The sequence below is a fragment of the Adiantum capillus-veneris genome, chromosome 9 (assembly GCF_014529385.1).
Source record: "Adiantum capillus-veneris isolate H3 chromosome 9, ASM1452938v2, whole genome shotgun sequence".
Lineage (NCBI taxonomy): Eukaryota > Viridiplantae > Streptophyta > Polypodiopsida > Polypodiales > Pteridaceae > Adiantum > Adiantum capillus-veneris.
The window spans coordinates 8991971-9058841 of record NC_140939.1 but is presented as its reverse complement, the minus strand read 5'-3'; the positions used below and the strand labels follow the sequence as shown (position 1 = coordinate 9058841).

At 42.1% G+C, this 66871-nt stretch overlaps 3 protein-coding genes across 3 annotated transcripts; all 3 read left to right on the top strand.

Annotated features, from left to right (window-relative positions):
- The first annotated feature begins 6978 nt into the window (after positions 1–6978).
- Positions 6979–9338, top strand: LOC147450111 (uncharacterized). The gene is made up of 2 exons (XM_086520985.1): positions 6979–8014; positions 8302–9338. The coding sequence occupies exons 1-2, from the start codon at positions 6979–6981 to the stop codon at positions 9336–9338; spliced, it is 2073 nt and encodes a 690-aa protein (XP_086377111.1).
- Positions 9339–9533: 195 nt separating this feature from the next.
- On the top strand, positions 9534–19598 carry LOC147450110 (uncharacterized). The gene is made up of 5 exons (XM_086520984.1): positions 9534–10304; positions 11970–12280; positions 13221–13322; positions 13411–13537; positions 19494–19598. Exons 1-5 carry the CDS (start codon positions 9534–9536, stop codon positions 19596–19598), a joined length of 1416 nt encoding a protein of 471 aa, XP_086377110.1.
- On the top strand, positions 16993–40351 carry LOC147450109 (uncharacterized). Its single transcript, XM_086519444.1, has 5 exons — positions 16993–17203; positions 36998–37357; positions 37699–37864; positions 39164–39389; positions 39751–40351. Exons 2-5 carry the CDS (start codon positions 37064–37066, stop codon positions 40262–40264), a joined length of 1200 nt encoding a protein of 399 aa, XP_086375570.1. The 5' UTR covers positions 16993–17203; positions 36998–37063; the 3' UTR covers positions 40265–40351.
- The last annotated feature ends 26520 nt before the right edge of the window (positions 40352–66871 follow it).

The window sequence follows — 66871 nt, the reverse complement described above, 5'->3', positions numbered from 1 at the left end:
CTTTGACACAAAATTGTCCCTTTAGAATAGTTCGTACACATGTATCATGCAGTAGTTTTTTTATGAGTCAATGACCTCTTGGTACTTAGGAAGTACTTGAGATACCCTTAAAATTCCAGTTCCTCTCATTGTGGGGAGACTCTCTCTCTCTCTCTCTCTCTCTCTCTCTCTCTCTCTCTCTCTCTCTCTCTCTCTCTCTCTCTCTCTCTCTCTATCAAAACAAGGACCAAGAAACCTGTAGGTAGTTCAAAATTGCGTAGGTTTTAGAGAGCCCTTTGTCGCAAAATTGTCCCTTTAGAATAGTTCGTATACATGTATCATGCAATACTTTTTTGATGAGTCAATGACCTCTTGGTACTTAGGAAGTACTTGAAATACCCTTAAAATTCCAATTCCCCTCATTGTGGTGAGAAGGAAATAGTGAATCTTTCACTCTTGCACCCTATCTATATCTATAACAAGGGATGTTGTATACCTTCAAAGGCCTTAAACATGAGCAAGTACTCCCTTGCACCTGGTAGCTTTCAAAGGATCATTATTCAGGCCAAGCATGTGCACATGAGAGAGAGGGAACGAGAGGCCCTGTATGCGAAATGCAATGTGAGTACGTATATTTCAAAGGTCAGAAACAAAGGCCCAATGAATTGAAGTGGGGATCTGGGAGCCTTGGGTTCATACGCGAGACTCTCTCTCTCTCTCTCTCTCTCTCTCTCTCTCTCTCTCTCAACAAGGACCAAGAAACCTGTAGGTAGTTCAAAATTGAATAGGTTTTAGAGAGCCCTTTGTTGCAAAATTGTCCCTTTACAATATTTCATACACATGTATCATACAATACTTTTTTGATGAGTCAATGACCTCTTGGTACTTAGGAAGTACTTGAAATACCCTTAAAATTCCAATTCCTCTCATTGTGGTGAGAAGGAAATAGTGAATAGTAATTATAAACATGAGCATGAATCAAGAAGTGGTTCAACTTTGATCATAGAGATGCTATAGACAATGTTTTCTCAATAAATATATGTATTTATTTTCCTCTCTCTTTCACGTGTATCTATGTACAGTAAAATGGATCTAACTTGCCCTACACCTATACCTCTTGCATGTGCAACCAATGATGCAAGCTCCTTTCACATATAAGTATATACTTCAACCACTGATGATGAAGCCATTGTGACATCTCTTCCTCTTCGTAATGTGCGTGGTGCAAAGAGGCTAGCCCAAACATTGGGTGGGCTAACCAAGAGACAAGTTCTTGAATATCTTGAAGCAATCAAGTCTTCCTGTGAGCGGGTAGAGACAACTTAGTTGAGCACTGTGGATATGCTTAGAACACTTAGCTCCAACAATCAGGTTGAGGGTGAAATTGCATGGAAGTTGCATGATGAAATGAAAGAGACCCAGTCAAAGATCTTGGAAAATCAAGTGCACTTACAAGCAGCCATTGCTCGGATTGAGGCAAGTCAACGACAGGTCTTGGAGTTTCATGGGAATTTTTGCACAGAGGTCTTGGGAATTCCTGGGGGCCAACACAATGACCAAGGTCGTGCCCTGGGTGAAATTGTGCCCACTTTAAGGAGCACTGTGAACAAACTAGGTGCCTTAACAAAGCTACAGGGTTCTGGAATTTCAGAGATTCGAGCTGCCTCAAATGAATTGGTGGGTTTAACAAAGCTACAAGGTTCTAGAGTTTCAGAAATTTGAGCCACTTCAAATAAACTAAATGCAATGGTCAAACACAATTTGCCAAAGCCAAATAATCGTGTTGGCTACAATGCACGTGAACGAAGTGCAAACCTTTTATGATATATGTACTTAAAAATTTCTTTTCTATGCAGCCCAAAATTGAGAACTTTGCTTTATGTAAGTTTTTAGACTTTAAATGAGAACTTTGCTTTATGTAAGTTTTTAGACTTTTTCAATTTAAACACATCAAATCACCAAATCTATGTTATGGTGTATCTTTCTTTGCACATGTGATTGCACATGCCATTTAAAGAAATAGCAAGAATAGAGGGAAATGCAAATGGGGTGTGTGTGTGAGAGAGAGAGAGAGAGAGTGAGTGAGAGAGAGAGAGAGAAAGAGAGAGATAGATGAAATGAAAGAGACCAACTCACGCTTGCGGATAAGCTTTTGGAATTGTAACGGGTATCCATGGAATGTGGGAATTTGCATTGATGAGCTTACCAATGACTCCGATGTGATATTTCTTGTCGAAACATGGGAGCATGATGCGCAACAAATTCTTGGATTTGACAAATACAATGTACATTCTTTGATGTGGGCCAAAAATGCAAAGCAACGAAGAGGCCAAGGAGGCGTAGCATGTATGACCAAAAAGGGTTTGAAAGATGTTTCCATTGTCAAAAAAGATAAGTATAAATGCTACTTATGGCTGAAAATAAGCCCACCAAATGGTCAAGTCATGTTTGTGGCTGGTTGCTACATTCCTCACTATGACTCCAACTTTTATGCTCGCTTAAATATGGATAGAGATCAGCCCTTTGTTGAACTAGAGGAAGACATTGCTCATTACAAGGATCAAGGTGAAGTCATTGTTTTTGGAGACATGAATGCTCGCACAAATATGTTACAACACGACACACAACAAGTCGACATCCCACATGTCTCAAGAAGAATGGATGACTCATACATGTATAATCAAAGTTCTAATGATGCAAAAGAACCGGATCACTATGGAAAGTCACTTCTACATATGTGCAATAGTACCGGAATGCTCATTGCAAATGGTGTATCTCTATGGCAAGGCATCAATGACTTTACATGTAGAAAGCACAATGGTGATAGCATGATTGACTATATGTTGTTCTCGGAAGCCACTCTAGAATGCATACAAAGCTTTACACTTGGTGAGTGGAATCCGGAATCGGATCGTAGGATGTTATGTATTGACCTCAAGTGTGGTAAACGGCCCGAGCATGTAGCCTCCAATCATGATGTGAATCATTCGTACCTATGTTTAGACTTCAAACGAGCACTTATATATGCTGATACGGTGGACCAAATGTTAACATGATAGAGCATCAAGAGAGCTCAACATTAGAATGCAAGTGGAAAGTTTTCAAAGAAGTAATTTTCTCTTGTGCAAAGGAATGTTTTTCGGTGAAACACATATCTTGCAAAAGGTCTAAGAAGGGTAGCACCAAGAAGAAATGGTTTGACATGGAATGTAGTGAAGCTCGAAAAACACTTGCTAAGATTGGATGCAATCAAAGACAAAGAAGTTTACTTGGAATGTTCATACACATACAATGCACTTGTTCAAAAGAAGAGGAGAAGGTGGGAAGTCAAAAAATAACTTTTTTTAGTGCAAGAGAAAGCACATACATGTGGCAAGTTTTGGCAAAATCTAAAAGACAAGCGCGTTGAGAGCTTTGGTGACTTGACTCTTGAGGATATGTATATGCATTGCAAGAACCTCTATGAGCAACCCAATGTTGATAAGATGGAGTTTTGTAGCTGCCTTCCGTTTATGTCTCCCTTCTTTACCATTGAAGATGTATGCTGCGCGCTTGAGAAACTTACTACTCGCAAGGCAGGGGACCTTCATGGTGTCAAGGCTGAAATGATTAAATGGACAAGCAAGAAAACACGATATTGGATATGCGATATGTTTAACCTTGCACTTCAGTATGGCATGCCTCATGATTGGAGTGCAAATTGGATCAAACCTTTGCACAAAGGAGGAGATGTAAACAATGTGAACAACTATCGCACTATAATGGTTGGTTCTTTGATGGCAAAGTTATTTGGATGTATCATGGAGATGAAGATAAGTGAATGGGCTGAAAAGAATGGCAAACATGCACTTGGCCAAGTAGGTTTTCAAAAGCATCATAGCACTATCGATCACCTTGTCACTCTTCGAGTTCTTATGGAAGCGTCTCGATTGAAAGGAAAAAATTTGTATTGTTGCTTTGTGGATTTCAAGAAAGCTTTTGACATGGTACCACGAGGAAATCTTTGGAGACGTATGCAAAGTCTTCAAGTGCCGAGAGACTTTATGCATGCAGTCTTTCGCATCTACCAAAAAGTGATATGTCGGTTATATATGGGAGATGGAATTTCAGAATTTTTTGCAAGCACCATTGGTGTCAAACAAGGATGCCCACTTTCCCCAACCCTCTTTGGGCTACTCATTGATGAATTGGAATGCATGGTTCTTGATTTTATGCAGCAAGAAGGCATAGAAGAGGTTAAGATCGAAAATGCGGTGATCATGCTTTTGCTTTATGCCGATGGTGTAGTGCTCTTGGCACATACCTTAGAAGATGCACAAAAGCTTGTGAGTGTCTTGGAATGCTTTTGCCTACATAGCGGGCTGATCGTGAATGGATCCAAAACCAAGGCTATGCTTGTAAAGACCCTCAATGACGAAAATCCATGCATTGTATACAACAATGAGCAACTTGAAGTGGTAGATCACTTCAAGTACCTTGGCCTTGAGGTTCCATCCAATCATAAATGGAAGTATTGTGCAATGCGTTGCTTGGAAGCCGAAAAGAGGGCTTATTATGCATTTGAGAACATGTGCAATGCTGGAGAGATCAAGTGTTGGGCACTCAAAAAGTACCTCTTTGACACATCGGTGACACCGGTGCTTCTTTATGGAGTGCAGGTGTGGGGTGGAAACATCGAGAAGTCTACTTGGAAAGAGTTTGAGAATGTCCAAAAGCGTTTTCTCACCAACTTTCTCCAAGTCAAGACACAAATACCCTACATGCTCTTACTTCTTGAGTTCGGATTGCTTCCCATTGAGGTCTTGGGCATGCAAAGGGTTGTGGAGTACATGTGTAAGACACAACGTAGCCCTTTGCAGCGACTTCCTAGAATCGCATATGAAGCAAGTCAAAAGGTTCAAAAGACATGCAAGAGCAAAATACTAAGTTCGGGGTGGATGCTTGACATCAAGAAATGGTTTGGAAGATGGGATGCATGTCACTTGGTCAAGGATGTGTTGATCGACTCCCAAGTTAATGAGGCCTTCTTACAACTCCAATGTATCACGGCTTGGGAGAAATCCGGAGGTTCTCGCTTCAACCATTACACCACACACATTGCCCCAAACTACAAATCTCTCTTCTTCTCCGAACGAAGTAACCGAACCCATCCCTACATCCTTGAGCCCATCCCGTTGAGTGCGATCCACACCATTGCCTCCATTTGTCTTAGCTCCCATTCTCTACGCTGCGAGACAGGACATTGGGGCACTGGCGAGGAGTGTCATCGACTTTGCACCTTATGCCCTCGTCAAGTGCGAGAGAGTGAGTACCACACACTACTTGAGTGCTCAGCTTTTGACCACATTAGGTCCTCTTTCCCCCATATATTCAGCCATGATCTCTCCCTACATACCTTCCTCTCCCAACCACGATGTGGACTCTCTATTGCGACGCTCATTTCGGCCATTTTTGAGCATCGAGAGTCACTTATGACCTCCACTCACACCACGTGACATGTTCATTTGGTCCCATAGGTCATGTTTGACCTCCGAGGATGATAATAGAACTATCTATCTATCTATCTATCTCTCTCTCTCTCTCTCTCTCTCTCTCTCTCTCTCTCTCTCTCTCTCTCTCTCTTTGTCGTGGTCAAATGAAACATGGATTTATGAAGATTAAGTGATAGCAAGTGATTAGTAATGAAACTAACATATATTCTCATTCTCATTCTCATTGTCTCTCATGCATCAAATTGATAAAGTTGAATCAAAACAATTGAAATGGTCTCTACCTCCCTGTTTTGCATTGTCATCTCTCTCTCTCTCTCTCTCTCTCTCTCTCTCTCTATGTGTTTTTAGCTTAGTTTCATTAATAGTTTCCTTAATTAGTTTCTCCCCCTCTATGGAGAACTATTTTGCATTATTGTCCATCCCCCCCTCTCTCTCTCTCTCTTCCTCACCCCCACCCCTCTCTCTCTCTCTATCGACAATTTCCTTACAAGACAAGTAAAACTGCTAGGATTATAGTGTACATTCATGTGTTTTTAGTTTAGTTTCATTGATAATTAATAATTGAAGTTTCATAGCAAATGGTGTCTAAACCGCGAATGTTGTCCCCAAGGCATGCAAGGCGTATTATACAGCTTGATCAATCTCGAAGAGCTAGGCGTGAAATAGCAAGAAATAGAGCCAGGAACACTTTGTCTAATAAGGCATTGAGGGTCTTAGGGTTACATCCACACATTTCTTATGAAAGAGTCTGTTATGAGAGACTAGAACCACCCATTGTTGGCCAAGAGCCAGATTATGAGTGCATGGATATTCATGTTGAAGACCATGCAAGCAATTTACAGAAAATGTGCATAGAGCCTCCGATTGTATTTGAGGAGGGAGATTATACGAAGGTGGAAAGACATTGTTTGTCAATTTTCTCTCACTATGCATCTACTCCCATCTTTAAAAATCCTTCCATGGCATCAATTCTATTTGGAAAATGTTTGATACACAACTTAAGCTGCTTAGAGTTTGAATGCTCCATATGTGGAGCTGCAGCATGGAAGGTTGAAGGAAGAAGTATTCGTAATTTTGTAGGAAAGTATTGTTGTTTGGATGGGAAAATCCATTTGCTGCCTTTGAGTGAGCCGCCCCTAGAATTGAAAGATTTGATGCAATCCTCTACACGAAGAGGCAAAAACTTCTTAAAGAATATTCGTGGATACAATAATGCACTTGCATTTGCCTGTTTGGGTGCTCACATAGATGAAAACATGTCCCGGGGAAGAGGAGTTTACACGTTTAAGGCACATTGTTGTATATATCACAACATTGGTCCTTTAATGCCATTTGAAGGACGTGATGAAGTTCCTCAATTTGCACAATTGTATTTTTTTGACACGGAGCATGAGCTACAAAATAGACTAATTCATGTTCCACACTTGGATGGTGAAGTATTACAAACTTTACAAGAATGATGCATAGGGTGAATCCTTATGCTCATGCATTTTGCACTGCATGTGCTATGGTTAATGGATCTGTTGTTTCAAAAATAAAGATGGTTATAACTGAAGCTCGCTCTAATGGGTGGCAATATCTTACTCCCCATGGTGGTGAAATTGCTGCTATATTGCCTGGGCAAGGTGATGAGAGAAATATAGGGCATCGTGACATAGTATTAAATCTTCGAGGAGGGGGGTTAAAAAGAATTTCTAATTTACATCGATCATACATGCCTCTTATGTATGTTCTTTTGTTTCCAATGGGAGAAGATGGATGGTATCCTTCGCTACAAAGCGGATCTAGACAGAAAATTACACAAAAACAATACTATAGTTTTCGAATAGAAATCAGAAATGACATCACTGAGTGTCTCTTACGGGGTGGTAGATTGCTCCAACAGTATATTGTGGATACATATAGTTCCATGAAGGACTCACGTTTGTTGTGGCTAAGAAATAATCAGAGGACACTCTGTGCTGAGGTCTATCAGGGCTTGGCTGATATGGTTCAAGCTAGGGATGGTATCGATGCTATTTTGGGACAAACTGCTGGGCGTAGAATTGTCTTGCCCTCTTCTTTCACTGGAGGGCCAAGATACATGTGCCAATTTTACCAAGATACCATGGGAATTGTTTGTAAGAGGAGAAAGCCTGATCTCTTCATAACATTTACATGTAATCCACGATGGAGAGAAATAGAAGAAGCATTGCTACTCGGACAAAGTGCTGTAGATCGTCTAGATTTAACTGCACGTGTATTTTATCAAAAGTTTAAAGACATGATGCATTCGCTTATAAAAAAGGTTGTCTTTGGAGATGTTGTTGGCCATGTATGTGTGATCGAGTTTCAAAAGCGAGGTCTTCCACATGCACATATATTGTTGATTTTAGCATCTGAGTACAAACCAATGGAAGCATCCCACTATGATAAGTTGGTGTGCACTGAGCTCCCAGACAAAGAGCTATTTCTAGAGTTGCATAGTGTGATTAGTTGTTGCAATATTCACGGACCATGTGGTCCCTTGAATTCAAATGCTCCATGTATGGTTGATGGAAAATGTAGGTTTAAATATCCACACAAATTTACCCTATCTACAAATGTGGATGAAAGTGGATATCCTACGTATATGAGACGAGATAATGGAAGTTTTGTTCAATTAAGAGATTGGAAGCTAGACAATAGATGGGTTGTGATTGGGTTGTTCCATACAACCCATTTTTATCATTGAGATATAAAGCACACATCAATGTTGAGGTTTGCTCAACCATTTCTGTTGTAAAGTATTTGTACAAGTATGTATATAAGGGCCATGATTGAGCCATTGTGGTGCTCCGTGATCATGAAGGTGTTTTTGATGAAATTAAGAGCTATCTTGATGCACGAAATGTTTCTGCATATGAAGCTATTTGGCAAATTTATGGTTTTGACATGCATGAAGAGAAGTCTGATATCCAAAGATTGCAAGTTCATCTTCCCAATAAAAATACTGTGAATTTTCGAGATTCAGATGATTTGGCAGAGTTAGTAAATAACAACAAAGCTAAGAAGACAACACTCACTGAGTGGTTTTTTGTAAACCAAAATCATCATGAGGCCCATATACTAACATATGCTAACTTTCCTACTATGTGGGTTTGGAACAAGACTAAAAAACAATGGACACAGAGGCAGTTGGGAGATACCATTGCAAGAATGTACAACATTGTCCCCACTATTGGAGATGTTTACTATTTACGGATTTTGCTAACCATATGTAAGGGATGCAAGTGTTATGATGACTTGCGAACGTATGAAGGACATGTTTATGCTACGTTCAAAGAGGCTTGCAATGCTAGAGGGCTATTGCAAAGTGATGAGGAGTGGATCACATGCTTGAAAGAAGCCTCTTCTTTTCAAACTGGATTGCAACTGCGCCAATTGTTTGCTATTATATTGGTATATTGTGAGCCATTATGTCCAGGCACATTGTGGGATAGATTTTCTGTTGAACTTTCTGAAGACTATGCATATGCTTTAAACATACATGTACTTGATGCAAGAGTTCGTGAAGAAGTTGCTAAAAGTCGCGCACTTTGTAATCTTCATTCTTTGCTACAACAATATGGTAAGAGGCTCTCTGACTATCCTGGGATGCCTCCAATTGATCAAAGTTTTATGTCTTTAAGTAGGAGTAGTGTGTTAGCAAAAGAGACCATGTTTGATACTACCGAACAATGTAGTATGGCAAAACAAATGGAAAGGTCTCTAAACAATGGCCAACGTGATGCTTACAATTGTGTGCTACAAGAAGTTGAGCAAAATGGAGGGGGTGTCTTCTTTCTAGATGGTCCAGGGGGGTCTGGAAAAACCTATGTTTATAATGCATTGCTTGCACAGCTTTGAGGTGAATGTAAGGTAGCGTTGGCATGTGCATCATCTGGTATTTCAACTTTGCTCCTTAACAATGGAAGAACTACACATTCGAGGTTTAAGATTCCTCTAGAATTAAATTCTGAGTCAACATGCAATATAAAAGTGAATAGCCAACTTGCTGAATTGTTGAGAAGAGCAACTTTGATTATATGGGATGAAGCACCCATGACTCATCGCCATGCTTTTGAGGCAGTAGATAGGACGCTCAAAGATGTTTTACAAACAGACAACCTGTTTAGTGGAAAGGTAGTTTTGCTTGGAGGTGACTTTAGGCAAATTCTACCAGTTGTACGCAAAGGTAGTCGAGCAGATATTGTGAATGCGACATTGTGTCATTCGTACATTTGGAGACACTCAAGAATATTAAGGCTCACTCAAAATATGCATGTGCAAAATTGTATGACAGATGCAGTTGAGAAACAATTTTCACAATGGGTTCTTGATATTGGTAATGGGAATATACATGATGGGGGAATTGTTGACAATGTCACTTTGCCTACGAGCATGCTACTTCAAAGAAACCATTTGTCAGATCTTATCGAGAGCATCTATGGAGATATTCAGAGAGTCGAGGATTATGCAGGATTCTTTAAAGATAGGGGAGTTCTTGCACCTTGCAACAAGGATGTAGATGTGGTCAATGATTATGCTCTACACAAGATGTGTGGACATTATAGGGAGTATTTGAGTGCAGACTCACTATGCGAATCAGAAGAGAGCAGTGCTTTATATACAATTGAATTTTTGAATAGCTTGGATTTAGGTGGAGGATATCCACCACATATGTTGTGTCTGAAAGAAAATGCTCCAGTCATGCTATTGCGCAATTTGGATCCAAGAAGGGGTCTTTGTAATGGCACAAGGTTAATATGTAGAGAGTTTCATCGTAGAGTCATAGAGGTAGAGATAATCACAGGTTCCAACTCTGGAGACCAAGTATTCCTTCCAAGGATAGATTTTGTCATAAAATCTAATATCTAACCAACCCAAATGATTTTCTCATATTAAATTGATCACTTAATGTGGGAGAATAAATGGGAACAAGTGTTAAGATATAGATATGTGCTTATAGATCTATCTCAACACGGGGCCAATAGTAAAGGGGCCCAAATGGGAGATGGTCTATCAAGAGCAAGGCTAACCAATGGAGCATAAGACCTTAGGGTTAGCTTCATTGAAGGCCTCCAATAATGTGTGTAAAAGTCCTTTGACCTTAGGTAAGCTAGGGCTGAGCTTGAGGTGGGAACCCGGCCCAAGCTCAAGGTGCTTGTCGTGCTTGAGGTGCTTGTCCTGCTTGAGGTGCTTGTCATGCTTGAGATGCTTGATTAAGATGCTTGAGGTGCTTGACTTGGTGCATGATTAAGGTGCTTGAGGTGCCTTGAGAAGCTTGCCTGAGATGCTTGTGGCAACACCCCCTACTTCAAGTGCTTAGTCATGCTTGATGACTAAGGGGCTTGCTCATCCAAAGTCAAAAATATCCCTACAAGGAGGGGGGCGAGCCTACAAGGGGGGGGGGGGGGGATGAGAGAGAATACACACACACACACACACACACACACACACACACACACACACACACACACACACACACAAGGGAAGCCCCAGCTTGAAGAGGCAGCAAGGACACTTGTCAAGTTCCTCCCCATGTTGCCCTCATGGTGTGCTTGAAGCCTATTGGTTGGCCACCCAAGGGGTCCAATGATAATTTAGGAGATTTAATTAATTGATTTTGATTTATCAAGTACTCTCTCTCAAAAGGGAAAGGGGGACACTTATCCCAAGGCTACCGATGCTGCTTGTAATGCCTCCTGCTTGTGATATGGCTAGGCCTGTTGTGAGGGGTCCAATGAGCTTCAAGCATGAGCTACAAGGGGGGTCGACCCAAGAAAGCTAGGGGGTGGCTTAGGGGTATACTCACCCACACACACTCACAAACAGTCTCATTGTGTGCTATGCAAAGTGCAAGAGCTCCCTCTCCTTCTCCAAGCAAGTAGAGGTTGAGAGCCTACACCAACACTCTTGGCTATGGAGTGCAAATCCAACCAAGATCCATGCTTCAATGCTTAAGCTTGCCATCTCCTTCTTCTTCATTACTCTTCTATTATGTATGCTAGCAAGAAGAGTTATGATAAGTGAGGAACTAATTCTTTCTCCTATGAAATGTTTCTTCTTCCTCTTCCCTACCTCATTCCCTGCTAGCTCTCTCCACCTTCGAAGGTGTTTGAGGTCTTGGGACTGGCTTGGTATAGTTAAAGCTTTCTTCAAGTTTAGGTTATGCTATGATGGTGATGCATGAAGCTTTCCATCTTCATTGCTTCACCTAGGTCACAAGGAACACAAAGAATGTATTGTAACAAGTCTCTCTTTATGGGAGAAATCATAATACAAATGCCTATTGGAGGGGGGACCGGCTCCACATAAATCCGATCCTCAACTGTTGTCATGTTCTCTAAATTCTCTCTCTTGCAAAAGTATTGTCCATGCCAAGTTAACTAATTGCTATAATTATGTTGCTATCTTCAATTATGTCTACCCGCTATGCTCACAAAATCATTTCTTGAAAGTACTCTCATTAAATTCCGCTACTCTCAAATTGAATAGGCAAATTCCATTACAGATTTCATTGCTGGAAATTCTCAGGGACTACCTTGCCAAATGAGGCGCAGACATTTTCCTATAAGGCTGGCATTTGGGATGACCATAAATAAAGCACAAGGACAAACATTGGGCTTCTTATTGGGATTATATTTGGCAGCATTCGTTTTTTCACATGGTCAGTTATATGTGGCAATGTCACGTGTGCGAACCTCAGTTTCTGTAAAGGTTGTGGTCAAGGATGATAACGAGGCAGAGTCAACTCAGACTCCAAACATTGTATTCAAAGAAGTGTTGCAGGCTGCAAACGCAATGGGGTAAGGCATGCACAAATGGATTATTGAAATTGTATATGCAAGACATCTTCTTTTACATCATTTATCCTCAAAATGATGTAAGGTTCCAAGCTACAAATTTTCTCAAAGTGGGAGTGCAATATTTTGTTGCATTGAAGATAAGAAATTGCAATGTAAGTCATAGGGTTATCCATGCCTTTGAGGTGAAAAAATGCCTCTATTGGATTCTTATCTATAACAGATTCCAAATGAGTAGAGGTAAGAAGACATGGTTATATGTGATGTCTTAATTAATTGCTTAAGGCGATTGACCCTGAGCTATATTTGCTCTCAAAAAGATAATAGCTACTTTTCCCAGCGTAATCGACTTCAATGCTATGTTTTTTGGACCCACATCCATCAAAGACAAGGTAATCGAAGATAGGTAGAGTGACAAGACCCTCTCTCTTACGTTCTTTTATCAAAAAATTAATTTCATTGAATGAGATTTGTTCTTGGTAAATAAGTGTGGCCCTAGCCCTTTTAACTCTTTATTTTACTTTTAAATTATTCATGAGTTTACCACTTGCACATCAAAATGAAACAATGGAAATTTGGAAGAGTTGTGGAATTTGAAAGTGTTTTTGTTAAATGGGATTGGTTTTTGGTAAATAAGTGTAGCGCTAGCCCTTTCAACTCTCTATTTTGAGACCCCTTACATATCAAAATGAAACAATGGGAATTTTGGGGGTTGTGGTGTGTCAAGAAGTTTATGGTAAGTTTACTGGCTAATCGCATGTCACGAGATCATTTTTAAAGAATCTAATTGTACTTTTAAGAGAGCTTGATTTATTTTATTTATCTTTGTTTGGTTAGAGATGGCCTACCACTCTACAATGACATCGATGCACATGCACCCACCAACATTTTTTAATGGTAATTAACTATTTTGTCTATAATAATAAACTATTTTACAAAACAGTTCATATGAGTTACACAATTTTGTTATAGATCCACGATTTTGGAGAGGGCCTTTACATGCTGATGATGCTGTTTGCATCATTGAAGACTCTGAAGTTGTTCAGTATGGTGAAATGAGACTTATTGAAAATAGTTTATATTTTTTTGTTATGTAGTTTCCGATTTAACATTGAGTATGTTTTTGTAAACAGGAACCATTATTATCGCCGATATATTTTGTTGGGCGTTTACCATCATATTGATGGTTTGCAGGGATATTATCACATTAAAGTTAATATTGACCATGATAATGGCCATGCCTATGTGAGTATTCAGGAGGTGGGGACCAACTCCCACTTAATATACGTTATTCATATGGTGACAACTGTCCCGGTTGGAGGATAGAGATGTATGTGTTGGGTCGCCCTCCTTGATGCCTTGGGCAAAGTGTGCATCGTATTGGACCTTGGATAGTGCGGACACCAAGTGATGCTTCCAGGACCTTATTTTATTGATGGTGATGATGGTCATTTATGTAGCTTGGCATACATTGAGTGTTGGAATGTATGTAGCTTGACACACATCTTAGAATGTACTCCTCTCTCTCTCTCTCTCTCCCTCTCCCTCTCTACAGACAAATTCCTTGCTTGATTTTAAATATGGTTTGAAAACAAACTATTAATTATGGTTTAATTTTGTAGACGATGATGATATAGTGTAAGCTGTTGTACAGTTTGACTTCATTAAGTTCTATTTTTTGCAAGTGACCCTTGGTATACTCTTGATTTACCATGTCCATGTGTGTGTGTGTGTGTGTGTGTGTGTGTGGGGGAGAGAGAGAGAGAGAGAGAGAGAGAGAGAGAGAGAGAGAGAGAAGGGCTGTGTAGGTGGCTCAAATGAAACTCTCTCTCATACACACCACCGCTCTAAATGATAGCAAAGAGCTTTCATTACTTTGCTCTTCCATTCTCTCTCTCTCTCTCTCTCTCTCTCTCTCTCTCTCTCTCTCTCTCTCTCACTCATAGGTGGCCTCCGTACAAATTAAAGAGGGAGAGAGAGAGAGAGGCGGTGTGGTGAGGGATGCCAACAAGGGAGAAAAAGAGAGACTGTGATGTGTATCATGGGGAGATACATAAAGATGCAGAGAAACTATATATGATTGGTCTGTTGGTAAAAGTGAGCAAGATCCATCGGAGACGTGAGTACGTACATAGATACTGAGATGAGTGAGCTTTACAAACTGTATAGGATTCACGGCTTGGTAAGAGTGAACGAGACCCGCCGGGAGGCGGGTCGCGTGCGCTCGTAGCACTAAAAAACCCAGAACCGGAAAAGTAGGTGGGAATGTTAGCAATGGATAATGGGGCGAGGGCGATTGTATTCTTTTTTAGTTAATTTAATTTCTCTCCACTCACAATTGTGAATTTGTGAGATGGCAAAAAAAAAAAGTGTAGTAGAGGTGAAACACTCTACATAAGCGATAATTTTGGGCTTGATCATGACTAAAATAATAATTAGAACCTTAATTAAGAAACATTTAGCACCTAAATCTAATCACAATTGAAGCATGAGATCATAGCAAAAGAACGGATATAAACACACATGGCGTGCATGAATGCAAAGTGTGTGTGTGTGTGTGTGTGTTTGTGTGGGGGGGAGAGAGAGAGAGAGAGAGAGAGAGAGAGAGAGAGAGAGAGAGAGAGAGAGAGAGAGAGAGAGAGAGAGAGAGCATGAGAGCATACAGATTGGGGTGAGGTAGATTGACCTAAAGCAACACTCACTCCTTATTCTTCTATGTATATAAAGAATAATTGTGTGGGTTATAGAGGTCAGTGGGCGGCAGCGGACACTGGTCCTGGGGCAAGGCACATGCCGTCTTTACCCCCACAACCTCCCACTTAAAGGAGATGTGCTGATAAGTAGGTCCTACTAACTAAACTACTAGTATATACAAGAAAATGGGTGAGATACTCTCTCAACCTACAATCATTGGCTGGCTCACTCAATCTACATGTAGCCGTATAGGCTCTAGTGATAGGCAAGTGTGTGTATCCATGTTAGAGCCTGCATGCGAATCCCACAGACATCTATGTATAGTCTGCATAGATCCATAAAGCGTCATGCTAGCATCAGTCACATAGTACGACTGACAATCATTGCTGCAAATGCTCCCACTATAGCTGCTAAGTCAAGCTCGATACTAACACGTCGAACATGAGACGCTCAAACGTTGACGAAATCTACACAAACCTGGCTGTGTTAGCCTCCTCATGGCTATGTGCATAATTTTCACCATCAGGACTATTGGTCACATATGGATGTATTGACTTCTGGAGGAATACCTCCCCTTCATCCATAGGTGGCCATAGGTGGAGCCATGTATCCTAGCATCCACTCATCAGCCTCTAGCATGAGCACATCTCTGTCTGTGTTTCTAGGGAGCAAACCCGCTCTACCTCTATTTGCATACTCTGATACATTCTATATTTGTGGATCATTTGGAGGCTAAGAAAGATTTATATGTATGAGGGGCTTACCAAACTCCTTTTCTTAGAATATATTTTGATGATGTTTTTTTAAAGGATAAATAGGTATGCCTTGGGCAAATACATGTGGAGGAAAAGGTGTTCCATTCTAAAAGATGTTTGAGAAGTTTTCGAATCTCTTAGTGAACAAGGATGAGCCGAAGAGATTGAAGAAGGGAATTATTATGTTCACCTAGATGGGTGGGAGAGGGAAGCTGAAGAGGACATTCAAATCGATGATGCGTAGGATCAAGGAAGGGTAGGCTTCTCTAGAGAGGATCTCGGCAGACATAAATTCCCTCCTTGATAGCTTTTACAGCTTGTTCTATCACCTGCTAGGACTTTTTTGTAATATTGTCAAACCTTAGCTCTCCTGTCAGTTTACCATATGGTAGATTGGTTATCCCACTTCCCTTTGGACTATGAGGTCTTGAGTTCAAGACTCGTTAGATAGAGCTTTGAGGTCTCTTGGGATTGTTCCTACACCGTAGAAAACTCCCCTCTCTCTTTCTCTTACCATCAATTTTTGTGCTTTAATGAAAATCAAAACCACATAATTTTCAAATCTTATATTTGCCTAGCAATGTCAATCATACATTTATATTTATTTTTCCATTTGTAGACTATGTGTGGTTGATTTTAAATAAATCGTTAAAATGCAATATTTGCAGACGATGCCTTCCATGTGGAAGCAATGAAAGCATGAAAGAGGAGCCAACGGCCCTGACGAGTTGGGCGGAGGTGGGCCGGCCAAGTCTTTATATCAAACGCTCTTGAACCCCTCTCTAGAGGCAGGGTGGCTTGATCTTTATCAAAGATGCTCTCAAACCCTCTCTCCCTTGAAACCCGAAGGCGGTGGGTGGCTATTTGCCGACCTCTCCCTCTAGATATGAGTCCACTTGTTGAGCCCGTAGGGAGTGCAACAGAGAGAGAACTCACGTCGAAGGGTGACTGAGAGCTAGGGAGAAGGTGGGGTAGGCAGACTGCTCTCTCTCTCTCTCTCTCTCTTCTCTCTTCTCTCTAGACTAAGCAGAACCGTAGATCCCCTAAAAAAAAAGAGGCATTGAGAGGGCACATAGGGTGGGTTCAGACTAGGCGACGGAAGAAAAAAGCAAAGGGGCGTTCTTCCTCCATGGCAAAATTTAATTGGTTGAATTTGAGGCACTCTTCCGCCGGGCCCTCCACTTTTCTTCCGACACCCTCCCCCCCCCTCCCGAAGAGTTGATGGCCTCTCTGAGCCCCCTTCACTTTTTCACTTTTCCTCCTCCACACTGTTCACAGGAGGCGGCGGCACATTTAGGAAAGCCTGTTTCTTCTGCCGGTTCGGTCTCAACCCAGCCATAGTATCTCTTGGATATTTGGGTTTCGATTTCGAATTCTCTAACGTTAATTTTGCCCTTTAATCAAACGGCGCGCGCTCTCAATCAAAGCAAAAAGAAAAATGGCGTCTGCGTTGAAGCTCGTCAGAACAGTCTGAGAGGTACTTTTGTTGAATTCATCCGTCACAATTCCGCGCGCACGCGCTCACACACACACACACACACTCACACACACTCACAGAGAGAGAGAGAGAGAGAGAGAGAGAGAGAGAGAGAGAGAGAGAGAGAGCTGTGTCCGAAGGGATGCTCCTTTGCAGTGTTTGTTTGCACCATTCCGGAGCCTTTTATTGTGGCCTCTTGTCTGTTCCTGAGGTATTGGGGCTTTCTAACGTGCTAAGAGAGGAGCATGGAGGAGTAAATTTGCAGTATGGATGACCGTTCTGCGTGGGTGCGGCTGAGCGGAATGGTCTGCAGCATGCATCTAATGGCACTGAGGTATTGGGGCTTTCTAACGTGCTAAGAGAGGAGCATGGAGGAGTAGATTTGCAGTATGGATGGCCGTTCTGCGTGGGTGCGGCTGAGTGGAACGGTCTGCAGAATGCATCTAATGGCACTGAAGGATTAATGTGTTAGGAATAGAAGAATGCGAATCATTCTGATCTATGGGGTGTTTCTTGTACACAATTACTAGGGCTGGCAGGAAGGGAAATGAATGAAAGAATTTGCCAGTTTCATGTGATTGAATAAAGTCCTGAAATTACTCGTGCTCCATTCTGACATGACGACGATTTTTTTTGCATTCCTTTGCTTTCCGGTACAAGACAAGGACCATATTTCCCACAATTATGTTTGGCTCGGAGTGTCTCCTAATGGTTTTATCATGTAAATAGAAACAAATTATTGTGTGCATTGCCCAACATGTGTAAGGTAGGTGTATTATGCGCTGTAGAACTCATTACTCACTTGAACCGTGAATTTTTAAATAGAATAGATGGCACGGAAACTTTCTGCCTTCAAAGAAATACGAAATTCCATAATAAGTTTACCTGAGATCTTTTGTGGAGGAATGAGTTGCTCTCTTCATTGTAGACGGGTTAAATGGAGTTTTGTCCCCAGATTTTTAAATTTTTTAATTATAAAAAAAGTGGCTCCATGGCTACATTTTTCAGCCCATCTGTGATCAGAAAGGGGATAATCAAGGGCTTATGTGAGTGCCAAATGTGAGCAAACAGTGGCCTTATGGTTGGCTGCAAAAATGCAGGTGTATGTGGCAGATCCGAGGGCGACCTGCAGGTTTAGGACAGCAAGAGAAACTACCTGTCCCCCCATAATTATTATTGACTTTTTTATGATTTATGTATAAATCATGTCAAAGTCACTTGCCTTACTCGTCACTTGCCTTACGCAGGGTTAAGAAAGTACAAGAGGACCCCTATGGCAGCACATAAACCCATGCACACTTAGTCTTGGCTCACAGATTCCCAGGGTGCCCTACACTCCCAGCGTATTCTGCAAGGGATCGCCCTCCATCCCCCATCCGATAAAAGTAAGATTCGGCTGGACGCATGATATCTCTTCAAAATGAAGCACCTTAGGGAACAATAGGATCCCGCTCGATGTGGGTTGCAGGTGGCCACCAAGGGGTAGATCTGGGGCTGATTTTCACATCCAATGTGAGAGGATTCAAGGGCTGAATGCTGGCTGTAAAAATGCAGAGCTTCAACACTGCAAATGCGGCAAATCCATCACGATGCGACACTGAAAACTGATGCAGTGGCACTTGATGGGCAGAAGATGGCGACACAACCTAGAGTAAATACCACATTGATAATGGTGTTGGGGGCCCTTGAGAGGGTTGGTTGGGACCGGCTTGGTGTAAACCCCCCTCTCTACATCTCTACCTCATCTCCCTCACCCTCTCACGTATTCAAAAGGAACCATCAAGACAAAGGGTTGTGGAAGGGCCCGATTCAAACAGATAATGCTAGTCCTTCCCGTCGGTGACGTTCTTGCATGCACTCTTCTACTCTGGAGGAGACCCCGACGGTTGCTTCTTGAACTTGGGTAGCGAGGTTGGCCATGCTTGTGGTGAGGGTGTGCTCCACCTCCTTTGCTTTGGCGAGAAGGTGCTCGCTATTATCTTGCTTTTAAGACTCCAAGGAGAAGAGACGTCTCTCAAGGACTGCAAGACGCACCTTGATCTCTACGTTCTCGTCCTTGAGCTCTCGGATTTGAGAGTGGAGACGGTCTATCGGGTCCACCCGCGGGGTGGGCACGAAGAGACGTGTCCACCTAATGGGGCAGAGAGAGCCCCCGCGTTGCATCACACCTTGGAGAAGTTCCCTCTCACTTGCCTTGCTTGGAGAAGTGCCCTCTCACTCGAGTTTCTGCTTTCCCCGTGGGAAGGGGCTCTTGTATTAGGTTAATGTTGATTGTGTATTGGTTTGATAGAGCACAGAGGCCGTGAGTCGGATTAATGAGGCACAACAGCGGTTGCGAGCCGAAGCTGGTGAGGCAGGAGAGCCGCAGAAGCAAAGCCTCGCGAGCCGAAGCTGATGAGATAGGGAGCCGTAGATGAGCCACGATGAGCCTTGGGTTGCTTGGGAGAAAGAAGGCGGGGGCGAAGCTGTGGAAGGGCTCTCCCGCAGGGTTGTCCCCCGTCCGAGAGAGAGAGAGAGAGAGAGAGAGAGAGAGAGAGAGAGAGAGAGAGAGGCGAAGAGGAGAATGATACCCGACGGGGTCCCAACCAACCCTCTCAAGGCCCCCCCACACCGTTGCTGATGTGGTATTTGCTTTAGATTGCGTAAATGCAAATGGAATGTACACATGCAATACCTCAAATGCAGACTTTACTGACTCAAATGGTGAATGTCGCCGCAGTAACTCCTCAAGAGGAGGCACCTCCGGGGCTGATTTGATGCACCTTTGGATCCTTCTCGATGTGGGATTGCGGATGGCCACCAAGGGGTAGATCTGGGGCTGCATTACTCTCTCGATGTGAGAAGAATGAAGGGCTGAAAGCGCAGATCCCAAAGATGCCGATGATGGACAATAATGGAGCACTTGATGACGGCGAGGGAATGGTTGAGGGGAGGCTCAATGGGTTGCCGATGGATTGGACCGCATCTGTGAGGGGCTATCACTTGCAGATCTCACACACTCCTGACGATGCTGAAAAATGAAAACGTTGGCTGATCTGCGGCTCTGGAAGCTAGCGCTAGCCAAGCTCTGCAAAAATGCTGACGCTTGGCTGATTTTTGTAAAACGCCAAGTGTAACAAACTTGGACACTCCAAGTCAAGAATCAACCGCGACAGCACCAAATAACCACTTCAAAACAATTCACAGATCACAATAGATTTGCACTGGCCCGGCGGAGTTCCGTGCCTAGAGATATTGGCCCCAAAGACTGGCGCCCCTTTCGGTATTTCTTTTTATATTAATCAATCATCAAAGTACAAGAGAGCGGTTAGGGTTTCACTCTCAGACTCTGCGTCCAGATGCTCTGAGAAGTGAGGCCCTCACCACTAATTTAAAGGTTACAAGGGATGCCCAAAAGCAGAGCCCCAAAAGCTTTTAAAATCAAAAGCATCAGTTCTCTCTCTCTCTTAGAGAGTCTTTTCTCTTTTTTTTTTATAAAAAAAAGCAAAAGCAAAATTCGCGTCGCTCATCATTTTCCAAAAAAAAAAAAAAAAAGTTAAAAAAAAAAAAAAAAAAATCCGCCTCCGCGATTTCCGGAATTTAGGGTTTTTGGCAAAAATTAGGGTTTGCAGGAATTTTAGGGTTTCTGGCAGAAATTAGGGTTTCTGCTGTCCGCCACGTCATCACTTTGTGACATACCCCCCTCTTGAAAGCATTGTAATCGACCGCGATTACGCCTGCAAAACCGACAAAAGCCATAAACCGTCTTAGCAGACACTGACTGTTAGTACCTACGTACTAGGAACACACATCTAGCACATGTACAAAATCGACAGTCACATCACATGACATCACAGGACATCACCAGACATCACAGGACATCACATGACATTCAACATTCATTCGGATCTTAGACCATGATTTATCGGCAATGTAGCTAGCAATCACATCTAGGTCCAATCGGGACCTCATCGATGTCCGATTGACTAACCCCTATTGCAACCATGTCTATTCGAGATCAATCAGACCAAAATGCTGCAGTCATTTCGGCTATCAGTTCCTGCACTCACAAGAAGTCAAGAACAAATCAGTATCATAATCAGGAATTCCATTTCATAAAGTCATCCAGCAGAATACTGTCAGCTCTCAGTATCCCTGAAGCTCAAAGAGACATCAGTGACTTTAGTATCAAAATCGAGGCATCTGTTGACAAAGGAGTGGAGTGACTCCCCTCTTGTGCATCCCACTGCACCAGATCTTCGGCCAAGCTGAGTTTCTGGGTTCCGTTTGGAGTAGACTATGCTAAACCAAAACATCGAGGTAAAGTTTCACAATCCGAGGAGTATCTGCTAGGTCCTCCTCCTCCATCCACTTCGCATCAAATGCAGGAAAGTTCTTGAACTTAACCAAGAACCGCCTTCGGACTTTACCTTTCTTCGTATCATTATGTGCCAAAATCTGTTCAGGAACAAGGATCTCCTCGTTTTCTTCCACTTTGGGTTGCTCATCGGGCTCCCCATCATCAGGCACATCACCCTTAATAGGTTTCAAGAGACTCACATGCAATGCATTGTGAATCCTCCCAAGTATCTGGCAGTTTCAATCGGAAGGAGACATCATTTATCTTGTCAGTAATCTGGAAAGGTCCGTAGTATCACATACTAAGCTTTGGAAAAAGCCTCTCCTTTCCCTTTTTCTTTCTTAGGCGTGCCTTCTCAAAAGTAAGAGCACCCAATCATCCTCCTTCAATTTCCAGTCGCGACGATGGCGATCCGCTGCCTTTTTCTGTCGTTCTTGAGACTCCTGCAAAGTCTCGCGAACCTTGGCAAAAGCCGTATCCAAATCTCGCGAATATTCATCCGCTTCAAATTTCTAATCTTTCGTGCTCAGGAAGGATGGAACCTTCGTAGCAGTTTCAACAATCTCTCATGGCGTCTTCCCCGTCGAAGAGTGTATCGTGTTATTGTAGGCAAATTCCACCAAAGGTAAGTTCTTTTCCCATTGAGTCTTCTGATGCGAGATACAAGACTTCAATAAATCTAAAATCACTGAATTGGCAATCTCAGATTGCCCGTCAGTCTGCAAGTGGAACGATGACGAGAACTGCAACCGCGTCCCAATGTTCTCCCAAATTGCCTTCCAAAACAAACTCATAAATCTGGGGTCTCTGTCGGAGACAATCGTCTCAGGCGTGCCATGTAATCGGAAAGTCATCGTGATCATTCTGTATTCTCGGGAGATAAAAAAAATGAAATCCATTTCAATATTTTCCCAGGGGCGGGTGGGTGGGTATGGGTAAAGGCTGTAACAATCCCTGTGCCTTATGCCTGTCAAACTTGACCTTCTAGCATACCAAGCAACTGCGCACAAACTCTTCCACATCCTTCTTCAGTCTCCGCCAAAAGAAATCTCTCTCTACCCCTTTCATGGTGGTAGCAATGCTGCGGTGACCCGTAAAAGGTGGACAGTGGCAATCAGTCATAACCTTTTCCCTCAACGGCTGTGTAACGCACAACATAGTCTTTTTCATCAAGTAGCCTTCCCGAAGGGAGTATCCAGCTACTGTCTCCCCATCCCGTATCCGTGTGAAAATATCTGCAAAATCTGTATCTGTGGCACACTGATCGACCATATCCTCGAAGCTCCTATGATGTATCGCGGAAATAGCCAGAACCAACGGTTTCCGAGACAAAGCATCTGCCACCACATTCTTCTGTCCCTGCACATGGATAATCTGGAAGTGGAACTATGACAAGATGTTCGCCCACCGCATCTGCTTTTCCGAAAGCTGCTTCTGTGACAAGAAGTAGCGCAAACTCTGATGGTCTGTAAAGACAATAAAATCCGCTCCGAGTAGGTAATGCCGCCACTGAGTAAGAGCATGGATAACCGCCAAAAGCTCTTTCTCATAAATCTGTGCTGTCATCTCCGGCCTAGAGAACAAACGGCTCTCGTAAGCTATGACATGGCCTTCTTGCATCAAGACCGCACCCAGACTACGACCACAAGCATCACAATATACTTCGAATGACTTCTGCAAGTCCGGCAAAGTCAAAATAGGTCCCGTAGTCAATTTCTCTTTCAATGTCTGAAAGGCAGTCACCTCTGTGGGTCCCCACGAAAAAGGCACTCCTTTCTGTGTCAAGATATGCAAAGGGGAAGCAACCTCTGCAAACTTTCGTATGAACCGCCTGTAGTACGAACACAGTCCCAAGAAGCTTCTAACTTCATGGACATTCCTCAAATCGGGCCAATCACGGATATTCTCTATCTTGGCCGGGTCCATTCGCACTCCTGTTGCTGACACAATGTGTCCCAAAAAGTGTATCCATGGTAGGAAAAAAATTCACTTTTCTTTGCATTAATCACTAGCGTGTGATCTCGTAATGCCTAAAAGACTTGAAGCAGATGATCTCTGTGTTCTGCCTCATTCTTCGAGAAAACAATGATGTCGTCAAAGAAAGTGCCAACAAATAGCCTGTACTCTCGAAAAATCCTGTCCATCATCCGGTTAAATGTCGCAGGAGCATTGGTTAAGCCAAAAGGCATCACCAAAAACTCAAATAACCCAAAAGTCGTCCGAAAAGCTGTCTTGTAGACATCTCCTGGCGCTATCCTGATCTGATGATATCCACTCTTCAAGTCAATCCTGCTAAAGCACGAGGATCCCTGTAACCTGTCGAGTATATCATCGATCCTAGGAATCGGAAATCTGTTCTTGATGGTGATTTCGTTGAGAGTGCTATAATCGATGCACATTCTCCAAGATCTGTCTTTCTTCAAAACCAACAACACTGGAGAGCAATACGGTGAAGTACTAAGCTGGACAAGACCCTTTTCCAAGAGGTCTTTCACTGAGTTCATAATCTTTTCATTCTGTACTCGGCTCACACGATAAGGTGGCCGATTCGGTGGTGTGCTTCCAGATATCAGATCAATGGTATGATCTTCAGGCCCTCTCAAAAGCAATCGGCATGAGCGTGGAGAAAAAAAATCTTGGCGTTCTTTTCTTCAGGTCAAAACATATTCAACTTTTATCCATGGTTCAGTTCTCCCAAAAGAATGAGTAAGAAAACTGAAGTTCATCAAGTACAATCTCTAAGCCCTTCATTTATCAAAGTCGCTTTCTCGGCCCGGTAGTCAACCACGGCGTAGTTCTTGTGGTACCAAGGGATCCCGAGTAGAACGTCACTCACGTGCCCTGAACACCCCTGTCATTGCAAACGAAGTTTGCCAATGCTCGGTGTAATGGCAACATCCCATCCGGGTGCCAGTCGAACTACCTCCGCCTGTGGCGTCAGTCTGTCGGGTGTAGTTCCAAATCGAGCCGCCAATTCCAAGTGAAAAGTTGGCCTTGGCTCCTTCAAAAGAGCTTCCTGATCCTTCACTTTGCCCCAAAAAAAAACGGCAAAGTTTGTACTTTCATTCATTTGATTCGGTGCAAGTCCCACGCCATGTGGTACCAGTTCTGCTTTTCTATCTGCCTTTTCTGCCACATTCCTCAGCTGCTCTCGAACTCTCAGACCTGTCGTCGTCTTTATCATTCTGTTCTTTCTGTGCCTTATCAGGGCACTTTGCGGAAATATGTCCATGTTTCCCGCATTCAAAGCACTTCCCCTCTCTGATGAAGCGAGCTCTCTCCTCAGGAGTAAGCTTGGGTCGTGCATCCTTTTTTTTTCTCTGGGTTGCTCTTTTTCATTCTACTTTCATTCCCAGAAGTCTGTTTGGCTCGTTGTGTCATGGCCTCATCTGTGGGGTAGGTCAGACTGCCAGAGTGAATGGCAAAGCCCCGCTTCGCATGACTCATCAACTCCTGAATAGAAGCTGACTTCTGTTCCAAGCAGTGATCTCGGATCTCTGTAGGTAGACCCAAGGTAAACCGCTCAAGCTGTTCTCTGAACGAGATCTTCTTGAATGAAGAGGCGGGTAGAAAAGAGCTCCAGAATCTTTCACAATAAGAATTCACTGTATCGCTCTTGGTCATCCGGAGATGGTTCCAAGCAGCTCGTATATCTCGCTCAAACTCTTGAGTCAACCAAGAAGAAATAAAAAGCCTCTTGAATTTCAGCCATGTAACTGGCACAGTCTTGCTTAATAGAAGCGTGGACCACCAAGTACGAGCATTCCCCTCAGAGTAAGAGGCAGCTCTCCGAATCTTGGAGTGCTCTGAATAGCGTCCTCCCGCGAAAGCGATGTCAAACTGCTGTATAAGAGACAAAGCCTTCGAAGCATCTGAGTATCCTGAAAAGTATCAAACTTGATCGAGTGGCCACCTTCCTTAAACTCTCGGACTTTCTTGATGTTATCTTCGAGAAAGTCATACTGGTTGGCTTTGTAAAAATTCTTCTTGTTCGCATAAAACTTTCCGTCATCGGAATCTGAGCTGTCTGTAGACGAGTCCTCAGTAGAACTGTTAGTCTCTGGGCGAGATGTAGCCTTCTTTGCCTTTTTCTTGCCCATTCCGAAGCTTTGTGTCTTGCTTCGCTTTTTGCTTTTTTTCTGTCTTCTTCGCTCTAATCCGAGGAGCTAGAAGAACTGTCAGAAGAAGAAGAAGAAGAACTGGGTACTCCTTCAAATCGAACACGCTTCTTCCGTTTCTTTGCTTTGTCGAATGTCGACTGACGACCCAAATATCCCGGGAAGTCAGTACCTTTGTTCTGCTTTTTGCCGTGCTTTTTGCCTTTCTTTTGCACGTCGAAAAGCTGAGCAATCCGTGCATCAACCACGTTCTCCAGTTCCTTCTCCGTATATTTCTTGGAGGCAGAAGGTTTCTTGAGAGCGGGTTTCGGGAGTGGTGTTGTGGTTCTCTGCCACTCCATCTGTACCTCTTTCAAAGACGTCTGGTTCATATATTTTACCATCTTCGGGTCCTTGGCAAAATTGAGCATCATCTTTGTTGCATCACCAATCAATTGACGACGCTCCATCTCTCTTTGCTCCGCCTGAGTAGGCCGAGGCGGGCCATACTCTCTGCCTGAATCTTCGTTGTGATCCCAGCCCGCATCTCCAGATGCAGAGGGAGTCGACTGATCATTGCCTGAAGCCATAGGTGCCGCGGAAAAAAAAAATTCGGGGATCGGATTTCCCGTAGAAGAGAAATCGGCCGTGCTCTGATACCACTGTAACAAACTTGGACACTCCAAGTCAAGAATCAACCGCGACAGCACCAAATAACCACTTCAAAACAATTCACAGATCACAATAGATTTGCACTGGCCCGGCGGAGTTCCGTGCCTAGAGATATTGGCCCCAAAGACTGGCGCCCCTTTCGGTATTTCTTTTTATATTAATCAATCATCAAAGTACAAGAGAGCGGTTAGGGTTTCACTCTCAGACTCTGCGTCCAGATGCTCTGAGAAGTGAGGCCCTCACCACTAATTTAAAGGTTACAAGGGATGCCCAAAAGCAGAGCCCCAAAAGCTTTTAAAATCAAAAGCATCAGTTCTCTCTCTCTCTTAGAGAGTCTTTTCTCTTTTTTTTTTATAAAAAAAAGCAAAAGCAAAATTCGCGTCGCTCATCATTTTCCAAAAAAAAAAAAAAAAAAGTTTTTTTTTAAAAAAAAATAATCCGCCTCCGCGATTTCCGGAATTTAGGGTTTTTGGCAAAAATTAGGGTTTGCAGGAATTTTAGGGTTTCTGGCAGAAATTAGGGTTTCTGCTGTCCGCCACGTCATCACTTTGTGACACCAAGTCTCTTGTAATTTTGTAAAACACTAGGCTCTAGCACTATCTGCTTCTGATCATAATCGATGGGCTACTAGGCTCCCTTTATAGGCAAGATTTTTGGCTTATAAATCTGCTAAGGGCTAGGTAGGGCAAATTGTCTACCAATTCAACAAATTAAATCATAAAAAGGATTTATTAATAAGTTGGACCAGGGGGTAGTTTCTAGGTGAAATGGTCGCACATCTGCCCACTCAAGTATCTGATTGACGCGGGGAATGGCTCGTTAGATTCCTCTAACCTAAAACTATGTGCATGTCATGCCAGATGGCCACCGTAGTTTAATAACATGTGTCAAAACGCTTGTACAAACCATTTATGCAAGAGGGTTCCAAAACTAGAAAACCTAATCTAATGAACTCGTATAGACATGTAGGTCTTGTGAACAATCCTCCTAGGATTCTAGACACTCTTATCTAGGAAGAAGGGGAAAACTCATAGTCACAAGGGACGCATTCCGGGACGGGGAACGGGGGACGGGCTCAAATGGATTTTTAGTATAACAAAGAGGGCGGGACGGCAAGTGGGGACGGAAAAGTCGGGATGCGAAGCCCGGAAAAGGGCGTCCCTTGGTACTATGGGAAAACTAGCTTTGGAAGTCGTCGATGAAGCATATCCATGTGGCGCAGAGAGCCATGTGCTCGTGAAATTCCTCTCCTGCTTAAGGTGAGATACGGGTGCCGAGCTGCATGGCCTCGTTGTATGAGGCTGGAAAATCTGGATAGTTGAAAAATTTCTCGTCCACCCAAGCAGCTTCATGTGTCCCTCGATCCTTGAACTTACGGAAGCATTGCCTTGCTTGTTCTTTGTTCCGTGCTTGAATTGATGCAAAAGGATCTGTTTCGGCTCCATAACCTCGGCTTCATCAATAATCTCTAGTTGCTCCTCGTCTGGAACGCTCCCTTGAGGTCCACCTTGAAACAATTTAAGCCAAGAAATATGGAAAACATATTGCATTGTCCAAGAAGGTGGCAAACGTAATTGCGTGAAAACGTCATCTACCTTTTTGAGGATCGAAAACAGACCATACATACGAAATGAGAGTTTAGGACACCACGTACCAACTTGCTTGAGACGTTTCTTCATGATCTTTAAAAATACCCAGTCACCCTCCTTGAATGAGACATCCTGTGGATGCTTATTAGCATGCCTAGAACAGGACTCTTGAGCCTTGCTAAGCCGAAGCTTAACACTCTCGACTACCTTCGCATAGGTTTGACTAACACAATCAACATCATTAAATTTGGAAATAGACCTAATCAACAAACATTGAAAAGATCGGCCAAATGCAGTCTCATATGGAGTACAACCAATTGCACTAGAAAACGATTCATTGAGGATGGCTTGAACGAACGGCAAATATTGTTCCCAATTAGATTATTTGTCATGAACATACGATTTGAGAACATCAAATGCCACGTGGTTGTAAATTTCAGTTTGCCCATCAAATTGTAGATGAAATGCTGAAGGGAAATTTAATTTAGTGCCAAACTTTTCAAACAAAGCACACCAAAAATGGGATGTGAACTTGGTATCACGATCTGATACAATAGACTTGGGTAGACCACACAATGGATACCAACGCTTTATGAACAATCGTGCAACATCTTGTGCAGTAACATTGGCCTTGCAAGGGATTAACATGCAAAATTTGCTAAATGTCACAAACGGGAGCTCATAACAATATAAAATACATTCGGATAAATAGACTTTATCACTTAGTACTGAAGCCAAAGGATATAGAGAGAAATAGATAGAGAGTGAGAAGATCGACACAGTACTGGGGACCAGAAGATGGGCTGGTCCCCCCCGTAATAGTATCTTTATTACTGAGGAGAAGTCTATACAAGCACTTGAACCGAACGTATTACCACGTTCATTCTAGAATAAGACTTGATGGTTCCCGGAAGCCTCGGCTTCCGATTCCTAGGGAAAAACCCTATTCCAAGGAACTTCCGTTCCTTATTCCAAATCCTTGAGAACCAAGGTTCTCGCCTCTGGATCACACCTTCCAGACTCAGGGCATGGCATCCCTGCAACTCTTTTCCGACTCTGTTTCCAGAGTCCTGTTCCTGCAGAACAACTCCGCTTTCTTGGACACGAAGTCCTTTCCTTGGGAATTTCAACTTCCGGATCACATCTCGAGAGTCTACCTCTCTTCAATCCGTGGATCTGCTTCCCAAACTTGGGTACGAAACCCTTGGGCTGATCTAGCTCTAGTTCCTCAGAGCGCTTTCTCCTGCAGAGGCTCATGCCTTCCTCTGCTCCTACTCCCTCACGAAGAGGAAGTACACCTGCAATCAAATACTCAGAGATCATAACATGAAAATCGTTACCTTCAAAGTCTCGACGCTCGAAACGCAACTCGGTTCTCGAAAAAGCAATTCCCCGGAAGAGATCACAAAGCATAGAAAATCCTCTCTTCCAATCCTACACACAAAGAGGTGTGTTCTTGGGTTCCTTCTCGTAAATCAGCCCCGTCTATGACGTTTATGGGCTGAAAACTGAGAAAAACAGCAACTTCTCGCGATGGAAACACGCTCCGTAGGCACTTCTTCGCGAGGGAACTCGCGCACTGGGTCTTGGCGACATTTGGTACACTTGGGGCAGCCATGGGCATCACCGGCAACGTCTTCTTTACGGCTGAAATCTGTAGCAGCATCTCCTCCTTGCAAAGATTAGTCTTTTTCTGATCTGTTGCCTTATTTATCAGATGGCTGCCCACTTATTAAATGGGCGGTCGGCGTATTTTAAAAATAGTATGAACCCGCCCAAAAACTCAATAAAACCTTATAAGTTAAAAACAATGCTTTCACAGCACTTCCCAGGCGTCCCTGGATGCAATCACATGCACAGTTGCAATGCAGACATAGACTTCCTCGCAGGAAAGCATCTGCTTTCCCGAAAAGCAATCCCGCTTTCTTAGAAAGCATCTGTTTTTCCTCAAAGTTTCCTCTGAACCCATCTTCATTCAAGTGCTTGCTTTTCCTTGTGCACAATTCTAACATAGTTCGGAATTTCCTCCCGACTATGGATATTCCCTTTCCGATGCACCTGTCACCCACCTTGTGACGCATCAGGAATACCCATCACCTAGTCCTTTCCTACCGAACTTACGGTACAATCTCCTTCACGATGCTCTATGTCACCCATCCTATGACGCATCAGAGATGTCCGTTCCCGAATGGTCGGATACTTTTTTCCGATGCTCCCTATCACCCATCCTATGTGACGCATCAGAAGTACCCGTTCCTGGTGGCCTTACAGATATTCCCGTTCTCAGTGCTCCCGTCATTATTTTGAATGACGCACTAGGAATACTCTGTACTCGGATGTCTCCAGTGAGAAAAGCCCTCTCACTTAAAATTCCAATAATTCATTTAGAATTATTTTTCCTTGGTGTTCCAAGCGAGAAAACCCTCTCACTTATAAATCCAATAATTCATTTAGAATTATTTTTCTGTAAGATAAAGTCAATTTAGCAACATCCCTCTCACTTATAAACAGTTGTCCTCAAATGTAGAGGTCCAACTGGACTGTCGGGGAGAAACCGGAAAGATTCCAAATCTTACTCAATGGTGAGTTGAGCTAGTCCTTTCTTAAAAGAGAACTTAAAAATTAAATTAAACAAAAATTCAAAAATTCAAAAATTCAATAATTCAATACTTAGCTTACCGGTTCATGTCCTTCCTCTAGTACCTTGAGGATATCCTTTACCATCATCAAACTTACGAGCCGTGGAAGAACTCGTCATTCGCGTCTTTCCAACAGATCGAACGTTTCCTCAGTCGAGAGTCAGTTAACTCAATTCCACCTTCTCAATCGAGAAGAATAATCCTCCTAGAAATCAATCTAGGTATCTGTCCTTGCGCATAATCCTGCGCTGTTAGTTTAGAGGGTATTAAACCTCTTGTGTCCTCCCACATAGGGAATGCTCAAGTCATAGAGCATTAAGGTCGATGTCTTTCTTTCACAAACAAAGTTTGCGATCACCTTAAAGAAAGTTCTTGTTTCGGGCCGTCGCTCAACGTAGGCGGACGGTTCCAATCCGAAGATTCTTTGTGCACGACGGCACTTCCTTCTAATCTTTTCCTCCTGCGAGTTATTACCACCAGCAGTGATTTCCCGACGCCCATTAGCGTCTCTTCCTTACAAAATCATAAAAAATGATTCGCCTTGCGAGCATCAATGACGATTTGCAAAACCTCAGGCAGATAGGATTCTAGCCATAGCATTTTCTGAACGTACGTTCAAACCCAGTTCACAATAGAGCGAACCTTCTTTGATTCTCAGGGATGTTCTCCCGTATGTAATTCTTACCATTTTGAAACGGTTGGCGAACTATATTCTTACGAACATAATAGTTCGAATTTATTCTAGCAGCGTGTAAATGCTACTTGACCTGCTCATGGAGAAACATATACCGCAACCAAAAGTTGCTTCTGTAATGGTAAAAGCACATAGCATACTCAATGATCAACGATCATTAGAAAACCTCTTCTCCGTAGAGAAACTCAAATTCCTTCTACTGAACACACCTCAAATAGAGATTCTCGTGTCGGAATATCCTTGGCGCAAAAAGGCGCTCAAGAGAGTATAACAAACTCTCGTCCAATCCGTTAGCATAGGTCTGCATCTTCGTTTGTTATCCATGTACCCAAAGGTGTACATAAGTTTCAGTGAGCCTAGGAAAGTACCTTCCCTTCGTAAGATCCTTAGAGCAAAGACGCTCAACCTGACGATCCCTTGGCTCAATCTTAGAGCAAAACCCGCTCATCAAATAAACTAGGATTTCAATCCTTGGATTCCTCGAGCACAGTTCGTAGTTGTCGCTTCTTACTTCCCTCGTAAAGAGAGTGTTCATTCACTTGTGCGAAAAGCACTACCATATCCTCCCTTACCGGGTAGGGGGTGTTGGTTCATAAGGTCCTCAAGCTTAGTGAAAGCTTTTCTTTGGTTGAAATCTCGGAATGGTTCCTTCCTTTCTGCCGTCCTACCCGCAATAGCAAGTAATTTGTTTGTGAACTACCGGATACGAGATCAATAGTTGACCTTCCGGATGGTTGAGCAAACCAATTCATCTCAGAAAACAATGTTTCAAATCGATCCTACTCTCATAATTACTCGAGAGTGATTATCCTGCTTAGACACATACATATCTCGTGCATAAAAGCAATACGCAGTTTATGAGTTCCTCAAAGACTTAACTTTGATCAAAGACCTGCCCTCTCACTTAAAGTTCGAGGGTCTTTTGTTCAAAATCTCACGAGTTAGATTGAATTCCCTTACTCCAAACTTTCTCCGGATAGCAATGTATCCTTCGAGGAGAGGTAACAAAAATTCATTGTTTCTGTGTTCAATGGTTCCCCTCCCATTGTGGGGATTAGATTCTATGTACACTGAGGTGTACACTTTCAGCTTGTATTGCTGACTCCACCATCTGCTGCAAAGTATTTTGCAGATGCGTTTACAAAATTCGGGCAAAAATCCTTTGTTGAATTTCTTCATCTTTCCTCCCTCAGAGAGGGTCGAGAGTGGAGCTACCTTGGCAAGAGTGAACCACTACTTGCTTTGACTCGCTCGTGTTCCTATTGGGCAAACCAATCCCAATCTTCTTGAATGCCTTCCTCAAAGCGTAGAGGAAAAAAATTTTGTCCGAAAATTCAGCCTTGAATTGAATCCAAGTCTTGTTGTAAGTTCCTTGCAAAGCTTTGATATACCACCAAGTACTTGCAATCCCCTTGAGGTGTTTGGTCACATGCCTCACCTTCGACGCTTTTTTTTTCAAAAATTGCCGTTTGCAAAGGCAACTTCAAACTTGTCGAATGAAAGCGGTAGCTTTCGGAGCATCTTCCGTTCCGTCAAAAGTATCAAACTTGACTTGGAGTGTTCTGAGGTCTAAAGACCTTCTTCATATCCTTCCCGAAATGACGGGCTTTCATGGCTATAGTTCTGGATTGACGTTCATGGATATTTTTTGGATTCTGAAGGATCTCGAGCATTCCGCTCCTTGGATTCTCTAGGTTCTTGAGCATCATGCTCTTGTCGCCTTCTTAGAGAATCCCAAATCTTGTGTCGCCTTCTTGCAGAGAGAAAAAAATTTCCAACTCTGCGAGCTTTTCCTGCAGGACTTAGGTTTCCGCCTGCTTACTTCTCTCTTGGCTTGTCATGGCTTCTTCCCGTATCTTCCTAGAGTCGTCCTCTTTACAGAGAAAGAGAGGAGACCATGCTCTGATACCACTGTCACAAACGGGAGCGCATAACAATATAAAATACATTCGGATAAATAGACTTTATCACTTAGTACTGAAGCCAAAGGATATAGAGAGAAATAGATAGAGAGAGAGATAGAGAGTGAGAAAATCGACATAGTACTGGGGACCAGAAGATGGGTTGGTCCCCCCCCCCGTAATAGTATTTTTATTACTGAGGAGAAGTCTATACAAGCACTTGAACCGAACGTATTACCACGTTCGTTCTAGAATAAGACTTGATGGTTCCTGGAAGCCTCGGCTTCCGATTCCTAGGGCAAAACTGTAACAGACTTGGACACTCCAAGTCAAGAATCAACCGCGATAGCACCAAATAACCACTTCAAAACAATTCACAGATCACAATAGATTTGCACTGGCCCGGCGGAGTTCCGTGCCTAGAGATATTGGCCCCAAAGACTGGCGCCCCTTTCGGTATTTCTTTTTGTATTAATCAATCATCAAAGTACAAGAGAGCGGTAGGGTTTCACTCTCAGACTCTGCGTCTAGATGCTCTGAGAAGTGAGGCCCTCACCACTAATTTAAAGATACAAGGGATGCCCAAAAGCAGAGCCCCAAAAGCTTTTAAAATAAAAAGCATCAGTTCTCTCTCTCTCTCTTAGAGAGTCTTTTCTCTTTTTTTTATTTATAAAAAAGCAAAATTCGCGTCGCTCATCATTTAAATTTTTTTTTTTTATAAAATAATTTTCAGCCTCTGCGATTTTCGGAAGTTAGGGTTTCTGGCAGAAATTAGGGTTTGCAGGAATTTTAGGGTTTCTGGCAGAAATTAGGGTTTCTGCTGTCCGCCACGTCATCACTTTGTGACATACCCCCCTCTTGAAAGCATTGTAATCGACCGCGATTACGCCTGCAAAACCGACAAAAGCCATAAACCGTCTTAGCAGACACTGACTGTTAGTACCTACATACTAGGAACACACATCTAGCACATGTACAAAATCGACAGTCACATCACACGCCATCACAGGACATCACCAGACATCACAGGACATCACATGACATTCAACATTCATTCGGATCTTAGACCATGATTTATCGGCAATGTAGCTAGCAATCACATCTAGGTCCAATCGGGACCTCATCGATGTCCGATTGACTAACCCCTATTGCAACCATGTCTATTCGAGATCAATCAGACCAAAATGCTGCAGTCATTTCGGCTATCGGTTCCTGCACTCACAAGAAGTCAAGAACAAATCAGTATTATAATCAGGAATTCCATTTCATAAAGTCATCCAGTAGAATACTGTCAGCTCTCAGTATCCCTGAAGCTCAAAGAGACATCAGTGACTTTAGTATCAAAATCGAGGCATTTGTTGACAAAGGAGCGGAGTAACTCCCCTCTTGTGCATCCCACTGCACCAGATCTTCGGCCAAGCTGAGTTTTTGGGTTCCGTTTGGAGTAGACTATGCTAAACCAAAACATCGAGGTAAAGTTTCACAATCCGAGGAGTATCTGCTAGGTCCTCCTCCTCCATCCACTTCGCATCAAATGCAGGAAAGTTCTTGAACTTAACCAAGAACTGCCTTCGGACTTTACCTTTCTTCGTATCGTTATGTGCCAAAATCTGTTCAGGAACAAGGATCTCCTCGTTTTCTTCCACTTCGGGTTGCTCATCAGGCTCCCCATCATCAGGCACATCACCCTTAACAGGTTTCAAGAGACTCACATGCAATGCATTGTGAATCCTCCAAGTATCTGGCAGTTTCAATCGGAAGGAGACATCATTTATCTTGTCAGTGATCTGGAAAGGTCCGTAGTATCGCATACTAAGCTTTGGAAAAAGCCCTCTCCTTTCCCTTTTTCTTTCGTAGGCGTGCCTTCTCAAAACGTAAGAGCATCCAATCATCCTCCTTCAATTTCAAGTCGCGACGATGGCGATCCGCTGCCTTTTTCTGTCGTTCTTGAGACTCCTGCAAAGTCTCGCGAACCTCGGCAAAAGCCGTATCCAAATCTCGCGAATATTCATCCGCTTTAAATATCTAATCTTTCGTGCTCAGGAAGGATGGAACCTTCGCAGCACTTTCAACAATCTCACATGGCGTCTTCCCCATCGAAGAGTGTATCGTGTTATTGTAGGCAAATTCCGCCAAAGGTAAGTTCTTTTCCCATTGAGTCTTCTGATCCGAGATACAAGACTTCAATAAATCTAAAATCACTGAATTGGCAATCTCAAATTGCCCGTCAGTCTGCAAGTGGAACAATCACGAGAACTGCAACTGCGTGCCAATGTTCTCCCAAATTGCCTTCCAAAACAAACTCATAAATCTGGGGTCTCTGTCGGAGACAGTCGTCTCAGACGTGCCATGTAATCGGAAAATCATCGTGATCATTCTGTGTTCTCGGGAGATCAAAAATGAAATCCATTTCAATACTTTCCCAGGGGCGGGTGGGTATGGGTAAAGGGTGTAACAATCCCTGTGCCTTATGCCTGTCAAACTTGACCTTCTGGCATACTGCGCACAACTCTTCCACGTCTTTTTTGAGTCACGGCCAAAAGAAGTATCTCTCTACCCCCTTCATGATGGTAGCAATGCCGCAATGACCCGTAAAAGGTGGATAGTGGCATTCAGTCATAACCTTTTCCCTCAACGGCTGTGTAACGCACAACATAGTCTTTTTCATCAAGTAGCCTTCCCAAAGGGAGTATCTAGCTACTGTCTCCCCATCCCGTATCCGTGTGAAAATATCTGCAAAATCTGTATCTGTGGCATACTGATCGACCATATCCTCGAAGCTCCTATGATGTATCGCGGAAATAGCCAGAACCAACGGTTTCCGAGACAAAGCATCTGCCACCACATTCTTTTGTCCCTGCACATGGACAATCTGGAAGTGGAACTGTGACAAGATGTTCGCCCACCGCATCTGCTTTTCCGAAAATTGCTTCTGTGACAAGAAGTAGCGCAAACTCTGATGGTCTGTAAAGACAGTAAAATCCGCTTCGAGTAGGTAATGCCACCACTGAGTAAGAGCATGGATAACCGCCAAAAGCTCTTTCTCATAGATTTGTGCTGTCATCTCCGGCCTAGAGAACAAACGGCTCTCGACACTAGAGGCACAGGGGGGGAAGTTGCCTCTGGCTACAAGGGAGGGGGGGCTTCTTCTCGGTGCAGCGTTTTGCAATGCCGAGAGGGGAGGTTACCGGTGAAAAAGAGGGTGTTCTTCACGGTCTTCATCTCGACGGCGCTCCTCCACCAAAGCTCTTCACCAACACGGCTCTAATACCATGTCAAAGTCGACGATGTGGAAGCGTAGAGACCAAGGAAGGAGAGAGAGAGAGAGAGAGAGAGAGAGAGAGAGAGAGAGAGAGAGAGAGAGAGAGAGAGAGAGAGTCTCCTGAACCAATCAACCATGGCAATGAATAACTGAATGTGTGATGCAATGGAGGCAAGGGGTTGCATATATGGCAACCTCAGTAAATTGCCCTACCCAAACTTTGACAAATAAGTAAAATAAATACCTAAAAGCCAAAATAAATAATGGGTTCACATTGGGCAGTTCACTTGAGATGCCAAAACTCTAACAAAGTGGACCATAAAGCAATGGGTGACCTCGCTACTTGGCTATCTCTGCCACGCCAAAGGAAGAAATTGGAAAATGTTGTACAAGCATACATTTTATCTCTTCTTCTTTCTGGTTGAAACGGACATCGTGACAAGAACCTACGATGAGAACTTGAATACTGAAAATGTTTTTGGTCTAGGGTTTGAAGCAAATTCATCACATTGAGAACGGTCACAATTCTACATGGTTTAGATACTCCTCCTCTGAGTATGTACTCAGGAGTCTAAACTAAGTATTTTTCCAATGTGTGCAGATGCTAGGATGGGTTTCTTGACATCAGTACTTCTATTGACATGTTAAAGCGGATATACCTTGTGAAATGGACCAGCACTCACCAATTGTGGCCACTGACTTCTTGGAGTATGTAGCATTCCTTGAAGATGAGCTTGAGAGGAGGAAGTTGCAAATGGACGCTGCACAGAGTAAGCATGACGATGAGAAAGCTTGTCTGAAGGCACAAAAGGAGGTTGCACTTGATAGGTTGCGTGAGGCTCGTGAAGAATCACTATCGCTGAAGAATGTCGATGCTCAAACCAAGTCAATGGTATATGATATGAAGAATGACTTTTTTGAAACTGGTTGCTTGCTTGAAGAGGAGCTCAAACGGGAGAAGGTATGATTTTTCGTTAATGCTTACTGAAGATGCCCGTCCTCTAATTTGCAACGACTTGATCTCATTACCAAAGGATGTCTATGGTAGAGAACTTCTGTTTATTATTGATGTTCTAAATTTGTCCTCTAGTAGTAAATGGGTCATTGACAGTAAGCTGATGGTCTAAATCTACAAAATACAAGGAGAGTCTTCTTGTTTCTTCAGTCACTGTAGAGTCATTTTGGCCACCGTGACAAGAATATGGCCATCATGTGCTATGCCACCCCTAATTCAAAATTTTTTGGATGTTTAAAGGGCATTTTTCACACTTTCAATCTGATTGTGCACATTTTTGCTTGTAGGTTCTTGAGGAGAAGGTTCACAGTTTAGAGGTTGAATTGGAAATGAGAAACAACCTTCTTGACCATAGGTGGAGGAGACATGAGAAAGCAAGGAAACAACTTGAGAAGGAGAATGCAATTCTAAAAAAGAAAGCTACACTTGGATGGATGCTGGGGTGTCTCTCTGGTGACAAGAACACTTTTGAACACAAGTTGCATCATTCTTGAGAATTTGTTTGTTTGCTTCACATTTGGATTCTAAGATGCACATTGTGCAAGTCGTAAATTTGTTTCTATGGCCTTGCACATATTTTTTTCCATATGTGTATGGAAAGAATACCATACTTTGGCAAACGTATGGAAAACAGACGTATGATATCACATTCAATATCCCACTTGCAAGTTCTTTGAAAAAATAATTTTTGAGGTCCAACTTGGAATGCTTTTGGCATTTGGGAAGATAGCATGGGCTTATTATAGCTTCTAGCTTAGAGGAATCTCCTTTTGGCTTGGATAATTGAGGACTTGATACTAGATAGAGGCACATATTACTATCTATTGTTGGTTGTGCTTGATCATGCCCATTGTAGTTGTTTATGAGTCAATATGGGAGTCTTTTATAAGTTTGTTTATGAGTTTAGGTCAATATGGAATGGTTAAAGTTGGACATATTACTTCATGTTCTTGTCTTAAGTAGGCCAGAGTCATGTATGGTTCAATTTAGGTCAGGCAATCATACTCGTTTCATACTTCCATACCCGCATGCGTAGGGGTATGGAAAGAAGTATGGCCTTGCACGCGAGGAACATAGTGGTTATGATACGGCACAGGGGCCACCTTCCTAGGAAGTCAACCATCCCGATAATGTTACTGCACGTACGGTCTTAACTGCAAGGTTCACAAACCTTTCCAGCCATCCAGACTCCAAAAAACCAAGGTCTCGCCGTTACAGCTATGTACCACTCATAGCTCGCAAGTTGGGCTTACCACAAAACTTGAGGTGTTAAAGAGACCTCATGTCTAGTCATTACAGCTATGTACCAGTTATAGCTCACAAGTTGAGCGTACCCAAACTTGTTAACCCTTGGAAATGAAAGAACCTTTCTGATAAAGAGAAGTACTCTGACAAACTCCTTTTTTGATTCTTCAGCCTAGCTCATATGCATGTACATTGTTTGTGAACAAGAGGCTGAACTTATTTGGACAATTGGTGATTTTGCCCATGATGAGGAAAGACGATGTAAAGGAGTTATTAAGTCGCATCTTTTTAAATGAAAGATCTGAGCTTTTCTTCTGAGTTGTACAAACCTTTTGAACTTTGTGATGGTCCCTTGCAGTTCTCTTTCAGAGTGGCTTCTCTTGCAGTTTAGGAAGGCTAGAATCTCCTGTGAAGATTGCAACTCATAGGTTCATTGAACCATGGAAAAGGATCCGCTGAAACAAACAAACTACTAAGGATTATCATTGTGTTGTTTTGGCTATGTAGAGGTATACATGCTATCTGAGCCAAAGGGAGCTGCATCTTCTCTACTGAAAATGGTGAGAAGCATTCAAAGGGAGCTCGAGAGCGAGAATGTGGTCGCCGATTGTATCAACGACCCGCTTCATGTCAAGCTGGAACATGTGGAAAGAGAAATTTCTCGTCTGATTCAATGTGTGAAGGCTGCACCGCATTCAAATGATTCAAAAAACAACCAATCATCAAAGAACAGGTGTGCAGATTGCTTGAACCGATTTGATCATCCACTTGCTTGGTTTGCCATAAAGTAGCTTCTTATTGAAGCTATGATTTTTGCATTTTGGGATAATGAACTGAGTTTAAGATGTGAATTTGTGCAAGATGATGGCGCTTGGGGCCCAAGGGTCTCCAAGGCGAGGTTCTTTACACACGTGGGCGCACACGCGTTTGTGTGTAGAGTACACGAATATCTCTCTGTCTCTCTGTGTGTGTGTGTGTGTGTGTGTGTGTGTGTGCGCGCGCACTAAGTTGGGAGTAGGGGTCAACCACTCTTTTACTTGAAAAACACTCACACATGCGATTAATCCATTGCTCCATCCTGCTTGTATGTGCAGGAGCGAGGAAGAGGGACCATGCTTCTTCATAACAGTAAGAAAAGCAAACCACAAGGGCGAAGGGGTGATGAGCAAGGCCGGAGACATGCAGGAGGAGAAGGGGGACAATGTGCGAGAGGAGGTCGACGAGAAGGAAAGCAAGACACGGCGGCAGCAGCAGCAGGAGGTAGAGGAGAAACTGCAGAGCACGCAAGAGGAGATCAAGCAAACCTTGGGAAGGCTGGAGGCAAGCATGGGGCAGCTGCTTGAAGGCAAGCAGGGTCCGCAGGTGCCATCACCAGCGCAAGAACAGCAGCAAGAGGGAGGGGATCCCCCTCACCAGGCTTCAGAAGAGCAGCAGCCCCACGTGCAAGAGCGCAGCATCGACGATTTGATTCTTAGTAGGGCTCGCATGCCTTCTGGCAAAAAGAAGACCCGCAAAGCGAAACAGGCTGCTCCCTCAGCAGCCACGGTGACCAATAACACTAAGCCATTTTTACCAGCTGGTCATCGCTTAAGCTGGGGAAGAGTATGACATGACAAACGTCCCTTTGTTGGAATAATATAACATTGGCCTTCTAAAACAATAAAATGCAAAGTAAGTCATTAATATGATTGGCTTTGAGCAACTAAAATCTAAAGAAGATTCCAATGTTTCACATGCAAAGGTATGTCTCTTAAGTATTCAACCAGACAGGAAGCGACTTGGTTTAGAAAGCTGAAAAGAAGAAATCAAACATTCTTGACAGTCCCAACCAACAACACAAATCAAAGCGTGTCTCTCTCCCTCCCTCTCTCTCTCTCACTCTCTCTCACACACACACACACACACACACACACACAGGGGCTTCTCTCTGTTTTGGAGTTTAGCCTTCATGTCGTAAAGGGCTACCTCTTCCGTCATATTATGTTAGTTTAGATGTAAGGGCATGGTCACGCGAGGCTTAGTTTTTTGGAAACTTCGATCAGTTTTGACCATGGCAGGTACGAATCCGCAGAGGTTGACGGGCAGCCGTGGAGAGAGAGAGAGAGAGAGAGAGAGAGAGAGAGAGAGAGAGAGAGGTTGACGGGCAGCAGTAGGGGAGAGAATGGGAACAATGACCGGTAGCTAACTAAGATAGTTTTGAAGCTATGCTTTTTTGGGCATAGTTACATAACTAAGCCGGTGAAAACCTGCAAAAGGCTGCTTCGTCAGAGACCTGATCGAGCCATATTCCTCAAAACTAAGCCTCGTTTGACCAGAGCCTAAGTCGTGTCCATTGAGTGTGGCCAAAAGACATGTTTATGGTGGACCTCTTAGCAAACTTTAAAATGTGATGGAGAATGTATTAGTGCAATTAATCATACACAAAAGTTAAGAGTGACAAGGCATAACACATCTAGCTGTAGCAACTTATGGTCTCACAAGCCCCGTAGGTTCTATTCCTTTTATGTTGGCTTCACATGTCACACTTTAAAACCATGCGTGTGAAGGTATTTGAGATGTGAGCATCTCTTTGTGGAAGACTATAGAAGCAACATTCTCAAATGTAATACAAGGTGTACTATTTGAAGTTCACAAGTGTAAACACTTGTAAATGGAGATAAAACATTTGTGATGCGAAGAGAATATTGTACCTAAAATTTGAGTATTATAAAGGCATTTTAAACATAACATGATGATGCATTTGGTGAGGCAATAACTTGAGAAAGTTTGATATGAGAGAGAGAGAGAGAGGGAGCCACCTTCAAGCATGCAAAATCTTTTATCATGAAAGATCAACTAGTTTGCCTTGATTGCTTCACTCTGGAAATGGTGTGAACTAAGAAAGTGGAGTGGTGCAGTCCCGTCCACCTCATGACATTGCTTTTTTGAGGATTTGCAACATCTTTTCTCGAAGCTTTTGCCAAAATCTCTACGGCCTTGCATCACAAAATAAAATTTCGCATTAGCGGATGTGTTGAGGAGAAAATTCACACATTGTAACTATAGATGGGGAGAGATGAATTTCGTGCATTGGGATACTTGTGCCCATCAAGAAAAGAAAACATCGTACGCATGATACATATGGATATGGCACCGTTCTCCACATTCATAATAGTACAATAGGGAACATTCCCTTCCCCCCGCCACTTTTATGCCCTCTAGTGTTGATGGGGGACTTATGCCTCTCCTCCTATGTTGAAGGGGCTATCTTATTATATAGTTGTACATGGAAGAATTCATCACCATTGATTTTATGCAGGTTTATGATATTGTAGAGTACCAAGTGGTTGGTGGTATTATATGCTACAAGATGTGCTCCACAACAATAGTGATACCTAGCTTGCTTGCACTAGAACCAACTAATTGATCTAAATCCAATCCACATAAGCACAACAACAAATTACTAGTAGTTAAACCAGGTAGACCTTATCTCCATTGGACACAATATTTGTGAGGACCTTAATACCATCCTTCTCGATAAAAGATTGTGGATGGATGATAACATAAGTTGGAAGGTGATGGTGAGCTCGCCCAAGCTATCATTTGCATTGGTGGTGGGAAAGGAGATGCCTTTAGTCTGGTACACGGAAGAGAAGTGAAGCCTTCAATGTGTGAAGGGTTTCATGCACAATAAGAGGCTTGCCTCGCCGACTCATGAGGGATGGATTGCTAGTGGTGAGGTTGTAAGCGTACTGGAACGGTTGGGGAGCGGCTGCCTCGTAGTTGAAGAAACCGATCATGGAACGTGAAAAACGGTTGCAACAAGTAGGTAGACCTTGCCACTCGGACTGTCCACCAAAAAATGCGCCTATCCGTGAAGACCATTTGCAATTACTCGATGCGCACACACAATCAGATTGCGGGGAAAATGAGGATATTCTGCTTTGAAGGATTGGTTCGATAAGCAAGCCGACAGGGATGGAGTCAAGCACGAGGAATGAGTGGACATTGTAGGATGGACCTATGGTGATTTGCAAGATGACAGCTTGTTGTTGGCATGCCATCAACATTTTCCTCACTTCGTCATGGACCTCACTAGCCTCGGTGGGCATTTGTGCTGCCATTGCCTCAATCTCATTCTCCACGTGTTTCAATTCAAGGATTTTTTCGAAGCCTCCAACAGCTCATCTAGATCTATGACAAACTCCACCAATGTGAGCAAAGCACTCACCACCTTCATTGGCTTCTCCACATCCACCAGGTTGTTAGTGACGTTGCTCAATGATGTATGTGCATCTATTGCATCTGATATGAGCTTCTAGATTGCCTGGTGTGTAGAATCAATACCTCCCAAATCTTGCTAGCCTATAACCAAAATCACCTAAATTAGAGGTTTCGAGCAAGTTTTTTCTGAAAATTGCTCTACTAACCAAATCTATAAAAAAAGCTCGCTCCAAAAATCTCGTTCCAATTAGGTATCAAGAGGACCTCCCTCAAAAAGCTTGCTCCATAATCTTCTCTCCTTTCCTCTCTCTCTATGTACCTAAAAATATCTCTCTTCTCTCCATCCCTCTCCCTCTATTTTGTCTTGTTTTGTCCATTCATCCTCCTTGAGATGATCGAACCAGGTGTCTTCTTGTAGTAATCCAATGACCTTCGTTGACGGTGGATGCCCCATCTACATTACGAAAAAAATCAATGAATGCACAATTCTCTTGCCCTTTTTGTACATTGGTATCTTACATACTACCACGTTGGTGTGGTCCTCTTGCCATCCGACAACACCTGTTACATCTCGTACCATTGCATGATCATTAGCTTGTGTCATAAAATTTAATATTTAACTTTCTCAAATGATTTTCTCATCTTAAATTGGCCATTTGAAATGGGAGGATAATGGGAACAAGAGTTATAAAATTAATATGTGTTGTGAGGCTTACCTCAATAGGACCAAGAGCACAGATAGTCTACATAAGAACAATGTGAATCCAATGAAGCTTGAAATGACCTTAGGGTAAGCTTCGTTAAGCCTCCAAAAGGATGGTACTAAATTTCATTGGACTTGGGATTAATGGGAACATCCAATGCCAACTCTAGGTATTTTAGACTATCTAAAATGTTTTCTAAGGTTACCATGAGACCCCAAGTGGGAAAGTGGCACCCCCACTTGCAAGGGGCAGGCCCTAGATGTAGGGAGATGAGAGAGAACACACACACACATGGTCAGTTTACTTTACCTGGGCTAATTCTTCCATAATTTGCACACACTTCACTCCTGCTTTGATATCAAGAGGGTGATCTGTTGGTTATACTGTCTTCTGTTGTGCGCACGCACACGCACGCGCGCGTGCACACACACACACACACACACACACACACACACACACACACACACACACACACACTCTAGTATACTGGTCATAAGTGGTTTTTTAAAGAAAAACTCCCCAAGAAAACAAAACAACACCCCTCCCCCCCCCCCCCCCCCCCCCCCCCCCCCCCCCCACCCCCCCCATGGTCGCATAATAAAGATACCCCCTTTTTTGCCATACCATTAGAAACTGCCTCATAAGGGGACTTGGCCCCCACTTAACCAAAGTGTAAAGTGAAATCATTACATGTGGTAGGCGGCCCTGTCCACTCTCTATCACCTTCCCTAGGCAATGGCGCCTATAGGCTCGCACAGTTGAGGGCGGCCGATTGCATTCAACCTGCTGGCTCTGGGAGCGTGCATGCCATCCTATATAAACTGAGGTGAGGGCATACTCTGGCCCTCACTTAGCCCTGGAGTAGGTCTTTCTTTCTACTCATTTTAATTCGTGGATAATTGACTTCCAACTATTTCTACGAGGACCACCGAATGTTCCTGCAAATTGTGGCCAATACCTGGTATGTAAGCTGTTACCTCAAATTTGGAGGTTAATCGAACCCGGCCAAGCGGTAAGGCAGCGGGTTTTGGTCCCGTCACTCGGAGGTTCGAATCCTTCCGTCCCAGTTGCAACTGTCTGAACTTGCTAAAATGGAGCTTGCAGCTCAAGTAACACAGGTACCTGACTACAAAGCTTCGGTTTTTGTTTAAGTGTTGTTGCAGTACCTTGCATGGTTAGTGAAGAAAGATGTCGTCTGAGTTCTGCATTGTATATTTGTCTTAGACATAAAGAGACAAACCTTTAAGCTATATGGCTTAGCATTTGAGCAAAATAATGGTCTTTTAAAGGGAGTACCTACAGGTAATTTAGGGGTCGGCTCTATAAAAAGCCGCTGCATAATTAATATTGCTACACCTAGGCATTGTTGGGAGCCTTGAGACTACTTGTGCATAAAAAGCAACTATATTTTTGGCCTGTTTTGTTGACTGTACCATTAGGGAGAACACCTGAGGGAATGGTGTTAGCTATACAAATTGCTACATGAGCTTTTTCTGCCGCTTTAGGACCTTACCTGCGTTTTTGTAGTAAGGTACCTGGTTATGGGTTTTGGTATTAGGGAACACTTGCATAAGTTGGTTGTCGTTACAGGATATTATACGGGATCTGTTTTAGCCACTGCAGGACTTGACCTTTGCAGACATAAATATGGTTAAACATTTGGTTTGGAAATAGGGGTATGTGTTGACATCAGCCTGAGTTAATTTAAGTTAATTTATATGTGTAGATTGGTGTGTATGTGTGTATAGGTGTTGGTTTGGATTGATAACTTGGCTGTCCTCAATGGCTGCTACACCTGGGCACTGATAAAGTTTGGTCCTAGTAAAACTTCTTATACATGAAAGGTGGCTGTTGTTCATGGAGGCAATACTTGCATAACTTGGGTTTGGCTGAGGGTCTTTTTGACTCTGTTATAGCCGCTGCAGGACCTTGCAATTGCGGGCTTTACTGGTTTTGGCCTATTTTGTTGACTGTACCTATGGGGATAACATCTGAGGGAATGGTGTTAGCTTTACAAATGGCCATATTAGCCTTTTCTATCGCTTTAGGACCTTACCTGCGTTCTGTTGTAAGGTACCTGGTTATGGGTTTTTGTGTTAGGGAACACTTGCATGACCTGGTTGTCGTTACAGGATGTTATACTGGCTCTGTCCTTTAGCCGCTGCAGGACATGACCTTTGCAGACATAAAAATGGTTAAACATTTGATTTGGAAATAGGGGTGTGTGTTGACATCAGCCTGAGTTAATGTGTACGTGTATATTTGTGTGTTTGTATGTGTTGGTTTGGCTTGATAACCTGTCCGTTCTCAACGGCTGCTACACCTGGGCACTGATAAAATTTGGTCCTAGTAACTTCTTATGCATACAAGCTGGCTGTTGTTCGCCAAATGGAGGCAATACTTGCATAACTTGGGTTTGGCTGAGGGCCTTTTTGACTCTGTTATAGCTGCTGCAGAACCTTGCAATTGCGGGCTTTACTGGTTTTAAGTTTGTTTACTAGTCGACACATTGGGAAAAGGAAATATTCATGTGGTACCTTACGTTGTTGCATTGTATGCAAAAAATGATAGATATCATGCAAAAGCATGGCTGGACATTACCTGTCCTTGTGTAAAGGGATGACAATATCTGGGATAATGAAATCATGGGTCTATTAATTTTTGAAGGTAAGTATGTAAACATCTGCTTTGGGCTCCTGGCATAATAACCGAGCTACTGTGCTTAAACCTCTTGGGACATTTTTGTTTAAAGTTGCTAATGATTTATGGATATCTTGGGATGATGAAGGTAAGTATATGGCTCGTTTTTTTTGTCTTTGACATAGAGTACAAGCTATTTTCTCTGAAAAAATAAGGTTCCACATTAAGAAAAAGCAATCTTACTACTCTACTAACCAGTTATACTACTATCTTATTGGATATTTAAAAAAAAACGAGGTAGTTATCACCCCCATTTGATACCTTTGGTTGACAAAAAAGTAAGTCGGATTTCACATCCCCTATCTAAAAGGGGTACCTTTGATACCTTTGATACCATGGGTTTACTAATTTTGAAGGTAAGTATATGGTTATATAGCTACTGAGCTATGGCTCTCGAAATAGTTTGACTCTTAATGGACTTCACCATGTAAGAAAGTAGACTGTAACACTCATTTATGAAGTAATAATAAAAAAAAGATTACTAAACATACCAGTCCTAATGAATAAACCTAGCTTGTTTAAAGTAACTAAAACTTATAAGATGGACATGGATAACAAGTGATATGGTCCATTGATACCTGTAAAACACATCCAAGGCTAACTAAATTGTTGTCTTGTTTGGATGGATGCAGGTAAGGACTCTATCTTATCTTGGAGGGTTTTCTTTTCTTTGGCAAGCAACCATATTGTTATGAAATACTCACTGAGGAATGGGGAAGTCCTTTTACTACTAATCTTACTGAAAGAGGATCTCTTTCCTACAATCATTGTACCTAAATAATTCTGGTACTGAGTTATTTTTGTACATATCAATTCATTATTCCTTGGCCAACTGTCTTTTGAATGTAAAAATTCAATTATGTCTTATTAGTTAAGATTTAAAAAACTACGTACACACACACACACACACACACACACACACACACACACACACACACACACTCACACACACACACACACACACACACACACACACACACACTCACTTGGTCTCTACACTCACCTATGAGGGCTTCATTGCTAACTATGACTTGAATCTATCCTCTTAACATGAAATCCACTTAGATGTTTGGGATTTTTTCTAAATGGATGGTAGTTTATACCCTTCCTTAATCCCCATGACCGTGTTTTGCTATTCTAACGCGAGCTATTGGTTACACCATCTTATGGGGATCTTTAAAACCTCCTCCTACCTACACACATACTCTACCCCATGGCAATTTGCCCCCCTAAGCTCATAACTCCCCGGGGTCACCTTTGTAGATGATTATTAGTTCCTTTGATAGGGATAAATACTTGTGGGATATTAACCCAAAGCAGTTTCTTTTGCTTGTCACTTCCTATGGTCTAACTCTCTTATGTGGCTTACCTACAACTCAACCATCTAAGTGAGATGTGTGCACTGGGTGTGAACCCAATCTTGGAACCTTGGTGGTAGTGGGCACTTACTATCCCCCCACCCGAGATCTAAGCTAGATATGTTCCTTTAATTTCCTCCCTCCCCAAGCATGAAATGATTCTCTTACCTGCACACTACGTAGTACTATTAGATGTTTCCCTCCCGATTTCTCTCATCCCTGTGCTATTGGATGGTTCTATAAATCATGGCTCTGTATCAACCCTGCTAGCCTTTGCCCCTGTCTTGACCGCAATATGGCCAATGAACCAACTCTAAGTTGATGCCGTCTAAAACTGCCTGCCCGACTTGGCTTCCCCTTGACTGGTTGTGCATCTACGCCCCTCTATGTCCGGCATGATTGCTGTGCTTGGCTTGGTTGGTCTCAAAATTTTGCAACTTGAGGGATATAGGAACTATTGAATCTACGGGGATGAGGATGGTCTCTGTTTCTTGGATTGGTCGAGGCCAAAATTTGTTGATAATTGATCATTGTGTGACTGTGGCTGCTATGATTCGATTTTTTATATTTTTATATTAAAATATGTTTAAAAATCTTCCCCAATAGTCTAACATTTGATATAATTCCATGCGCCTACTGAGCCCGAATTGTTGATTCTTCTAGTCTTAAAAAACTGAAAACCCTACCTGGTTTTGCATATGGAGTTTTACTTCTATTGTGGTGCATATCAGGAGTTTAAAATTTTCCCCCAGTAATGGTTGAAAATTTGGGGATGGTGGTCTCTACTGCCTGGACTGGTTTATGCAGAAATCCTTTGATACTGTACATGCTTGTTATTGATGGGTTAAAAAAATATATTTGAACCATTTTTTGTCGTGACTAGTTAATGGTGGCCTAATCCTGAACCTGTTTTTCTCTTTCTCGATTTTGAAAGGTAAATCCATTCCATGAGAAATCTAATGCTTCGGCTGGTTGATTGTGTTGGAAATTTTTAGCTTTCTTTGAGTTTTTTTCTATCCAATTGCTGAAGGGTTCATTGAAACTAGCTCACCTTTCCCTTTGATATTGGTAATAATCTGCAGGAGTTAAGCTTGATTATCTTTAACTATGTAGTCATAACCCTATGGATCTTTACTTACTGGTTGTGGCATTTATGGTTTTAATGATAATGACTAGTATTTTTTGTAACAGAGACCAATATAGGTGAAATACTCTGGAAAACTCAGAATTGTTAAATGTTTGAGTCTTGAATGGGCTGCGTCTCAGTTTTTCACCTAACTACATGGTGTTACTCACTCTGAACTTGAACAACAAAGATGTCTTGATACTTTAGCCTACTTCGGTTGAACTTAACCTAGGGCTGCGATTGCTTTGGTCTGAATCCCGTCTCATTAGTTCGAAATAATGGAAAAATTTCTGATGTTTTCTCTGAGAATATGCCGATTGTTTACTAACTTGGAATGTTTCACATGGTATCTAGCTTACCCAGCCTACTTGTATTGCATACCTTAGGAAATAGTTATGTCATTACCTACTTTGGGTTGGATACTTTGGTGACATCCATTTCATGACCTACCTAGGGTTGGGTGCACTCTTTGAATCTACATGGTATAATTTGGCTCTGAAATAGATAAAGCTTGGGTGGATACTGCCGTTTATAGATTACATAAATCAGGAGCACTTACAGTTGAAAAGGCTCTACTCTTTACAACATCCCTTCTTGGATTGGTTTCTAGTAATGAACATACTCATGATGGTTTTTTCTGCCATTACTTAGGGTAAAGACCATTACCTAGCTATTACTCCCCATAATGCTGTTTTTTATACACTAATTATAAAGCTGATGCTATAAATTATTTAGGTCTCCTTGGATCATTTTTTCTTCCGTAGGGTGATTTGGGCATACTTTTCTCACAATGATAATGATTGTTTACTGGCTAAGAACATGAGAACATGTTGGATGAGATAAAATGGCTACATGGCTTATTGGAAGAAATACCTGCTGGATGTTAGCATATGGGTTTAATGACTCTATTAGGAAATTTCTACTTTAGTTGGAGGTTGTGCATGGCATAAATTGTTATCTAACTCACTAGCTCATGGGTACCTTATCTTTTTTAACATTGTGAATGGACCACACTAATGGGTTGGATATTAGTTGGTTGATTATCGTACTTATAACACATAAAGTTTAGGTCTACTTTTTGAGTACAAAAACCAATGTAGAATGTAAGTAGCTTTAGAAATATGAGTACTTCAAAATAATTCCACTTGCAAAACAAGAACTTCTTAAAGCTTGAAAGTGGTTCATGGGATAAAAAATGGGTAGTAAGACACTTGGATCAGAAGGGGGTGATGACCTTCTGATCATAATTTAGTCTATTTACTATGTATAATTTAGTCCTTCTGATCAATTTCTTTAAAAAATAGGGTTTAACTATCTACTTTAACAACTTATTATAATAATACCACTTAGATTTGAAGGGGTGATGGCCTTTTGATTTCAATCCTAAGTTGAATTTTATAAAATCTTTTTGAAACACACATCTTACATGATATGAAGGAGTATTGCCGTCCAAGCCTCATTGTGACAGCATTGTGCTATTTTTTTGGATATAAATGAATTAAACTTTTCATGGATGGTAGGTATAAGTTTAAAAAGGTTTTAAGTAGGACATGGATAACAATTGATAGGTTCACCGACACCTGTATTACGTATTCAAGGCTAACAAATCTGTTGTCTTGTTTACATGGATGCAGGTGAGGATTCTATCTTTACTTAGGATCTTTCTGGCTTTGCTGCTATTCGTCACTAACATAATTGGTCTTTGTAACTTTATTATCAATGGGTTTGAACTATCTTATGTACAAATCACTAGAATGATACCTCATTCTCACAATGATGTACAAAAATGAATGAAAGACCGAGTCGTTTTTGTGCTCATCCTTGTCCTTTATCTAAACCAACTATCTTTTGAACTCTTATGTTCTTTTGTGTGTAAATATTAGTTTTAATACAGCAACACACACACACACACACACACACACACACACACACACACACACACACACACACACACACACACACACACACACACACACACACACACACACACACACAAGATAAGTCACCTCTTTCATATAATGCATAAAAGACACATGTCAGGCTCTCAACCATGTTACCCTCAACCGAGATTGAATCCTATTGGCTAGCCAACTTGAAGAACCAATGAGAATTAAGCTTTATTAGAACAAGCTTAAATCTCATTGGATAGCCCACAAAGAGGACCAATAAAAATTGAGCCCCACATGAGTTAGCCTTGATCCCATTGGATAGCCTATTAGGGGAACCAATGAGAATTGAGCATCCCTTGAGCTAGCTTAAATCTCATTGGACAACTTACCTTGAGAGCCAATAAATTTTTTTGCACTCTTTTCATTTTCAATATTTGAAGTATAACAGTTTCATGGTTTGTGCGGGTCGAGATGGTCTTGCCTCCATGTTTGTTCCCTCTTTGAAAATCACACTCTTGAATCTCTCAACCATGTATGCGTAAGATCTCTCTTAAGAAGTATTTGAAAATATTTTCCTCAAGAATGGGCTCTAAGGTTAGCAACGGTCCTTGATTAACACTCTCTTCTGTCAAAATGTGACTAACCTGGTCTTCTACAACAGGGTTTCTACTCTGATATAGTCTACCTCATTGCAAATACATCAAGAAACGCACTATTGCAAAGCCCTAACCTGTTACCTCTTTTGTTGCATCCAAATCTCTGAATCAATGGCACTCCGACTTGCAACCTCTAGCTCTTGAAACCTATACAAAAAAACACTGGGTGGCTATGAGGTTACAACCGCTTTGTTAGTCAAAATCTGAAATAGGCAAGATTTTATCGCACTTTTGGCAAAAGGTACTACTTTGCTTGCAAAATCCACAAATTTAGTCCAAGTTCAATTTTGAAAAGACCATTAGGCTTCTTGTGAGTAGCTCTAGCTATGGTGCAAGTTTGGTCTCTGTCTGTGATAACGGAACATGGATCTCGATCCATGTACCTTTGTCTTAGAATGTAATGAAACTTGGTACACAGCTTCCCCTTGGTATACTAATCCTATCTGTATGCTTTTTGTGTGATTTGGACCATTTTAGGTCACCCAAAACTCAAACCCTAGGTTTGCTTGGCAGTTTTTGATCTTAGAATGCTTTTGCTCCCTCTTGATCCACTTTTTGAGACTTTTTGGCTTCATTACTTTTGGAAGTATTGTTCACAATGGTTTTTGCTATAGGCTAATGTAGTGTCTATCCAAAAAATAAAAAAGGTACGGTTCACGATCCATGTTCCATTAGGCCTGGACCCCAAATTTTGCTTGTTGGTTACTTATGATGCCAATAGTCTACTCCCAAAACTTTTTTGGATTGGATGATATTTAGCCAATCAAAAGTAAATTTTTGTGTCCGCTTGGCGGTTTTTGGCTACTTTTTGATGTTTTGGTATTTTGACCAACTTTTTTCAATTTTTTGTAATGGCGTCATTTGTAGAAGTTGTTTCAAATGGTGTTAACTACCTATTGCTCAAACCCGCAACCCCAAATGATGAAAAAGTACATGGATCGTGGTCCATGTTTGACAACATTTTGACATGAAATCCGGTCAGTTGGTTTTCTATGCCTTGTGGAGGCTAATGCCTAGCCTTTTTTGAATTTGGATCACTAAAAGTTGGAAAACCCCATATTTTGGTCAATTTCCCAAGTTTTTGCACTTTTGTCCGATTTCTTAGTTTTGAATGTGTTTTTGGTGTTAATTTCACTCCAAAGTTTTGGATTTTGCTGCCTAAAAGCACCTTCGGTTTGTTGGTACCAATTTTTGGTCAAACTGTCACAGAAGTACATGGATTGCAATCCATGCTCCTCCACCAAATAGGGTGAAAATTTCTAGTTTTCTTCCTATGAGCTTGGTAATTCCCTTTTGCACCAATTTTTGGATTTTGATCAGTTTTAAGCTTTGACCATTAAATTTTTCATTTTTCAAAGTTATGGTCTCTTTTGCCATAATATGGTTTTTAATAGTTTTTGCCCTAAACTTTCAGCCCAAGTTTGATGATAGTAGTTGCTACTTACCCTACTTTAAGTACTAAAATGAATCTATGCACAAAAATAAACAAGACAATGCAATTTGATGGTGAAATGGATTGTGGTACAATACTTTCAAAGCATCAAGAAAAATGCAAAATAAAATGCTCTTTGTATCTCACTCACAACTCTCTTTGCTTATCAAGAGTAGATCTAGCAAGTCCCCATTTCTAGACTCTACCAAGTACTAAACCCCGTGTCTAGCTGCTTCACTTCTAAGGTGTAAACGAAATGGGTAACAAAATCTTTGAAAAAGAAAGCTACAAATATAACTAGGTCACTCACCACCTAAGGATCTTTTCCCCGGCAATGGCGCCAATGTTAGTGGGTTGCCGCAATGCATAGATTTTTTACATTAACATAATGTCAATACTCAGGGAAGCGACTTGGATGGGGCACGGAGACTCTTTAAGGGTGTCAATCTCAAGAAGTGAAAGAACCTATGGAACTAAGCTATCATCAACACTAGCAAAACTATCACTCTCTAATCTGGGAAATCTGCCTATGTCATGTCTCATCGCTCTAGATCATCATGCCATTTTATCAAGCAAACGCACTCGAAATGCATTGGAACTTTGGGAGGAGCTATAATAGGACTATAAGCACTATCCTAGAAAGTCTAGTGGTCATCCAACATGGTACCAAGATCCCGATCCATCATGGTCTAGGTCTTGAAAATTGTAGCAGAACTGTCCCGAATGGTCGCCCTATGGTCTAGGAACACTCTCCTATGGTCAAAATGTCAAGAAACAACCATTTTTACACTCAAAACTGCAGATTTAGCTCACAGATAGGTAGTCACAAACCACAACAAAATTGAGAATGATTATACTTAAACAAAAGAGCAAGAGACAAGGAAAACTCTCCTATGGTCTAGGAACACTCTCCTATGGTCAAAATGTCAAGAAACAACCATTTTTACACTCAAAACTGCAGATTTAGCTCACATATAGGTAGTCACAAACCACAACAAAATTGAGAATGATTATATTTAAACAAAAGAGCAAGAGACAAGGAGCAGACAATGCACTTTTTGGAATTGAATTTTTATTAACAAAAAAAGAGGAAAATTGATTACAATGTGGTGCTAAGTTGCTGCTCACAACTGTACGTATAGAGATTTTTCCAAAAGTTTAGATAATGCATTTCAAACTAGAGATTTTGAGCTTTATACCTAGGCCTTCTCATTTGGCTAGTGGTCGGCTTACAAGGCTTTTGGGTTCATAACAAAAGAATCACATCCTCGGGGGGCTCACCATGGAAAACTTATCGCACCACCTAAGTGCAAGAAAGGGGGTTTTTTTAGCATATTACATAAGAGTATAAGTTAGGGGCAACCCCCCAATAATTTATGTCCCAAGCTTTAAAAAAAGGGAGGGGCGTATCATACTTATGGGGGGGGGGGGGGGGACCTGATCCGTGTTGATTACTTGTAACGATTGGTCATCAGTATGCACTAGAACTCGGATGAATTTTGGGAAATTATTTTATCAGGTCACACATAAAATTTTGCATCAAGCCGGTCATAGATAAGGGCTGACTTGGAGCAGGCCAAGGTTTGATTTACACCGGCTTTGGATGGGTTAGAATTGGACAAGTAGTTAGAGTCGAGGTTGATCAGGCACATAGTTTGAAATTCAAATTAAGACACATTGAGAATACATCTAGTTATCAACATAATTGGTTCCTTAGTATGTTGCCTGTCACTATGCTACACACTCTTTGACTAGTTTTACTCAGTTAGATCATGTGAAACCTAGATTTTATATGTAAGATAGGGGTATGAGAGTTTTCTTCATTGATTGTCGTATAAGCGTAGCTGAAGCGTAGAAAGGGGGGTCATATTTCCTAATACGAGTCGTATATAGGGGTTTTATCAAAGTTGTCTGCTCACAGGTGGCGTTCCGTTTTGTATATAGAGTGAATCCCCCGGGATTACATCTAAGAGTGTACAAAATGCGGCTCAAAAATCATGATGTATCTTTTATACAAAGCTTTTCTGGAAAAATAATAGGAGTACATTAAAATTGTGGCAATTGAGGTAGTGTAGTAGACTAGGAGGGTGCACGTTAAGTGTTTCCACAAAACAAGGTGCTATGAGGAGATTTGTAATGATGTTCTTTGAGAAAACTTTGGGTGTCAATAACCCCCTCATGCATAGGTTTGCCCTCGTGGTTTGTCCGATCCGTCCCGTGATGAATCTGAACTCTACTGTTTGAGCATGTTTACTTTGACCATTTATAAGCATCAAGTATTGTATAGGAATCATTCCTATCAGATAAGGTGGGTGATGGTGGTAGTTCATTGGAAGCAAAACAAATGTAGGATCACAATGTCATAAAAGCTCAAGCTCTCTCTCTCTCTCTCTCTCTCTCTCTCTCTCTCTCTCTCTCTCTCTCTCTCTCTGTGAGTGTAAATGCAAATGAGCTTGGTCAAGCTTCTTTGTGTCCACTGTGGTTCAAATGGTTCACGAGGCTGACTTCCAACAACTACCTACCAACGTTTTGATTGTTCATGCTTGATTTGGACAATCCCAAGTTCTCACATCCTCTAATTTTTTCCATATTGGACATGCTTGGAATGATTGCTTTGTAGATTTGGTACTTGCTTTTAGATTTTGATTCTAATCTTCTTGATGATATTTATTGATCTTTGACATAGTTATTTGTTTTTATTAAGAAATTTTTTTAGAAAATTGACCTAAAAAAATGTTATTCTTGACCCCAACTTAGCCAAAATTATTCTCACTTCCTAATAGCGATTTAGCCTTATTCGAACCATTATATGAAAAAACAAGCAAAAAACAACAAAAATTCAAGAGACAATACACTTTTTACAATATATACACAACAATTGCATTTTTTACTAGTCTTTCTCCCCCTCCTATGTGGAGGCCTCTTGGCCGAATGTGAGTCAAGGGGGAGGTGTGTGCATGGACTATAAAAAAGTGCTTATGCATGGCCTTGTAATGCAACCCTATACTGCAAATGAAGTCAATGCACATGGTAAGACAACACTGTGTAAGATGTGGGTCTTGAGCGATGTGCTTAGGGTTTTCCATTGGCAAGGCATCTTTTTGGATTACTTGTTTAAAAAGAAATTTCTACAAGTGGATATCTCATTCCTTGATGGTGAATTGATTGAGCAATTCATTGTGGCATCAAGGTTTGGCTTTTCATATTTGTTTGACACTCCAAGCTAGTTGCGGTTCTCTTGAGGGTGGTATTTGTTGTTTGGGTAGTCAGATCCATCATTTTGTTGGATCTTGTGGATGTAGATGGTGAGGATTCCAAGAGTTTTGAGGTGTACGATGGAAATGTTGAATGTGGAAAGGTTTTGCGGTGGGGATTGGTTGTAGTTTGAAAAGAGGCAACAAAGTGTCATAAATGTCCTATGAGCTTACATTACTATCTCTAGTACATGACAACAAGGGCTGAACAGAATCTTCCACAAACACTACATCCCGTGAAACCAGAATACATTTTGTTTGTGGATGATACAACCTATAACCTTTGCTTTCAACACTATAACAAAAAAAAATACATTTGACAGCCTTATCATCCAATTTTCTGCGCTGTGTTTGTGGGACCAAAGCATATGCCAAACAACCAAAAACACGCATGTGCTCAATAGAAGGCTTTCTATCATGACATGCTTCATATGGAGTAATAGACTGCAAAGCTTTTGTAGGACACCTGTTAAGTACATAAGTGACACACATGATGGTCTCAAGCCAAAAAGAATGCGGCAAAGCTTGACTTTTGACCATACATCGTGCCATTTCCGTCAGTGACCTGTTTTTCCTCTCAGCAACACCATTTTGCTGAGGTGTATAAGGCACTGTAGATTGGTGTTTTATACCACGACTAGCCAGAAATGCATTGAATTCATGAGATATATACTCCCCCCCTTGATCGGAACGGAGGGTGCCCATAGTACATTTTGAGACATTTTCAGCATAGCTAGAAATTGTTTGAAACACATAAAAACTTCGGACTTCGCTTTAAGTGGAAATACCCATGCATGCTTGGAGTAATCATCAATGAAATTCACGAAGTAAAGGTAATTGCTAAAGGATGGAGTTTGCATGGCCCCACAAACATCACTATGCACAAGCTGCAACCTGCATGTGGCCCGAACTAAACCATCCTTTGGAAACTTAGAATGCTGCATCTTACCCAAAGTACAACCTTCACAAACATGTTTGACACGTGCTTCAAGAGGCGGCAAAGAAGCAACCGTATCAGATTTTTGCAAATGTAGCAAACTGGCAAAATTCAGATGACCAAAACATGCATGCCAAAGTTTTGTATCTGAAATAGCCCTTGAATTTGCAACAACATTTGTAAAATTTTTTCCACACTTGTCATACAAAATGAGCTTATACAGCCCACGACACAAAAGGCCAGATACAACAATTTCATCACCAAAATTGAGATCATGAACTGTACATCTGTCATCCACAAAATTTGACTACAAGTTTAAGTCTAGCAAGTGCGGATGCAAATAAGAGATTCTTCTTGATCCCCAGGTACATAAAGTGCATCAACAAGTGTGAAGGAACTGCCATTTGTAGCAGTAAGCACAGTCTTTTCAATTCCCTGAATCGGATAAGAGGCATTGTTGGCACAAGTCACTGAATTCCCATGAGGGACAGACTCGAGAGAGCTGAACAATTCACGATGTGAGGTAATGTGCTTTGTAGCACCACTATCAAAATACCACACATGTGAATTTGCAGCAACTAACATGCATGTATCATGGACAATAGAATTGTAAGTGCACTCTACACGAAAAACACATTCTGCATCAACATCAGCAACGCAGTCTTCTTTCACAGAAGACTCAACAATGGCTGCATTTGTAGTGGAACCAACATTTGCAGTGGAACCACCCTCTTTCTTCTTAGCTTCTTTGGCCTTCAACTTAGGACATGACTTGATCAAGTGATCATTAGCTTTACAATAATGGCAACGCATCTTCTTTTTGCCCTTATCACCAGAACTGCCAGATGAAGTGTTGCCAGCAGAAGCATTGGGAACATAAGTTTTGCCACTCGCAGCAGAACCATAAGAAGTGGCTGCATTGCTGTTACTACCCTTTCTTTGAGAAGCAATAAAAGCCTGTTTAGTTGCACGCTGCCTAGTCTTGTTTTTTCTGGAAAGTGACTCTTGCAACAGCAATGTGCATAATGCATCAAACTTGACAACTTGTGGATTTCCTTGGGTCATAAGTCTCCAAGTACTAGCAAAAGTCTGGTAAGAATCTAGTAAGGCATCAAGAACAGTCTACACATGCGAAATGTCTAAAATGAGTTCACCTGCAAAAATAAGTCGCTCCTTGATATCCTTGACACTAGCAAGGAAAGTGTCCATATCATCTTCTCATGCATAATCTTTGACTCCAGCTCTTTACGCAGCAAAGCAATTTTAGCCTCATTGCGACTTGCATAAAGACCATCCAAATTATCCCAAGCCTGTTTTGCAGATTTTGCTGAACGGATGTGAGGAACGATGGTGCGCTTCACAGACAATGCAATCAATGCATGAGTATGTGCATCCTTTACATCCCAACAAGTTTGTTCTACCGTAGGAAAAACAACTCTAATAACAACAATCCTTGCAGCAAGACCTGCAACATCCTCAACATCGCCTACATCCTCAGAACTAGGACGTACATCAATGCCCTGCACAATATTGTAGACGCCCTTTGACACAAGAATGTGTTGCATCATATAAACAATTCCCACTAATTAGTGATTGATCTTTTGTCCTCTTCAACTTTGCGGAAGAAAGGTTTCTCAAAATCTGCACCAATTTTGAGATACGTCACTAAGACTGCCTGTAGGTCGTGAAGTACAACCTGCACATTTTTGTAGATCTGTTTTGATCTTTAAAAAAAGCTTGTTTTATGTCCATTACCTCTATTCCCAATTTTTTTTGCATGGTCTACAACTTTCTTCTGCAAATTTTGCATGGTTTGAGAGATATTCAGTTCAGACAGCACGGTGGTCTATCTTTGTTGGTTCTTTTGCGTGTAGGTTTTTGTTGTAGACTCTTTCTGGAATCTCTGTCACATGCATATTTGATGTATAAGATATTGAGGGTCTGTTAAATTAGACAAACCGCCACAACGGTTACAGAAAAGGGTTTCTGTGGTTGATGTAAGATCTTATGCGGTTTATATATTGTGATGGAAATATGCAAAGCCTATTGTTGAGGGTCGTGGTAAGGTTTTATTGAGCTGGGGAATTCTCAAATGTGGAGATCCTTTTGGTGATACAGGTTTTGAAGCAAGCCTCTGATATCCCCATAGTTTTGGCATCGACATAGGATGTATGTTTATGCGGTTAGTGCATTATTGGTGTGCATTGTTGGCATTGCTGTCATCTTTATGTGTATGCTTTTGGCAGTGTTCAATTGGTCAGAGACACTCTTCTAGAATTGGAGACACTGATAGTGACATTTCTTTGAGATTCTATCTTGCCACTTTAGCCACTTTGATCAGCATTTCAGTCATTGTACACATTTGTTTTGGGTTCATAAGTCAGTTTTGCAGGGGAGACTTTGCCAAAATTTTTCAAGTTTTCTATAATCTTCTTTAGTGCAGTGGATCTATCACTTTTGTTCCTTGTTGAGTGATGGATTCATCATCGGATAACCCTTTGTTCAACATTGAGAAGTTAGATAGAATTAACTTCCCATTTTGGAAGGAACAAATTTACAATGTCTTAGTACAGAAGAAGCAGATCCGACCAATAAAGATAAAGGAGATAAAGCCTGAGGATATGGATGAGTATGATTGGCACGAGTTGAATGAGCTTGTTAGGTCCACTATCATGCTGACTTTGTCAAAGAATCTGTACTTCAATGTGAACATGCAAGAGACTAGCTATGAGATGTGGAAGAAGTTATGTGACCTGTATGAGAAGCAAAGTGTAGCATCGCAGATTTATTAGCTGGAAAAGTTAGTTGATTTGAAGATGGATGAGGGCACCCCTATGTGCAACCGTCTCAATGATTTCAACACAATTTTCAGTCAGCTTTCAGCACAAGGAGTCAATTTTGACGATTCGATCAAAACAATGTTCTTGCTAGTTACGTTGCCAAAAAGTTGGGATACTTTTCACACATCCATTAGTAACTCAGCACCTCTTGATGGTTTAACATGTGATGATATTGAGGGCAATTTTCTTACCAAAGAGGTTAGTAGGAAGAATCTTGATGCTTCTTGTGGTACTAGCAATTCTCTCCTTGTTCATGGTCGATCACAAGAAAAGGGAAAGCAGAATCAGAGAGGAAAATCTCATAGTAAATCAGGTGGCCAAAAAGACATTGAGTGCTATCATTGTCACAAAAAGGGTCATATGAAGAAAGACTGTCGAAAGTGGAAACAAGAGAAAGGTAAAGACATGAAGTTGGAAGAAGGCAAGACAAAGGAAAGCAATATAAAGATTGAAGAGATCAACAATGTTTTTGTTGAAGATTCTGATGGAGACATTTATCTCACATCTGCCATGGATTCATCATTTTTGGTTGCCACTAATGACTATGCTTTACGGGATTGGGTTCTTGACTCAAGTGCATCGTTTCATGTGACTCCTCACAGAGACTCGTTCAGTACATATGATGTAGCCCGTAAAGGTCGTGTTCATCTTGGAAATAATTTTGCTTGCGACATAGTTGGTGTCGGCAATGTGCAACTAAAATTTCAAAATGGTTCTTCATTCATGCTCAAGAATGTGAGACATGTGCCGAAGCTTACCACCAAAAGCTTGACTAGTACAAGACAATTAGATTATGCAGGATATTATTGCACATTTGGTGATAGTTTGTGGAAGATTACCAAAGTTTCTTTAGTGGTAGCACATGGTTTAAAGTTTGGGACTTTGTACATGCTACATGTATCCAATGTTAAAAACCATGTAATTTGTGTAACCGATTAGCCAAGTGTTTCTTTGTGGCATCGCCGCTTATGACATATGTCTCAAAAGGGAATGAAAATCTTGTCTCATTTTGGTTATGTTCCTGTCTTCAATTTCTCAGACTTTTCAGTTTGTGAGCATTGTCTTTATGGTAAACAAACACAATCACCACACAAAAGGAGAAGCACTCGGAAATGTGAGCCATTAGAGTTAGTGCATAGTGATGTGTGTGGACTTATGCCTAACGTATCAATGGGAGGTTCATTGTAATTTTTTACATTCATTGATGACTTCTCAAGGAAAGTGTGGGTATATCCTTTGAGGAAGAAGGATGAAGTTCTTTCAAAATTTCAAAATTTTGTGGAATTAGTGGAGAATCAGTCTGGCAAGATAGTCAAATGCTTAAGGTCAGACAATGGTGGTGAGTATGTCACTAAAACCTTTAAGAATTTTTGTGATTCCAAAGGCATAAAAAGAGATTTGACTGCTCCATATAACCCTCCGCAAAATGGTGTTTCCGAGAGGATGAACCGTACCATACAAGAGAAGTTACGTAGCATGTTGTCTAATGCAAAGTTGCCTAATGGATTTTGGGTGAAAGCGTTAGCAGATGTTGTCTATCTTAATAATAGATCTCCTAACAAGTCTTTAGATGAGAAGGTACCTAAAGAGCTTTGGTCTAGGAAGCCACCTTCTTACAAGCATCTTAGAGTCTTTGGCCGTGAAGCATATTGCCATGTTCCAAAGGAGTTTTGAAGCAAGTTGGCTCCTAAGTCAAAGAAATGCATATTTCTTGGCTATGGAAACCTTGGCAAGATGGGATGTTGGTTTTGGGATCCTGAAGCTAAAAAGATAGTTCGTAGCAATGATGTATACTTCAATGAAGAAAATATGCATAAGAAGCTTGTGCATACAGTTGAGGTCAGGAGAGTTATCTTCCAAGAAGATGGAGTTGTCCACATTAGGACAACTGTTGGGGTTAAGGCCTATGTGCCTTGACCGGTCGCCCAGGTCATGGGCGCCCGCCCACTGTTACCCTATACTTATAGTGAGTATACTGTATAGGGGGAGCTGCCACTTCACAGTCTCCCCACCCATATCTGTGTTGTGTGTCTCCTTCTCTCCCTCTCACTCTCCGTCTGTGGTGCTCCCCGATCCCCTTCAATTGGTATTAGAGCTATGGTGACCGCGGAGAGCACGACGGCTTTGAGAGCTTCGAGGCAATAGCTCGCTCTCTCTCGACGGTAGAGAGATTAAGAAAGCAGAAGACTTGCTGTGAGAATGCAATGGGAGCTTGTGAGCTCAGTTGAGAGTGATGTATGCTCTTGTGGAAGCTCAGAAAGGAGTGTGGAAGATTGTGTGTAAGTGAAGGTGCTGCCCTAAAACTGTGTGCGCAGCAGCACAATTTTCAGATTCGTTTTTCTCCTTGTAGAATGCAGATCTGAGAATTCTGTCTGCGTGGCCATCCGTTTCGACGTGGTCTACAACTTTGCAGAAGAAACTTTTTGCAAATTCCTCACCGTTTTGCTGATATTCAGCTCAGACTGACTGTATACAGAAATTCCAGATTTTCTGTTGTCGCATTGCGTGCGAGTTTGATGCACTTTTGGAAGCACGGGAGTTGCTTGATGTTGAGTGCATAAATTCTGAGCTGAAGATGCAATTGCAACTTGTGTTAAGCTTGTGGTTTGAGGGTTTTTTGGTAGACTTGGGCAACGAAGTACGGAGGCGTTTATACACCATCGAGGCGGTCTCTTGAGAGACGCAGTTTTTTGGAGCACACAGGTGGAGCTTCTTTCACTGGTTTTCACAGAATACTTTGGCAGTGATTTTGTGCTTGGATTCATGGTCTTTGCGAATGGTTTGCATATGGTTATGGCGCATGGTTGATGCCCATTATACATGCATTTTGACGAGCACTTTCAAGTGCCGGTGAGCTCTCTTGAGAGCATTGTTTTCGCATTGATCAAGTTTCCGGATTGCAAATCTTTTGGCGTTTGCTTATGCGCGGTCACTCCGTTGATGTATGTTGAGTGTAGTTTGATGCGCATTGATTGCTCATTGTATTGAGCTTGCAGGACAATGGTTATTTTGTGTTGATAGCCATTGTGCGTCGAAACTCTGGCGAAATTTCCCAGGAGTTTTATGTGTATCATTTATGTGATCTAGGTAGAGATTGCGGGTTGCACTCAGCATTTGCGTGCGGTGTTCTCTGCAGGTGGGAGATTTGTGCGTGTGTATGCATCGATACCGCACAGTGTGGGCTTGGTGATTAGCTCACAGATTGCAGTGTGATACTAGAGCATGCGAGGCTTGTATTGACATTGCGAGAGCTCTATTTTGGAGTGTGTCTCACAGGTTTTACATTGTGTTTCTGGCCATATTTGTAGACAGTTTCTAGGTGTTGTTGGTGAGGTGGTTTTGCTATCTAGTTTGCTACATTGTGCTCATGGCAGAGACAGGTGATCGCTCAGATTATGATCTCTCCAAAATGTGCATGTTTGATGGGGCAGACTTTGCAGCATGGAGAGAGTGTATGCTTGATGCATTGACACAGCGAGGGTTGCATCGACCATTGAGTGGTGATGCAGGTAGACCTTCAAACATGTCTGACGATTAGTGGCAGGAGCTAGAGGAGATGGCACTATCTACACTCTCTTTGCACCTTGCGGAATCTGTATATGCTCTTGTTATGTATGAGACTACTTCGAGAGAACTTTGGCGCAGATTACATGAAATGTATGATAGATCTGAGTCATCATGGACTCGTGTGAGACATGTACATTCACGAGCACGTCGACAGGTGACATGTTGGTATTGTGGTCATTCTGGACACGTTAGACGGCGTTGTTTTTGTCATATGCGACATCGTAGGAGACATGGCAGTCTCAGAGATGTATGTAGTGATGCCATGGACTCAGTTGCTTTGACAGTTGAGGCAGATGTAGTGTCGGAGTATACTAGTGACGGGGATGTCACTTTTACCTCGAGCTATGCACGAGATGCTATACATGTGAATAGTGCACTCCCTTCGTAGTGGTTGCTAGACGCAGATGCTATGTTTCATGTCACGCCGCATCGTGCATGGTTTTGTAGCTATTCTAGCGAGATGCTTGGCAGTGTACGTTTGACCGATGGATTGGTGCATGCGATAGCAGGTGCAGGAGATGTGAGACTGTCATTACCGAGTGGTGCATCTTACTTGTTACGACATGTGCGCTATGTACTGAATTCGACAGTGAGTTTGATCTCGATTGGTCAGCTTAGAGATTGTGGATGTCAGATTTCGCTACGAGAGCGAGATTTTGTGATGCATTTGGGTTCGCTAGTGATTGAGAGAGGTGCCAGGAGTGAAACAGGTTACCCATTGCATGTGGATCACGGGAGAGACTGTGTTGTCTCTGTGATCATGTCGCCAAGTAGAGAGCGAACAAGCAGGCGAGTCTCTTTTGCTTGTGGGTTGCAGGATGCTTTGCATGGAGTGCAGAGCAGTGACCTTGTTGTGCAGGTTGCGTCTACGGATGCACAGGTAGAGCGGGACAGCTCTAGTGAGTCACAACAGGATGAGTCATCAGAGGTGATGACAGAGATGACTCACATGGATGCTGAGATGTCGACTATTGTGGAGTCATTTCTTGATATACTTATGCCAGAGCTTGATGCATATTCATGACATATGGATACTCTTGGTACACATGTGATATGTGGTGGGCACGAGGAGTCACTCCAGAGCTCGGAGTCAGAGTGCCATGGTCTCTATGATAGGGGACAGGATTGCCATGAGTTGAGTTTTGAGTTGGAGGTGGCAGAGGTTGCCAAGATTGCATCAACGTTCGGTGTCCTCATGTACGAGATGCTGATCTCGAGGCCGACATAGCAGCTGCAATGGGAGCATTTGGAGCAGGGTTGATTAGTTGTTCGATGATTGATCTCGGCATAGAGCATAGGGGAGATTTGCAGGTATTGGACCGATACTTGCAGGAGTGCATGAGCTCTTGTAGACTATTTGCAGAGCTTGGAGCTAGCTCTGTGTGGCTTCCGCAGCGGGATGTTTGTCTATCAGTAGAGCCGGATGCACTAGCTCATCGAGAGTCAGTGGGCATAGGTTGAGAGAATATCTCACCTTCTATTAGTTGTACACTAGTAGATTTTTCTTAAAGGCACATTGGCCTTTAAGTGGGAGGTTGTTGGGGTTAAGGCCTATGTGCCTTGACCGGTCGCCCGGGTCATGGGCGCCCGCCCACTGTTACCCTATACTTATAGTGAGTATACTGTATAGGGGGAGCTGCCACTTCACAGTCTCCCCACCCATATTTGTGTTGTGTGTCTCCTTCTCTCTCTCTCACTCTCCGTCTGTGGTGCTCCCCGATCCCCTTCAACAACAAGTACAAAATCTTCCTGTAGTACAAGATGGTACCAAGGGACAACCGGCTCAAGCAATTATTAGAAGATCTACAAGAGTTTCAAGGCCTCCTGATAGATTTACTCCCTCTTTGGACTAAATTATGTTGATAGATTGCAGAGAGCCTTCTTGCTATGAGGAAACCATGTCAATGGATGACAAGGCAAAGTGGGAGAAAGCTATGCAATCACAAATGGACTCGTTGCATAAGAATCGAACTTGGAAGTTGGTTCTATTGCCTAAAGGTAAAAAGGCATTACCATGCAAATGGGTGTATAAGCAAAACATTACACCTCATGATAATAAACCCAAGTACAAGGCACAACTTGTTGCTAAAGAATTTAAGCAACAGCAAGGTATTGACTTTGATGAGATATTTTCTCTAATTGTTAAGATGACTACTATGTGGTGTGTACTTGTGTTGGTTGCTAAAGAAGACATGGAACTTGACCATATGGATGTCAAGATGGCGTTCTTGCATGGTGATCTTCAAGAAGAAGTTTATATGCAGCAGCCAGAAGGTTTTGTTGAGAAGGGCAATGAAGACTTGGTGTGTCAGTTAGAAAAGACTCTTTACGGTCTAAAACAGTCATCAAGGGAGTGGTATCGTAAATTATACTTGTTCATGCTCTCTCAGGGCTACAAATGTAATGATATGGACCATTGCCTCTACACTAAGTGAGCTAAAGATGGTAGTTTGCTGATTTTGGTCCTTTATGTGGATGATATGTTAATTTTCGAGAAATGCAGGGATGAGATTTCAGCCTTGAAGTCAGAGTTACATGCAAACTTTGAAATGAAAGACATGGATGAAGCAAGCCATATCCTTGGCATGCGCATTAGGCAAGACAGATGCAAGAAATTGTTCTATTTGTCTCAATCTGAGTACATTGCTAAAGTGCTCAAGCGTTTCAATATAGAGAGGGGGAAGGCATTGAGTACTATATTGCCTCCATATGTGAAAATTTCTAAAAATGATTGTCCTAAGTCTGAAGAAAAAAAGGTTGAAATGGCAAAAGTGCCTTATTCATCTTTAGTTGGGAGTTTGATGTATGCTATGATTGCTACACGTCCTGATATAGCTTTTGCAGTGGGAGTTGTTAGCAAATATATGTCAAATCCAGGCAAGAAACATTGGGAGGCAGTGAAAGGGGTTATGCAATATTTGAATGGGACAAAATACATGTTCATTTTCTTTGGAAGAAAGGAAGCATGTGTAATGGGTTACATGGATGCAGATTATGCAGGATACCTGGACAAGAGAAGGTCCACTTCAAGCTATGTTTTTGAATTCACTGGAGATGTAGTTTCATGGCGATCTTGTTTGCAATATTGTGTTACCTTGTCTACTACAGAGGTTGGATATGTTGCATCCCCAGAAGCTTGCAAGAAAGCTATATGGCTTGGTCGGTTGGTGGGAGACTTGTGAATCAATCTTGAGATGCCTGTGTTACATTGTGATAGCCAAAGTGCTATACAATTGGCAAAGAATCCAGTGTTTCATGCAAAGACAAAGCATGTGGATGTGAAGTATCACTTCGTTCGTGAGGTGCTTTGAGGACAAGCGATTGCAGCTTGCCAAGATTCACACCATTGAGAATCTTGCTGATCTTCTAACAAAGCGCTTACCTTCAGAGCGGTTTGCACATTGTTGAGCACTCATGGGCATTGGGTAGATGATCATGGTCATTGTCTATGTGTATTGTATGTATATATACATTGTCACCCCAACTTAAAGGCACATTGTCCTTTAAGTGGGAGGTTGTTGGGGTGGTAAAGCCCAATGCGCTATGCCT

What these genes read in the sequence shown, in the direction of transcription:
- LOC147450110 (XM_086520984.1), top strand. Translation starts at nt 9,534, where the DNA reads ATGACTCATCGCCATGCTTTTGAGGCAGTAGATAGGACGCTCAAAGAT. An exon ending in CAGGCTGCAAACGCAATGGG is followed by an intron (nt 12,281 to 13,220) that starts GTAAGGCATGCA and finishes TTTACAAAACAG; the next exon opens with TTCATATGAGTTACACAATT. An exon ending in CCTATGTGAGTATTCAGGAG is followed by an intron (nt 13,538 to 19,493) that starts GTGGGGACCAAC and finishes TTGGTTTGATAG; the next exon opens with AGCACAGAGGCCGTGAGTCG.
- LOC147450111 (XM_086520985.1), top strand. Translation starts at nt 6,979, where the DNA reads ATGGTTAATGGATCTGTTGTTTCAAAAATAAAGATGGTTATAACTGAA. An exon ending in ATGTATGGTTGATGGAAAAT is followed by an intron (nt 8,015 to 8,301) that starts GTAGGTTTAAAT and finishes GTGATCATGAAG; the next exon opens with GTGTTTTTGATGAAATTAAG.
- LOC147450109 (XM_086519444.1), top strand. Translation starts at nt 37,064, where the DNA reads ATGGACCAGCACTCACCAATTGTGGCCACTGACTTCTTGGAGTATGTA. An exon ending in AGGAGCTCAAACGGGAGAAG is followed by an intron (nt 37,358 to 37,698) that starts GTATGATTTTTC and finishes TTTTGCTTGTAG; the next exon opens with GTTCTTGAGGAGAAGGTTCA. An exon ending in GATGCTGGGGTGTCTCTCTG is followed by an intron (nt 37,865 to 39,163) that starts GTGACAAGAACA and finishes TTGGCTATGTAG; the next exon opens with AGGTATACATGCTATCTGAG.